Source organism: Sminthopsis crassicaudata, chromosome X, assembly GCF_048593235.1.
Source record: "Sminthopsis crassicaudata isolate SCR6 chromosome X, ASM4859323v1, whole genome shotgun sequence".
NCBI lineage: Eukaryota > Metazoa > Chordata > Mammalia > Dasyuromorphia > Dasyuridae > Sminthopsis > Sminthopsis crassicaudata.
The window spans coordinates 32,816,078-32,884,596 of NC_133623.1; the positions used below are offsets into that span (position 1 = coordinate 32,816,078).

At 39.2% G+C, this 68,519-nt stretch overlaps 1 long non-coding RNA gene across 1 annotated transcript; it reads left to right on the plus strand.

The window, feature by feature from the left end:
- The first annotated feature begins 5,919 nt into the window (after positions 1-5,919).
- Positions 5,920-14,772, plus strand: LOC141548259 (uncharacterized). Its single transcript, XR_012483874.1, has 3 exons — positions 5,920-6,053; positions 7,891-7,987; positions 9,825-14,772. It is a non-coding gene; the product is annotated as an uncharacterized LOC141548259 (long non-coding RNA).
- The last annotated feature ends 53,747 nt before the right edge of the window (positions 14,773-68,519 follow it).

Sequence of the window (68,519 nt, forward strand, 5' to 3'; positions counted from 1 at the left end):
GGCTAGCCCAGCAAATCCACGCAAATCACGCAAGTGTGTGTGTGATTGTGTGTGACTTTGTGTGTGACTGTGTGTGTGACTGTGTGTGTGAATGAGTATGTGTGTGATTGTGTAACTGTGTCTGAGTGTGGGTGAGTGTGTGTGAGAGAGAATGGGGTGTGTGTGTGACTGAGTGTGTGTGTGTGTGTGTGTGTGTGTGTGTGTGTGTGTAAGTGGGAGAGGGAGGGGGGAAATGTTCCAAACCTGTGACTTCATCTTTATGGGAAACTCCCTGTACTAATTGGCAAGATAGCCGATGTCTATAACTTGGTCTTAAAGAATTGTCTGGGCCATTGAGAAGCGGAAAGCCCCCGTGGTTCTGAGGGGCAGGACCCGACCTGGATGTCAGCGAGCCTAAGGCGCGACCCCTCCCTAGGGGTCCTGCCATTTGCCCTATCAGTTGAGACTAGTCAAGATATGGAGAGCCAGCCCTCTCAAAAGCACACATGAACGTTTTCTGAAAGGGATTCTTTAAAGCTTATTCTCCTAGTCTAGTCAGGAATGAAATGAAGAAAATGAGAAATTCAGTGAGTAACTAGCTGATACAAGCCAGACATTTCCTTTTCTCTCTGATTAGGTTCCTGGTTTCTATATCCAGCTATCCACTGGAGGAGTAGCACGTTGGGCCAGTAAGCCCTTCCCCGGGTCAGATGTTTTATAGTTTATGGCTGTTGTCACCATTCAATCGTTTTTTCCGTTGTGTCTTACTCTTTGTGACCCTATTTGCAGCGTTCTTGGTGCAGATAACCGAGTGCCCCTTCTTTCTGCAGCTCATTTTACAGATGAAGAAACTGAGGCAGACAGGGTGAAGTGACTTGCACAGGGTCACATAGCTAGTAAATGTCCCAGGCCACATTGGAACTCAGATCTTCCTGACTCCAAGCTCGGTGCTCTATCCATTGTACCACCTGTTTATAGTACTTTTGTCATATTGTTAGCATTTTGGTCAGATTTCCCAAAGAAATAGAAGATTTTTTATGTCTTTAATCTTGAGCATCATAATTGGTGGCTCGAGACATGTTAGACTTTTGGCTTGAAAAAAAAAATAGAACACATATCTGGAGATCATCAAGTAAAATCCATTCAGAAATGGTGGCGAGGGATGATTGGAAATGTTACGAGTTTGCCAGTCTCTTGAGAATTTTTCCCACGTCGAATTTCTCTATGTTCTTGGCAATGATTTCTGTATAGAATCCCTTCTGGGATAGAAGGGCAAAAGGAACGGTGGAGCTACCTCTTATCTTTTGTAAACTGTGCAGAATAATGCTCCCAGTGACCAGTATCTGATTATAGATGACCTCGAACTGGTCCTTTCTCCGGACCCCACTGTCTCCTTGGTGAAAATGGTGACATCCGACCAGGTCAGCTAATGTCCAGCTTCTTAAACTGTGCTTCCCGACCCCAGATGGGGTCTCTTGACTGACCGTGGGGGGTTGCAGAGCTGTGATTGATCATGACCGAATGGATGCTGGATTCTTTTTTTCTTTCTTTATTGAGCTTTACGCCTAAACATTTCTTGGCTGCAAAGAGTCACGGGTGGAAAAAGTTTCTGCACCCTTCTGCCTCTTTCACAGCTCATCACTTTAAGTAAGCACTTCCTACCTGGGAAAGAGGACAGGACTAAATTGTATTTCAAGAGCGTTGGAAAGATTATGTGTTTTGAGATCCTCGTAATAAAGGTGCTATCTGAAGTGCAAAGATGTTCTAAAATTTCTAGCAGAAAGTACCATGCAATATGCACAGGAGCAGGGCTGCCTGAGGAGGTGAGAGGCTGAAGTTTCTGAGTGTCCCAGTTCTTTCCTTGACTTTTCAGAGAGTGCCGGCCAGGTACCCTCTCTAGACACAGAGAAGAAATCTTCCTCCTATGTGTGGGTGCTGGCTCTCCCCTGAGTTGCCCACCCCACCATTTTGACCGCTCCATCAGAGCTATCTGGAGTCCCAGGACACGGCAGCACTGTAAACGGGAGTCACTGTGGTAGGTTTGCAGAGTCCCAGAGGGAGCAGAAAGCTGCTTCGTCCCTTCGTCTCAGTCTAACTCGACGGTCCCCAAAAATCGCCAGGAAAACAGAGCAAAATCAAGTGTGCTCTTCAGTTACGCAGCTTGATCTGTTAAAACATTTATTAATGAAATTGCAGCGAACTTGCTAAAATTATGCTAAATTTAATAAGTGTAATATAGTAATCCCTGGATAACTTGAGATGCTAGATGAAAGGTCTCTGGTTACAGCATGGTGCTAATTAGGTCCCAGCAGGGTCTCTCCTCATGTGTCCCAATTAGCTTTATTCTGGCCCAAACAAAAACTGACTGGAGCATTTCCTTCAAACATGAAAGGCCCACTAAAAAAACCCTTCCATTTTAAAGAGATAGGACAGCTAGCCACAGGATCAACTGTTTGTTTAACGAGACACGTCTCCCCACCCCCAATCCCTACCACATTTTTTTTCCAAGCCCAAGTTATTTAGGGAATAGCACCAGAAAAATAGCACCAGAATAAGCTGTGAGACTCTATGGGGCCCTGAAATGGAATATGTAACAATTTCACCTTCTAATTGATATCATTCACCGAGAAGAATGAAGTCATGTTTTGTCACTTTGAAAGAAGCGACTTCATTCAGCACTGTGGGAGCAAGTGTTGTATGACCTTGGACCACGGACCAGATTATCTGCCTGCAAATTTGGCTCTTTGAGGATTGCCTTGGGTCACTGGTTGGGTGTGTGCTCAGAGAATGTAAATTGATTTGAATCTTTGCCCCAGTGAGATGTATCTATAATTCAAATGCTATCAAGAAATGTGCTTTAACCAGTCTGAGCAGTCTGTCTACTAAAGCAGATTTCCATCCCTTTACCCCATAAAATGTAGCTTTGTGCACCTCAGTAGTCCCCTCTCCCCCCCCAAAATTCACCCAGAATCATAATTTCTTTTAGGTTCCAGAGCTGAAGGTAGATTGGTTGCTTTTGCTATTTATTTGATGCTTTTGTAAACTGTGTGTCCAAGTTCTGGGATGAAAAGAAGGGCAAGAGATTGTGTAGAATTCACGCCAATAGGGCCAACTGGTTGCCCTGGCTGTGTGTGGGACTGGGAGGGGGCGGTTAGAAGGCCCAGAGAGTCAAAGGTGACTCCAGTGTTTCATGGAATCAGTGACCTCAGTTACAGAGGCCACCCAGTCCAACATATAAGAATCTGCTCAACAAATGGCCATCTGGACTTTGCTTGGAGATTTCTGGTATGGGAAATTCTGTTACTTCTTAAAGAATCCCCTTGCTCTTTGGAATAGCTCTCTTGATCAGCAAGGTGTTTTGGTTTTGGGGTTTTTTTTTTACATCAAGCCAAAATCTGCTTCTTTTTCAACTTTTACCCCTTGTTCGTGTTCTGCTCTCCAGAGCCAAGTAGAACAAGCGTAATCCGTCTACATGACAGACTTTGTACTGCTTGAACACAGTAACCTCACTAGGTCAGCAAAATTACAGTAGAGAGAGCTAGGGATCTGGAGTCCAAGGACTCTGCTTAAAAATTCACTTTTTACCCGTGTGATCCTAGGTGAATCACTCAGCCTCTCTGGCTTTCAATTTCCTCATCTATGAAATGGGAACAGTAATACTTGTAGGAGCTACCTTGTGGGGCTGCAGGATGTGTAAAACACCTTTTGAACATTTAAGTCCAAGACATATTAGCATAACCATCCTGGGTGTCATCATCTAAGCCTCTCTCCCGTTTAGCCGTAGTTTTCCTAACATACGATGTGCGGAATTGAACATGTGTGATCTGAACAGGTCAGGCTGAATCAGGACTGTCATCTCCCTGAGGTAAGCCTAGATGACTGAGAGAATGACAGAGACAGGGAAGGGCAAAAAGCAAGCTGATCTGGGGAGAGGAAAATCAGGTGATATCTCCTGGAGGTCTTTGGAACGCTGACAGATTCTCATCTGTCTGAAGGGTTTTTGGTGGGATATTGTCAGAAGGCAAGCTGTGGACTGGGTGGTCTGATGAGATCTTTTCTGGTTCTTGTGCTGCCTCAGATCCCTCCCCACTCCAGTCCATCCTCTGTGCAGCTGTCAAAATGACTTTCCTAAATCAGAAGTCTGGCAGCCTACTACCATTTCAGCTTTCTTATACCTCACTCCTCCTTGTATACTCTGTGATCCCTCCATACCAGCCTCCTCACTGTTCCTTGCACCAGACTTTCCGTCTCCTGACTTCAGGCATTTTCCTGGCTCATCCCTTTGCCTGGGATGCTCTCCCTCCTAATCTCTGTGTCTGGCTTCCCTCAAATCCTAGCTAAAATCCTACCTTCCACATGAAGCCTTTCCTAGTCTCTTTGAATTTTAGTGATTTAAGTCTGTTGATTATTTGGAGTTGAACTGTATATGATTGTTTGTATATAATCATTTTCCTGTCTCCCCCATAAGACTGTGGGCTACTTAAGAACAAGGATCTGCAAAACTTATTATTGTGCCCGGCATATTCATTGTTTCAGTTGTGTCCCACTCTTTAGAGCCTCATTTGGGATTTTCTTCGAAAAGATGCTGAGTTTGCCATTTCCTTCTCCATTTCTTTCTTTTTGCTGAGACAACTAGGGTTAAGTGACTTGCCCAGGGTCACACAGCTAGGAAGTGTTAAGTGTCTGAGGGCAGATTTGAACTCAGGTCCTCCTGACTTCAGGGCTGGTGCTCTATCCACTGCACCAGCTAGCTGCCCCCTCCATTTCTTTTTACAGGTGAAGAAACAGGGTTAAGTGACTTGTCTGGGGCTGGATTGGAACTCAGGCCTTTCTAACTCCAGACCCAGCACATAGTAGTGCATCATAAAAGCTTGTTGATTGATTATCATTTGTCAGATCCACAGAACACACACACACACACACACACACACACACACACACACACACACATACACACACACACATTCTCCATGCACTCTGTCATCTAATTATATTGGCCTATTTGCTATTTCTCACATTTGAATCTCTTTCTTATTTATATATTCTATTTTATACTCTCTCACACCTCTACCTGTTATCTTACTATCTCTGAAGACTCAGCTAAAATGCCAGTTTTTGAATTCCCAGTTCTTCCTGTCCCCCTACCTTTCCAACTGTTAGAACTCTCTCCACTTTGTGGATACTTACTTATGCTTATTTATTTGCATTTTCTCCCCATTGGAATGTAAACTCCTGATTGCAAATTCCTTTGTGTCTCCAGAACTTAATGTGGCAATGGGTAGACAGTAAGCATTTAATGAATGCTTATTGATTGATTGCCATTTGTAGAGATGATTTAAAAGTTAAGTCTTGGGAAGTTTGTCCGATACCATGTGTCAGATCTTCTCTCATGCTACCTCTCTTCTGGTATAGTAGCTTTCACACCATTCCCTGGAGTATCTCTAGGGAATTGCTAGTCATGGTTACCATATTGAATCCATGTCTGTTTCAGTAGTCCTTGCTTCCATCCCTTCGGGAAATCTATATATATATATATCTATATCTTTATCTATATCTATATATCTATATATCTATATATCTATATATCTATATCTATATCTATATATCTATATCTATATCTATCTATCTATCTATCTATCTATCTATCTATCTATCTATATATATTTTTTTTTTTTTTTTGCTGAGGCAATTGGGATTAAGTGACTTGCCCAGGGTCACACAGCCAGGAAGTGTTAAGTGTCTGAGACCAGATTTGAACTTAGGTCCTCCTGACTTTAGGGCTGGTGCTCTAGGGAAATCAATATTCTTGAAGATAACATTTGGTAAAGGATTATTGTTCCTATACATGGATTTTTTTTAACCTCATCTCATTGACCTTGCAGGACATGATATGAAACTTTATCATCTGAAATAGTGTGATTTTGACTGTGTTGTTGGAATTTTCCAACAACACTGGAGGGATATGTGGAAGAATCTTGTCGACCATCTTTAACCCAATGCTGGCAAAGAGCCATATAAAGTCTTTTTTGAGAGGAACAGATCAGGAAAGGAAACCAACAGGCAAAAATGAAGAGGTGAGAGAACCATCTCCAAATCATTTCTTGTCTAGACCAGGGCTTCTTTTTTCAATAGTATTTTGCCAAAGATAGTTTTCAATATTCACCTTTGCAAAACCTTGTGTTTCAAATTTTTCTCCCTCCCTCCCCACCTCCCCTTTCTCCTCTCCCTTAGACAGCAAGTAATCCAGTAGAGGTTAAGCACGTGCAACTCTTCTAAACCGATTTCCACAGTTATCATTGTGCACAAGAAAAATCAGATCAAAAGGGGAAAATGAGAGGCAAAAATCAGCAACAAACAACAACAACAAAAAGATGAAAATCCGATGCTGTGATCCACATTCAGTCCCCATAGTCTCTCTCTGGATGCAGATGGCTCTGTCCAACACAAGTCTAATGGAAGTGGCCTGAATCACCTCATTGCTGAAAAGAGCCACCTCCATCAGAATCGATGATCACATAATGTTGTTGCTGTGTACAATATTCTCTTGTAGACCAGGATTTCTTAATCTTTTTCCAACCTTTTTTTTTTCCTGAGAAATTTTATGCAACCTTGGGTTTATAGGTTTATAAACTAGGTATACAAATCAAGCATTTACCGATAATAAGTCATAATTTCATAACCCCTACCTTCAGTTATGTGACCCCATATGGGGTCACGAGCCACAGTTTAAGAAGCTTTTGGTCTCGCTAGCAGGGAAGAGCTGGTTGCTGGGATGGAAATGATGGGAACACTAGAGAGAAGCAATGACTCCATCTTGGAGTTTGTGATAGAGGAGAGGATAGTCTATCATGCACCCTAGATTTTGAAAAAGAATATTGTGAAGGGTTCAGAGGAAAGATAGATAGGATCTTATGGAGTAAAATGCCTCAAGGAAAACCAGCTGCCAGGATTGAGAAATGCTCAAGAATTAAATTCTGGAAACACAAAGATAAACAATTCTAATGAGGAAGAAGAATCAGATTTGTCTAAAGAGATAAATTTGAAGATGCACAGAACTCATCAACCAATTCCAATTTCACAAAACAAAACAGGGGCCAAGTAACAGAAGATGACTTAAAGACGGCAGCACGGTACTGTAAAAATATCATCAGCAGTGCTAAAGCTTTAGAATGAGCTGAGGCTAATGGGAGAAGCTAAGGACAACAAAAAGAGTTGTGTTTTTATTGGTTTTAGCTCTATTGGGAGAAAAGGATCAAAGGAAATACAGGACTTTAGCTTAGGGTAGATGGGAAACTCATAACTGACAATAGAGAAAACAGAACTGCTTTATGCTAATTTTATTTCCATTTTCTCTGCTAGGGAAAGTGACCTTTATCTTTGAAATGAGAGGATAAAAATGACTAACAGAGAGTGGATACCTAAGATAAGTAAGGAGAGGAGATAGGAAGGAAGAGAGCACCTAGCTGAATTCAGGTCACCTGGTCAGGTGAATGCCGTCCTGAGATCCTGAAAGCCTTGGCAGATATGATTGATGAGCCCTGTCAGGGATAAGTGAAAGATCTTGTAAGTGGGAAAAATTTCACAAGATCAGAGAGGGGCAAATATCCCAATGAAAAGAAAACAAAGACTCTCAAATTCTTCAAACTATAGACCAGTGAACTTGATTTGGAATCCTGGAAATAATTCTAAAGTGGATCATTAAAGAGCTGGTCAATGAACATTCATAAAGGGAAGCGGTCCAACAAAGAGCTGGCTTGGAAGCTTCATCAAGAATAGATCGTGGCGGACTAATCTCATTTCCTTTTTTTTGTTGACAGGATAATTAAACACATAGATGGGGGAACGATGCGGCTATAGTTTACCTGAATTTTAGCAATGCTTTTGATAAAAGATCTCATACTGTTCTTACAGAAAAAAAGGAAGAGATGTGGATTATATGACTATACAAACAGTGGATTCAGAACTGGTTGGATGGGCAGTACTTGTGAATGGGTCGATGTTTAGTGAGGTAAGATGTTTCCAGGGGAGCAGTCTTGAAATCTGCCCTTGGCTCTGTGCTCTTTAACATTTTTATTAAAGGTATAGATTGTGTATGCTCATCTGAACTGTGGATGGCACAAAGCTGGGAAGGATAGCTAATTACACTGAATACTAGAGCCAGGATCCAAAAAGATCTTGACAGGCTAAAGCATTTGGCAGGAATACAGTATGATTAAACTAAATAAGAGCAAATGTAATTGTGTACTTGGAGACCAAAACAAAATATCAACTTTACAATTTTAAGAAAAAAGAAGCATGGATGGACAGCAGTTCTGAAAATTAAAAAAAAAACCCCAACAATTTGGTGGGTTTTGTAGACTGGAAGCTTATATTACAAGCTCAGTAGGAGTCATCAGTGTGATGGGGCAACAAGACAATAAAAATAATAATCTTGGGCTGAACTAATAGGAGTGCCACTTCTGGGGAGGTGAAAGTTCCACTCTTCATGGGCCATCCTTAGTTTCAGGTAACACCGTTTAAAAAGGACATTTCTAACTCAGAAGAGAGCAACTGGGATGATTAAAGATCCTTGAATCCATGTCAGATGAGGCTCATGTGAAGGAACTGGGCAGGTTTAGCCTGGAGAAGGGAAGACTTAGGGGAGGACAGAATAACTAGCTTCAAATTTTTGGAAGGGTGTCTTGTGGGGGGAAGGATTAGGTTTGTTCCTTTTGGTCTCAGAGGACAAAACCAGGAGTAATGGGGGAATGTGCAAAGAGGCCAACTGAGGTTTGACTTCAGAAAAGCCTTCGTCAGCATTTTTTTTTTTTTTTTAGAGGCAGGATGTCCAGTTATCCCATAAATTATAGTGGGGATGCCTTCTGTGTGAGGGATGCTCTAGATCACAGCTTCTTAAACTGTAGTCTGTAACCCCAGATGGGGTTTAGTAAGTGATTGTGGGGGTTGCAAAATTATGACTTAGTATCAGTAAATGTTTGACTTTTATACATATTTTATATACCTATATAACGGGGTCATGTAAAAATTTCTTGGGTGAGAAGGAGCAACAAATGGGAAAAGTTTAAGCAGCCCTGATCTAGATGGATTCTGAAATCCCTGCTACCTCTCAAATTTGATTTATGGTTATGTGAATAGAGATGCAGGGTGGGGTAAGGGCCAAAGAACCAACTCATAGTGTCAGTTTGCTGCTGTTAGGTCATGAGCTTTGGGCTGTGAAAGGAACAAGCGGTTTAATGTGATGGCACCTTCTCTAATTTCTTTAATTAGATGGAGGGGTAGAATATTACTCTTGACTTTCTTTTGAAGTTTTTGTCCCTTTTTTATGAAGTGAGTATCGTCAGGATATTAAGAAATGCTTGAATATCTTAAAGCAAGTACTATGCAAATACTACAATTGTATTTCTTATGATATTATGATATGATATTCTTATGATTATGATATTATGATATTTCTTATGATATATTTTCCTTAATTGTCCATTATTTATTAGTAAATATTTATTTTATGCCTTCCTGCGCAACAAAAGTATCTAAAAGAATAGATGATAAATGTTTGACTGCACAGCTCTTGAAAGACTTCAGGCACTACTTTTCACTAATGTTCTAGTAACAGACTTCCAGGTATTTATATGATTAAGAGTTTATAACTTTTCACATGGAAATAGACTCAAAAGACTTGAGCTGTGTTCTCCCAGATCTACTAGCAAGTCACTTAATTGCTTTGCACTTCCCTTTTCTCAGCTGTAAAATGGGGATAATAGTATCTGCTGTGATGATCAAATAAGGTTTGCAAATTAGAAAAGCTATTTAAATATCAGCTTTTGTTTTTATTGTTTATTTCCTAGGTTTTTTGTGAAGCATTATTTTGAGATGAAGACAGCTTGGTGGCGCTGTAGTGGATAGAGTGCTGGACCTGAAGTCAGCAAGGCTTATCTTCCTGTATTCAAATTTGACCTCAGAAATTTACTAGCTGTGTGATCCTGAGTGAGTCACTTACCCCTTTGCCTGTGTTTCCTCATTTGTAAAATTGACGGGAGAAGGATATCTTTGCCAAGAAAACCCCAAACAGGGTCATGAAGAATCAGGCACAATTGAAACAACTCAACAACATACATCCAGAGAAACAGAAGAATCCACTAAAGACGTGTTAAGTATGGGGCCCAATGTGAAAAAGAAGGGAATTTGGTTATTTGTTTTATTTTTGACTCTGATCACACTCATACCTTTGGATTCCTACTCTCTCTGCTTTGAATTTTTGGAGACTGGGAAAGAAGGAAAAAATAGTAAGGAGGGATAAGTGGAACCCATTTGGTGGGAGGAATGATTAGGAGAGAAAACTAGAAAGAATGCTCTGAAGCAGTTTGTATTAGCTTTGAAAAAAAATTATCTTTTTATAAATGATGAAGAGCAGAGTAAGTCTGACTGTCACTCAGTCTAGTGCTCAAGAAGCTTCAGTGGCTCCCTATTGCTTCTTGGATAAAATACAATCTCCTTTGGCATTGAAAGCACTTCACAAAATCCTCTAACTTATTCTTCCTGACTGATAGCACAATATTTCTCTCCCCCCACATACTTTACATTCAAACCAAATTGTTCCAGGTATGTGGCATTTTAATCACCAGTTGTTCCCTATATGTTGACTTCTCTCCTGCCTCATTTCCACCTCTTGTAATCCTTAGCTTTTTTCAAGGCTAAGCTCAAGTGCTACCTTCTAAACAAGCAATTGATACTTATCTCTTCAATTATCAGTATCTTCTCACCAGTTACATTGTATTTGTGTATATAAGTGTGTAATGTAAATATTTCACTTAAAATTTAACATTGGATAGGAGTGCATCCAATATAAAGTGGATGTAATAAACAATTACGCTGCAATTAATAATTGCAGCACATGAAGTATCATAAGAAATTTTCAGTTACTCTAAACCTAATCAGGATTGAGGCAATTCTTTCTAATTTGCTTTTTTTCTGAGTCTGTTCTTATCACTTCACTTTTGACATAAGTCTTTCTAGATTTCTTTATATTCTTCATATTTGGTGGTCTTAATGGCATTATATTATTCCATTATACCTATGTGCCATATTTAACTATTCCTCTATATTCAACATCTAGTTTTCAGGAGGTTTTTTTTTTTTTTTTTAAGTAGCATGTAATACTCCTGTGAAAATTTTAGAATGGATAGATTTTTTTAAATAGTGCTTTCAGGATATATTTTCAACAGTAGAATTATTGAGTCAAAGGATATGATTGTTTTTGTAATTTGCTTCAGATTTGTCCTCCAAAATTATTATGTTTTCAGTTTCAGTGGATGAATCCATCTCTTCACAATTCTACCAGCTATGAATTTAGTTGCTTTCATTTTCTTTTTGCCAATTAGTTGGCAAATAAATTGAGGTGTGACCTCAAAGTTGTTATATATTGCACCTCCTTGATTTGAGCATTTCCCCAAGTAATTATTAATAATTTATGTTGTCTTTTGAAAGCTGCCTATCATATCCTTTGACCATTTATGCACTGTGGATTAGGAATTACTCTTGTAACTTTTTAATAGTTTGATATATAGATGTCTAGCTTTTATCTGTCATGTTTGCTTTAGATATATTTAACCATCCATGATTATTTTTCCTTTTAATTATATTGCTTTAGGTTGGAAACTTTTAAATATTATATTAAGTCAATCCTTTGATTCCCAATAATTTCCTCTATTTTTTAATTGAAAAACAAGTTACTCTCCTTTACACAATTATTACAAATACTATATTCTTCTCTCTTCCACATTGTTATAGTTTTTATATTTGTCTCATCTACTTAGAATCTGATTAGATTATACATTGTGACATGTGGATCTAAATTCCTTTTCCATCTCATTGTCAACTAATTTTCCTCAAAACATATGTTAAATAATGAATCTTATACAGTTTTTATTTTGCATAGGCTTTCCAAATACTGATTTTTGTGTGTATGTCTATTGAGTTGCATGTCTGTTGTATCTATTATATTTCATTGGTATATTTGTCTTTTTTTCCTCTAGTGTTAATCGTGATAATTAGTTTTAGCAATTTTTCTCTCCAGCATGACTCTTAATATTCCTGTCTATTTGTTTATATAAGTTTCTTTATGATGTTATCTGGTTCTATAAAGAAGTGTTTTAGTATTTTCATTGTTCCAGTAATTAAATACATATATTTGATCGTTATAATTGCACAGCTGCCCTTCTACAGGTCCTGTGTATTCATAGGTAGGTAGATTTCCACATATTTGACAGTTTCTGTTATTGCAGGAGGGATTTCTTTTTATTATGTTTTCTTAATCTCTATTATTAATAAATAAGAATGTAGATGACTGTAGATTAATCTTTATCTTTCTACTTTGCTGAAAACATTGTTTCTATTACTTTTTTGGCTGAAGAGATTCGATTGTTTGATTTTTCTAGATATCTTATCATGTTATTTGCTTGTGATGATATTTTGACCTTTTCGTTTCCAATGGTAATCCCTCTCAGTTATCTTTTTTCTCTCTTGTTATAATTGCTAGATTTTTTTTAGTACCATTGCTATATATTTTTTATATGTTCTATTATTCTGATAGTTTTCCTTAAGTTGAGCCAGCCTTCCATGCTAATGTAAACTTGCTTGGTCATGATGAATAGGGTGCTTAATGAATTGCTATGGTCTCTTGATTCATGTTTTATTCAGTATTTTTATATCTACATTCATTAGGGGAATTGGCCTATAATTGTCTTTTTAGATGTTATCTTTGCCTGGTTCTAAAATTGATGCTATAGTTGAGTCACAAAAGGAGTTTATTAATGTTCTTTCTCAATACTTATGAATAAGTTATATAACATAGTAATTATTTGTCCTTGGAATATTAGACAGAATTCTGCTTGGAGTCTGTCATTTCATTGCAAGCTTACTTTTTAATATCTTATCTTATTTTTTAATCCAAGATTTGTTTTCTCAAATTATTAATTTCTTATTTTCCAGCTTTGGCAGTTTTTTTTTTTAACGTTTTAGATATTAATTTGTGACAGTATGGCTGCATATAAGTGTTTTTATTTCATTTGTATTATTATCTTTCATCCTTTGTTATTTGTAATTTTGCTGATATGCATTTTCTTTCTTTTTAAAAAATTAGGTTTTTCCATTATTTCATGAATTTTGTTGTTTAAAAAACTCAGCTCTTGGTTTTAGTTATCAATTAAATTGTATCTCTCTGTTATATTTCTGACCTTACCTTTTTCTAATTCTTTTAAAATTGAGTTCTTTTTTTAGGGCCTTTAGGAGCAAGTATATAGTGTGTGTGTGTGTGTGTGTGTGTGTGTGTGTGTATGTGTGTGTGTGTGTGTGTATTTTTTTTTTCCTTTTTCTTTGCTAATGTTGATTGGCTGATTCCTGTAGGGTTTGATATGTAGTATTGTTGTCCTTGTCTTTTTTTTTTTTTTTTTTTTTTTTTTTTTAGTATTTTCATTCTTTTCTTATTTCTTCTTTAACTCAGTCGTTGTTTATTTAGTATGTTATTTTTCAATTTCTACATAGTTTTGTAGCTATTGCTCTTGCTTTGCACCAGTAGGATGTAAGATACTCAAGGGTAGGGACTCTTGGTTTTGTCCCTAGCACAGTGCTTAAAAACCTTGTCTAGCCATGTCATTTCCTTCTCAGCATGCTCCTTTGTCTTCTTATTGCCAGTAGGATAAAAGAGAGGTTCCTCGAGCACTTCATTTAAAGCCCTCTCCAGTCTGCTCCCATCTGCCTTTCGGGGTTTGTTGCTCTTCTTTGCTTACTCTGCATTTAAGCTATGTAGTGACTCTTTCTTACTGACAACATCCCACCTCATATCTCTGTGTTTTTGCACAGTACTCAATGCCCAGAATGCACTTGTTCTCCATAGAATCCCTAGCCCCTTCCAAGGTTCAGTTAATGAGCCACCTCCTACAGGAGTCATCTCCTGATCCCTTAGTTATTAGTGCCCTCCCCCACTCCCATTACTTTGTATTTACTTTATAAATATCTTGTATTATTTATCCGTGTACATTTTTCTACCCAATATAATGTAATCTCCTTGAATCTAGAGACTGTCTTATTTTTGTTTTTGTACCTCCAGTGCCTACCATGTATTAGGCACTTGTTAATGAAGTGCTAAATAAATGCTTAACAAATTAAATGTTGTAGTTGTTTAATTCTACTTATTGCATTATGAACTGAAAATACAGTATGTTTAATTCTGGCCTTTTAAAATTCCGCAAGGCTACTGCGTGAGCCATTTTGTGAGCATTTGATATATACTTAAAAGAATGTTTATGCATACTTGCCTTCTCTGTTCTCTCCCTTCCCCCACTCTCCTCTCACTGGGAGGGAGCTCCCAGGATAACATCTCTCTTTACCAATGCAGAATGCAGACTGGCAACTGTTCTATAAACTTCAAAGTCTTAGAAAGTTGCCTAGAACATAAGAATTTAAGTGACTTGCCCAGGCTCATACAAGCCAATACATGTAAGAAGTAGAACTTGAATTCACAGCATTCTGACAGTGAAGATGGCTCTCTATTTTCAAACACTGCCTCTCATGTTTTCTCTAAAGCTCTAATAATTCCATGTTATGTAAGCAGTTCAAATATGTGATTTCTTTATTCTTCCTTTATGTGTATTTTATATATGATTATGATTTCTGCCCAATAGAATGTAAGCTGCTTATAAGGCAGAGAATTTGATTTTTTGCTTTGGTATCTTCAGCCCCTAGCACAGTGCCTTATGCATGGCTAGGCTCTTAATAAATGCTTGTTGTTGAGTTGAATTGACTGAGCTGAGTATTTATTTCTTGGGTGTGTTATGGTGGGGAGTCGCTCTTGAGGTATGGGATCTGAGGCAACTTTCAATTCTGACTTTATACATCACAGAAGGGACTCCCGCACTATATGGAAGATGGGATGAGGCAATATCTGGGGTCCTTTCAAGTTCTGGGATTCTTTTATTTCATGCTTGATTTTCTAACCAATCTGGTCCAGATGCGCACCGCGATCCTGAAGGCCACAATTGGTTGGCTCAGAAGAATCTTTCTTCTTTCCCTTCCAGTTGCCCCATTCACACCAGATGCTCCCTTTTGTGAATTCTGTCAAAAGGGATATCCTGTGTGAAAGGGGTTGCTGGGACTGAATTCCTGAGCAGGAAAAATAAAAAGAGGCAATGACCCCACTGGGATCACAATCACAGATTTTCTTTCACAACCTCACCAATGGTAATCACAACATCCTGACAATATCACTGGCCTCTGCTTGAAGACTTCCAGGGAGAGTTGGCTCCTTTTTCTTTTAGAAATGTCTATTAACGCTGTTGGCTATTGTATTTCTCCTAAATTTTATTATCCTTTAGTATTGTCTTTGTTTCCATTATTGTGGTCATTGGGTATATTCTTTTGATTTTGCTTGCTTGCTTCAGTCTGTAATAGGTCATATAAGTCTTCCTGTATTTCTTTGAATTGTTGATTGTCTAACAATTTAACAAACTAACAATTGAAATGTGAATACTTTTCATCCCTTATAACAGAACACTATTTTGTTACATTTATTTGCCACGATTTGTTCAGTTATTCCACAAGTATTGAACATGTAATTTGTTTCCAATTTTTGGCTATCACAGATAGTGCTGCTTTGAATATCTTGGTACATAGGAGTCCTTTCTACCATAGATCGCTCAGTAATGGAAACTCTGATTCTTAGGTTATGACCAATTTAGTAATTTGTCTTTAATATTTCTAAATTGTTTTCCAGAATGGCTAGAGTATTTCCTATTTCTACTGACAGTGAATTCATGGGCTCTTCTTTCCACAGTCCCATCAGCCCTCATTTTTTCTTTCTTTTTTTTAATATTTTCTTTTCTAAACAAAATCTGTCTCTTCTCTCTTCCATCCTCCACAGCAAAGACACAAGAAAAACAAAATTCTCCTTTAAAAACATAGAGAGTTGAGCAACACATTAGCTATGTTCATAAAATATACATTTCATTCTGTTCTCTAAATCTGTCACCTTTTTATCAGGAGGCAGGTAGTCAGTTTTATCATGAGTACTCTAAAATTATAATTGATCATTGTGCTGATTGGAGTTCCTAAGATTTAAAAAGCTGATTATCTTTATAATGTTTTTGTATAGTTCTTATAGAATGTAGTCTCCTTGAGAACAAAGTCTTTCATTTTTATGTTTGTATTTCCACCTTTTTAGCACAAGGCTCAGTATAAAGTAGGAACTTAATAAATGGTTCTTGATTTATATGCTATTCTATTTTTAAATAGTCCCCAGTAGTTTTACTAATGACTATTTCCTAATATAATTACTACAAAACATCTGTTAATACTAGCCTTCCATCTTTCATTATTTGTTTCTGTTCTTTTCCCTCAAATTGTTGCTAACAAGCAAGCACAATTCATGGTCTACTATATATTTTATGTAGAAGAAAAAAGTCAGGATAAACACAAAGTAAAGCCTAGTAAAGAAATGTATCAGAAGTAGACACCAGGTAGCGCCCAGGAGAATTGGAAAGGGAGAGAACTTGATCGTACTTGGCTCCTTCGAAAAGGGTCTTTCACTTCCTGAAAGTTAGTTCCTTTTTTTTGTGCAGAGCTGAGGCTGACTGCCAAGGCAACATTCTATGCCCAGTCCCTTGTCCTGGACTCTACACTTCAAGTTGTTCTCAGGAACCAAATTGTTAGAGCTGCCATTTGAGGCCTAACTGCCCAGTCATGTCCATCAAGTCACAAAATGCTCGAGCTGAAGAGGCTACTCTTTTGTACACTGGATTACAGATCCGAACAGTCTATGAAGTTCGGCACTGGAAACTTGCTTTGCCTGCAGATCTGTCTCCAAAGGGCACTGTGTTCTAATTCTTTTGTTGAGTTTCCAAATCACTCTGGAAATGCTTGAAGTTGTTCCATTATAATTTATGTGGGTCTCATTATCATTGTGTTATCACGCATTTGGGATCTTTGCATCCCTTTTACTCCATAATATTTATTCATTGCATTAAGGCCTCATTTGAGATTTTTTTATTCATTGGGAAGCCACGTCTGATAGTTTTTCAGTGAAGTTTTTCTTTCTTTTATTTTTTGTTGATTTTTTTTTTCACTTGGCAGACTTCATGATATTTTAAAATGAGAGGGAAGTGGCCGTAGAAATGGCTTTTCATTCAGCCATCTTATTGAAAGTTCCAACTTCAACTTTAAGAAAGACATATATAAAAGATGCACAGTTTCTGTGTTCTACTGAAAGTCAGACAGTGTTAAGATATCTAAAGGAAAGTCCCTGTCACTCTGACTTTACTGTAATTAATTTTGATAGTTTTATTGGATTCATTTCCGAAGCTGTGAAGATAAAACCTGCTTATTTTCTAGTACTGATATCCTTCCAGCAAAGTAATGTTTATGTTTGATCATGTCTCAGGCATGGGGAGAAAATCTAACAAAAGCTATTTTCTGAAAGAGTCCAAGTGGACATTTTCTCCACTCTGGGGGCCTGAGATTTGGCACACTTAGTCCATGTAGTGGGATTGACACAAAAGATAATATTGGGATTTACATAGCCATAGAATCACACTGATCTTGACCCATGGGAAGGATGCTTTGATGCACCAGACTTCTGTCGTTTCTAACTTGCTAGGTCTAAAGCTGTCTTTTATGAGAGATTCTCTAAATCCTTGCTGCCCAAACCATCGGCCCCATTTTCAGATCAGCCCTTTAGCTGTTTGGGGGGAACAAGGCTTTTGGGGAAAGAGCCTGCCATCCCCATCACTACCACAACCAACACCCCCATAAGCTGCTACTGATGGACAAAAGAAACCCAAGAGTCCCAAGAATGGTAGTGTCCCACAAACCACCAGCCTTTCATTGAGCATGGTCCTTGAAGCCATCATCCGGGGAAGTGACCCTTGTGGAGATATGCTATGACAAGTACCTCTGTAGAGCTACTAAAAACCTAGAAAAGCAAGTTTTTTCAAATAAAGGCTTTTGCACAGATTAGTCAACATCAGAAATGGATGTGATTTAATGAGTGGAAATGAGGTTAAAACTTAAAAAAGATGCATTAGCATCTACTTTGCCACAGTACCCAAAGACCACAAGACCTTTCCATCTGACTTGCAGCTAATCCTTCATATATGTGCACTGTGATCTGAGTTCCTTGAGAGTTCTGTCTTACTCTTCCATTTGGATCCCCAACACGTAGCACAGTGTTTTAGTGACTAATGCACTTTTTCATGTTCTTGGGGACTGTTCAATTTGATAGACATTTATTAAGCACCTACTATGGGCAAGACACAATCTAAGTAACGAATAAAATGCTTGGAGACAGAAAGACCTGAGTCAGTCACATCCTGGCCTTGGGCATTTTCTAGCTCTGTGACCCAGTGCAACTTGGGCAATTCTTTGTGTTTCAGGTGGCTCTCTAGGACTTTGAAGTGCATATATTCAGCCCTCTCTGTTGCTTAAGTGACTCTCCTACCCTCAAAGAATTAGTATTATTCTTACACTTTCTCTTTAGGTCTTTTTCCTGACCGTGTTTGGCTTATTTCAGGTGATGATTTGTAATTTCCTCTACTGTTTTGTGATCTTGTAGAAGTAGCCTTTTGGTTTTACAGTATGACATTAATTTCTAAATGGAGCAGTTAGATGCTGCTACAATGAATAGATTCCAAGGCCTGAAATCAGGAAGACTCACTCTCTGAGTTCAAATGTGACCTCAGATACTTCCTAGCTATGTGACCTTGGACAGGTCATTTCACTCTGTTGTTGGTCTCAGTTTCCTCATCTGTGAGATGAGCTGGAGAAGAAAATGGCAAACCATTCCAGTATCTTTGTCAAGAAAACCCTATGTGGGGTCACAATGAGTCAGACACAACTGAAATGATGACTCAATTTTTAAACAGACTCTTGCCCCCTTTGTGGCCCGGTGAATCATTCTGTATAACAATATTATAATTAAAAAGAGGGAGAAAAAGCAGTTCAGGAAAACTGATCAACACATCATCTGAGTCTGATAGGATATGAATGTTTTATTCCCACGGTCTGCAACCTTGGTAATGTAGGAAGAAAGATACATTTTCTCAATTCTTCATGTGACAAGTTTGCTCATTACACAGCATTCAGTTTTCTCCAAATGAATTGTTTTCCTGTTTCTGCTTACTTTATTCTGCATCATTTTATAAAAGCTAAATGTGCTTCTTCTTATTTCTTGTTCTAATGATACGATAATAATTCACTACATTCATTTACTGCAATTTGACCATTCTTTAATCAGTGGCCATCTAGTTTGTCTCCATTTCCTTTTTACCGCAAGAAATGTGGCTTGCCGTGTATGAGATGTTCTTTGACCTCCTTGGGTTTTGAAGAGTAAGATTTCTAGGTTGAAATTATGGAGTTTTGCTTTATAGATCTCATTACCTTTCCGCACTAACCCATTCCTCTCTCTGATTTCCATATTTCTGTCAAGGCTATCTCTAATCTCAGTGTTATCCTCAACTTTTCACAGAATTACTACTTTTCACATTAACCCCTAATCTCTTAATTGGCAAACCTGATATCTTTTGTCAATTGTCATGCATCCTGACTGTAGCATTTGACAGTGTCAATTATATGCTCATCCTGTATACTTTTTCTTCTCTAGGTTATTGATGACAAGTGGCTACCAGCAGTATGCTGCCTCATATTTTAAATTGTTAAATATTTAAAAAAGAAAACAACCTCAAACACGTTTAATCCATCCCTTCAAGATAAAAGTGGCATTAAAAAATTTATTGATACATTTTGTTTTTATATCATCCAACTTTTCCAATATCTCCCTACCACAAAGGGACCCATTGTGTGGTGAAGAGAAGAGAGGAAAAAGCAGCTCAGCAAAACTAATCAACACCTCTGCCAGATGTGACAGTACATGGTGTCCCGAAAGTCTTGATGCATATTTTAGCAATTAAGGTGTAAAAATGCACCAAGACTTTTAGGATACCCTGCATATACAATATTCTGCATCTGTAATTCTTTTACCTCTTCAGCGAATAGATGTGAACTCTTTAGGAGACATCTTTAAGACTTTAGGAGAAGACTTCTCCTAAAGAGAAGACCAAGATTGATCATTATAATTACTCATTGTTCCATTTTTTTCATTTTGGTGCTGTTGGTTTTTCTCCATGTATGTATGTTGTAGTTATCTTGCATAAATTTCCTGGTTCTGCTAATTTTATTTTGCATCAGTTCACATAAATCTTCTTTGAATTCTTCATATTTCTTGATTCTTATGCTAGATTACATTCATATATCATATTTTTTTTAGCCATTTCTCACTCAGGGACAATCTTCTTTGTTTCCCCTTATTTATTACTACAAAATTGCCACTATCAATATTTTAGCATCTATGGGACATTCTTTTCTTTGACCTCCTTCATTGTAGATGCCTTGCAATGGGCTCTCGGAATGAAAGAGAATTAATATTTTATTCACTTTCTCAACATGATTCCAAATTGCTTTCCAAATGATTGGAACAATTCATAGCTCCAGCAACAGTAAATTAGTTGCCTATCTTTTCACAACCCTTCCAACATTGACTGTTTTCATCTTTTGTCAGCTGGACCAGTTGTGGGGGAGGTGGTGGTGAGAACCTTGGAGCTATTTTGAAAACTTGCAGATACATAAACCGAAACAACCCTAAAATTTCACCTCACACCCTGTAAATGATAAAAATGACAGAAGATGGGAATAGTTCATGTTGGAGAGGTTGCAGAAAGAGGGGAATACAAGAGCTTTGTTAGTTGTGCTACTAATTGGCAGAACCATTTTGGAAAACAATTTAAAATTATACCAATAAATTGCCTAAAATTTATGTACCCTTTGACCTAGAGATTGCATTACAAGGCTTATACCTCAAGGAGGATGCTGAGACGTAGAAATTCCCCATAGAGACCAAAATGTTTAGAGTAGCACTTGTTTGTGCTAGCAAAGAATTGGAAGTAAAGTAGATGTCCATCAACAGGGGAAAGGTGAACTAAATTGTATTACATTAATATCACGTAATATCACTGTGCTATAAGAAATAGCAAGTAGATGAATTCATAAAAGAATTATAGAAAGATTTACACAGTCTGTTACAGAATGAGGTAGATAGAATCAAGAAAATAACCTTTCAGTCATTACAACAAGGTAACTGGATTGAACAACCACAAAACAATGAAACGTGAATGTTGCAAATACAAAGAACAAGTTTGTCCCCCCCAAAAGAGGAATAAGAAAACATCCCCTCCCTAATCATTTATAGAAGTAGGAGGTTCATGGGTGTGGTACATTGCAAATATTTTCAGACATTTTCAATGAAACGATTGGCTTTTCTGCTTTTTTTCTATCTTCCCCTTTTTCTTTAAAATATTTTGTCATATGAAATGGCTCTCTGGGGGAAAGGGAAGGGAGGGATACCAAGAGCAATTGTGGTGATGTAAAAGTAAAAGATAGCAATAAAAATTGAAAAACAAAACCAAAAAACAGTAAATGAGAAAATAACTGCCTTTTAAGAGAATCTTGTGGTACAGAGAGAGCATTTTGAAAACAGATGTTTGGAAAGGTTTCCATTGTGATGTGATTTCATTGCCAAAAATGATGTGTGTAAACTATAAAAACTTCCATATCTACAAACTTTAATAATGTGGAAACAGAATTGTCTAACCTATTTAAAAATCTTACAAATAACTAGTTTCAGTGGATTCAGCAGATCCATTTGTTAAAAATATAAAAATTCAAGAATGATTGATTAATATTTAGGGAAGAGGGACATTTGTTAGCCAAATTACAATGAAAACTGAGTATGATTGGTGGATGGGATTGAGAAAGTATCATGAGTATTATGTAAGCACAGCTATTGAGGCCATATTTCCATTTGGAGATATATAACTTTTGGAGGACCTTTTTTTCTCAGCTATGACATCCATTAAAACTATATATCAAAATAAATTGAACTTACATAATTTAGAAATAAATAAACATACGTAGCATACTCTCTTGCTTCATTCCCTCCCCCACCCCCAGTTCACATTCACACTCATAAGTTAGAGCCCCTAGAGGCTGATTAATATCGTTCTCAGGGTTTTAGTAACCCTGAAGGGTTATGCTTCCAATACTTTTAATTGCAAGCCAGTGTACTCCCCAGTAACGATCAGTTAATAGACCTATTTAGAATTTAGAAAATATAGTTTATAAGATGGTACAGTAAGAATAGAGGGTACAAAACATCCCCTCCCAATTAAGTAAAACATCCTGGAAACTCTCCCTCTAATACACATAGGTACATAGGAAAAATAGTCTCAAATTGAGAGTACAGTAGTAGCGAGGCACACATGCAGGCTACATCCCAGACAACGTGGCAGCTGACCATGGCTGCTTTATGGCCTAGATGGCTCTGTGTCTACAGTGTGCATTTTTCTCAGGTGCAAGGAATCATGCTCCTTGAAGCTGCTTGCATCCTTGGGTGATTGTATTGCTTCATTCATTTATCTTTGGTGTGTTTCTTTGCCCCTAGCTAGACATATTGCCTTCTGTTCATGAGGTATCTAGTCCCAGCTGTAGCCACTACCTAATCCTGGTCCAGTCTCTCTGATTCCAACTGTTTATGCTGTTTCCCACTGGTGTAGTCTCTCTGATGACATGATCGATGAGCTGAGGTGGGGGGGTGATTCCTTCTTAGATGTCTGGCTCAAACCTTGGAATTCTTGACTCCTGAAGTTGCAGTCTTCTCCTAATGGACTGATCCACTGCTGGACTGGTAACTATTTTAATACCTAGATCTATATCGCAAGATTATGTGGAATCGTCTGGCCAAAACTCAACTTGAATAAGGACTCATTCACATATTACATTGGGGCTGAAGAAAATGTCAGTACCTGGTTTCCATTGTTTGCTTACTTGATGTGAGCTATCTTGGCTTTCTTTGGCCACACTGAGTTGGGAGTGGAACCTCCCCCTTTATATTGGGTGTAAGTGTTCAATTTTTTTTTTTTTTTTTACTGATGGATGTATGACCAAAAACATTTAGAGGCCACTGACTTGGACTATTGTATCATTGGTGAATGGTCTGCCATAAAAGATATAGGAGACCAAAGACGCTTGTTCCAATAGAGATTTGGTCACACGATTAAATTTTTCTGTTGGAAATGAAAGTTTTGGGGATTTTCAACATGCTTAAGCAGTGTCATCCTATTCCTAACTTAAACACACTCTCATATAATGTTTCTTAATCAATGACCTACAATGAAGTATAGTAAATCTTGCCCTCTGTTTTTTTTTTTTTTTTTTTTTTAATTTTTTATTTTATTTTATAATTATAACATTTTTCGACAGTACATATGCATGGGTAATTTTTTACAACATTATCCCTTGCACTTACTTCTATTCAGATTTTTTCCCTTCCTCCCCCAACCCCCTCCCCCAGATGGCAAGCAGTCTTATATATGTTAAATATATTACAGTATATTCTAGATACAATATATGTGTGTAGAACCGAATTTTTTGTTGCACAGGAAGAATTGGATTCAGAAGGTAAAAATAACAGTTTACACTCATTTCCCAGTGTTCCTTTTCTGGATGTAGCTGGTTCTGTCCATCATTAATCAATTGGAATTGGATTAGTTCTTCTCTATGTTGAAGAAATCCACTTCCATCAGCATACATCCTCGTACAGTATCATTGTTGAAGTGTATAATGATCTTCTGGTTCTGCTCGTTTCACTCAGCATCAGTTGATGTAAGTCTCTCCCAGCCTCTCTGTATTTCTCCTGTTGGTCATTTCTTATAGAACAATAATATTCCATAACATTTGTATACCATAATTTACCCAACCATTCTCCAATTGATGGACATCCATTCATCTTCCAGCTTCTAGCCACTATGAAAAGGGCTGCCACAAACATTTTGGCACATACAGGACCCTTTCCCTTCTCTAGTAGTTCCTTGGGGTATAAGCCCAGTAGTAGTATGGCTGGGTCAAAGGGTATGCACATTTTGATAACTTTTTGCGCATAATTCCAGATTGCTCTCCAGAAGCCCTCTGTTTTGCTCAGAAGAATTTAGAAACAGCTTGCGGTAGTAAAGATAATACAAGCACCCGAACTCAAGGCCAGTCTAATCTCAGCTCTGCTGTTTATCAGCTGTATAACCTTGGACAAAGTCCGAGCCTATTAAATTAGCCAAATTACAATGAAAACTTATTGTAAGTAAGGAAATGAGGAAATTCCTCATTTCCTTGTGTGAAATGAAAGAGTTAGGCTAGATCACCTCTAAGATCCTATCTTCTCCCCCCCATCTAAATCAATGCTCCTATTCCTGCTTCCGGTGCCAATTGTATTAATAGCTAGCTATGAATCTCTGGGTCGCTTACTTTTTACCTCAGTTTCCTGGACAAAATGAGGTTGATTTCTAAGGTCCTTTTCAGTTCTATCATTCTTTGTCTATAGAACTGACAGAAGTCTGTGATTTGAATTCAAAATGCGTGTAATTGTTGCTTTGTGAATTCACTTGCTAAGAAGAAAATATAAAATGGGAATTAGCATGACCTAGCATTGGCATCCAAAGTTTTTTTTAGCGTGATTAAAAGAAACCTCAAAGGGCTTTGATTGTCAGGTAACAAATTATACCGTTGCAGTTCAAAGGAGCTTATATTACTATGTCAAAACCTAGGGAATTTTTCTTTGTGAAAACCACTGTTGGAAATAAAAGGCGAGAAAAAAAAAATCTTCACTCTAGGCCATGCTGTCTTCCCAAGTGATTTCTAAAACCAGAGTTTTATTTGAGCAAGGGATAAAGTATAGTTAGAATCAGCAGAAGCCCGCAGGGATGATTACCCAGTGCCCCAAATGGACCTACCTTCTTGATTCTACTGTGGGGACAGGGAACAGGATTGGAGAGTGGCTGAGAATGGGGGGGTCATAGATTGAAGTGGTTGGAGGCTAGTCACGATCTATTTGCCTCCCAGACACCTTCTGCCACCCTGAGAGACCGTCAGGCCACTGAGGCGACACTGCTGCTCCTATTACCACAACCATCTCTACCAGTCTTGCAGCCCTGAGAAGATTCATTTCATTGGCAGTAGGTTCTTACTCATGGGTAGAGATTGATGGCAGGAGAATGTTCTACTCACTTCTCAGAGGGATGATCAGTTTTAGCTCAGCAGAGAACCACCATTCCTAGTAGAAAGAACTGAATGTTTGAGAGGGGGGGAATGACCCTATGATTTATTGGTATAGGGAATTTCCAGGTGAGAGTGAATCACCAAGGGTCATACAGTTAGTATTGGGACCATTAGGTGATGCTGCAGTAGATAGAGCACCTGGCCTGGAGTCAGAAAGACTCATCTTCCTGAGTTCAAATCTGGCCTCAGACACTCACTTAACCTGACCGTGGGCAAGCCACCTCATCCTGTTTGCCTCAGTTTCCTCATCTGTAAAATGTACTGGAGAAGGAAATGGCCAACCACTCCGGTATCTTTGCCCAAAAAAGCCCATACGGGGTCACTGAGAGTAAGATACAACAACAACCACCAAAAATACAGTCAGTATGTTCGAGGTAAGATCTGGGCCTTGGCCTTTCTGACTTGACATCCCTCTATCCACTATACCACAATGCCTCGAAATGAATGTACTTACAATGATAATGTCTAATTTCTAGAGATGTTTAAAGTGCTTTCCTCACAACAACCCTGTGAGCCACTGATATTATTATTTCACAGAGGAGGAATCTAAGGCTTCCAGGAGTGAAATTGTTTGTTATTCCCTCATTGTTGGGAAATATCACAGATCACTGAAAAATAGTGCTTCACATGAACAAGACATTGAGGAAAATCAGCCCTATTCACATGGAAATGATTTCTGTTTTTATACTGTTAGTGTATACTTATACTCTGCAGTCTAGCAAGTTGGTTGCCTTAGTTCTCTGGTATGGGTGATGTCTTTTGATTCCCACATAAACTGGATGTAAGGGAGGTAGAGCTCTTCATAGTCAAACTTCGCTCTCTTTTCCAGAGTCATTGAGTCCAGTAACAGCACAAAGGTCAAGATGGCTGACGATGGCCTGGGATGCATTGGATGATAGTGTCTTTGATATATGACCACGCTCTAGGCCTTCCACAGTGCCCGTTGTCAACCGCCTTCATGGCTGTTGGAAGGTTATTCTCCTCTGCCCGTTCTGCCAGGGGAAGACTTTATATGCTTGAGGTAGACACCTCAGGAAGTTTGAGATCCCTCAGTTAGCTCTAACCTGATTTAGCTCATCGGTGGCTGTGAACATGGTATAGCTTCTTGGAGCCACAGTGAGATTTGGGTGAACCAAGTGGACCCCAAAGGTGGAAAGTAGCCCTGATAAGGGCTCACCAAGCCCTCACAGCCCATATGCCCTCCAGGCCTTTGATAAAGGGCAATCAGGGTAGTTCACTGAATATCTGAACTCCGGCTCTAATCAATTCCCCCTCTCCTTCTCTGGGCTGCTCTGACTCAGTACCTTTCATTTTGTGAGCCCTCCTACTGTGGATAGTGAATTTTTGTCTATGAGGAATAATGGCCAGATTCATCCAGGAGTCATTATCTCTAGTGAGATGCTAACATAGTGGGTTAGAAGCTTCTGGAGCCCACAACCACTTATTCCACAGCTCAAGATCTCAGCAGTAAGTATGATAACCTGGTTGGTCAGAACTCCACGCCCCAGGGATGCTGCTGTGTACAAGAAGCTAAGCCCAGGACCAAAATAGTCTCATGTCTGTGGAAAGAACACCGAGAAACTTTTCTAGGCCAAAGTTGGGCTGCCCAGGAAGGAAGCACAATATCGTTAGTGCTATTGTATTCTAAATTAGTCCATTAGCCAGAAAGAAATGTGATCCTTTTTCACAAAACACAAAGTCTGTATTTTTATACTTGAAGACTGAATGACCTCTGATTTTTAGATGGTCATGTCCTTGATGCAAGCACTCTCATTGTACATTGGATGAGTGTGTCAGACTCTTATATGGGGACCTGAGTTTGAATCCTGATTCTGTCCCTTACTATCTGGGTGACCCTGGACAAGTCAAGTGTAGAATCTAAAAATCTACATCATAATAAAGAATGTGCTTGCCAGAAGCCACTCAGCATGACCTAGAAAACATTCTGTCTTTTTCATTTGTTTTCACTTAAAAGCAAGTACAATTTTATGGCCTCTTTGTAAATGACTCCACATCTGGCTTTCCTTTTCACTCACATCATAACAATCAGTACATCTTTATAAACAAACCTTACATTGGCTACATACATTGTCTAATTAGAATGTCAGCTCCTTGAAGGCAGGGATCATCTTGGCTTGTTTGTATTTGTATCCCCAGCCTTAGTCCGGTGCTCTCTTTCCCTCTCCCCTTCCCTCCTCCTTCTTCCCTCCCTCCTTTTCCCCCTGCTTCCCTTCCTCCCTCTGTTTCTATCTCTGTCTCTCCCTCTTTATATATGTGTGTGTGTGTGTGTGTGTGTGTGTGTGTGTGTGTGTGTGTGTGTGTACCTCTGTGAGGCAGGCCCTAAAAGCATATCTCCATTTTATGGAGGAGGTAGCTGAGATCAGAAAGATGACTAGACCTGCCCACTAATCAGTGGTGGGTGGAAAAACACTTGTATTTTCTGTCAAGAGTCCTTTAAAGCGAAGGGAAGGGAACAAGTGGCAGCAGGTCCAGCCAACAGAGAACTGGCCTTGAAGCCAGAAAAACCTGAGTTCTAGTTCAGTGCATGACACATACCGGCATATGGGTTGCACTGGACAAGGGAGGGAGACTCTGAGCCGCAAGGATGGGGCAATCTGCATTAGTAGAGGGAGTTTCCTCATTGGGGAGTTGATGATATAAAGGAAATCACAGATCCTGTCTATATCCATAAGAAAATAATTCCTCGGTTTTTTTTAAAGCCTGTGTTTTCATACTGGAAGAATGACTGGTGATTTTTATCCGGTCATGTCCTTGGTGCAAACGCTCTTGTTGTACATTGGATCCAGTCATTTTCTTCATGCCTGCCCTTGTTGTGACTCATCCACATTTTCATACATTCAAACAGCTCTCGTCTGACTCAGTCCATAATAAGCGAGTCCTTGGCTAGCCATTAGAAAATGGATTTTATTTTTCATAATCCCTGCTGTGAGACAAAGGTTTAAGCCAGTGAGCATAACCTGGCAGCTGGGACTCGGGAGTGGAGTTTCTGGAAGAGAATATATATTTCTCCAAAGAGTGAGAGGATTCATGCTTTCTTTGACTATGTCACAAGGTTATCGTAAGAATCACATGAAAAGAAAATGCATAGTATACCTGAGATACCTATAAAGGTTTACCTTGAGCCTTAGATACCCAAATTGGACTTGGCTTGTTTAGCAAGGGGTGGCTAGATGATACAGTAGATAGAGCGCTGGGCCTGGAGTCTGGAAGACTAGTCTTTCTGAGTTCAAATTTGGTCTCAGACACTTCCTACCTGTGTGACTCTGGGCAAGTCACTTTACTCTGCCTCAGTTTCCCCATCTGTAAAATGAGCTGGAGAAGGAAATGATAAGCTACTTCGGCATCATTGCTGAGAAAATCCCAAATGGGATCACAGAGACTGAACAACAATTACGAAGTATATAGCAAAGTGTACTAGTCTCCCCTCCTTGAAATACAAAACTTCTTTGGTTGAAATTTCAAAAATTATTCAGGTTCCAGTCTGAAAGGAGTTCTCTTGAAAGTTTCTGATGGTCTAGTAGAAGATGAAATTTCAGAAAGAGGTAAGGAAAATTGCTAGTATATTGGGTAGAGTCAGAAGTCCAGTAACTATCGATGCTGCTTTTATTTTCTTGCAAATTAGTAGTAGCTGAAATTAGTCAAGTATGACAAATCTATTAGAAAATATCCCATCAATACAGAATGCAGCATCTTTGCTACTCATTCCTAAGGTGACCTCAGCTCTTGAAGTTCCCTAAGGGTCTGTCTTGGGCCAAAGACTCTTCCCTCTTTCTATTTTCTCTCAATGACTTCATCAGCTGGATTTAACTAGCATCTGTATACTGATGACTCCAAGATATATGTTTATATCTAGCCCCAGTTTCTACCCTGAGCTTTTGTCCCACATTGTTGTTATACATTTCTTCAGTCATGTCTGACTCTTTGGGACCCCATGGACTGTAGCACACAGAGGCCCTTCTCTTCTCCACTATCTCCCAAAGTCTAGCTAAGCTAGTCTTGACTCACTGATTGCCTACTGCACGTTTCAAACCGGATGTCCCAGATATGTCTCAAACCAGATGTCCCAAAGACGTCTCAAATTTGAAATGTCTACGTTAAAATTCACTGCTTTCCCCTGCAAACCATCCTCTCTTTCAAATTATCCTATTTCTGCCAAACATACCCTCATTCTTCCAGTCTCCCAGGTTTGTAACCTCAGCCTTATCCCCAACTTCTCACCCAACATCCAGTTACCCCACATTGACACTTCTACCTCCACAATATCTCTCACATCTGCCCCCTTTTCACTGCCTACAAGCTCCCACCTTAGTTCAGGCCCCCCCCTTTCCTCTTGACTAAATAATCACAATGGCCTAATTTATCTCTCTGTCTCAAGTCTCTCCCTGGTCTAATGCATCCTCCCCATGGATGTTGAAGTGATTTTCTTTAAGTGCAGATCTGACTGTGTCACTGCCCTATTCAATCAACTCCACCGGCTTCCTATTGCCTTTGAGATAAAACACAAACTCCTCTGGTTAGCTTTGAAAGCCCTTTACAATCTGGTCCCAACCTTTTATTGGTTGCTGTCCTTCGTTCTTGAAGAGAACCAAAATGAGATCACTATGTTTAGAGTCAAGTCACGGTGTGTCCGACTGTGGCCTATCAGAACAATACAAGCTCAGATGGCTCTGCTGCAGATCGGACACAAACGGTCCAAATGAACATTCAGGGTGGACTCTCTAACTTTACGTGTCTAGAGTTTCTTCAGAGCTAATTCAATTCTGATTTGCGCTGGCTATCCTCCATGCTTGCAAGTCCCTCCCTTCTTCACCTCCATTTCATAGAATTTCTGTCTTCAAGACAGCTCAAGCCCTACCTTCTTCATAAAGTTTCTCCTGATCCCCTCAACAACCAGGGCCTCCCTCCCAGACTAGCCTGTATTTCAGAACTGCACTCATTTGTACTTATTCACTTTCTCTCTCTGCTGTCTGAACTTATTTGGCATCTGCCCCATTTGAACATAAGTGCCTTAAAAGTAGCCACTGGTTCTTTCATTGCATCTGCATCTCTAGCACCTGGCCCAGTGCCTGGCACATAGATGCTTGCTGATTGGCTGATTGATCTTGGGGTTACAAATTGGGTCTGTGGCCCCTTTGTTGCACACTGCCCAAAGTCTGTAATTTTTCCAGTGACACTTGTTTCGTAGAAAAGAAAGTTACCTCGTAGTTAATTCTTTCCATAACACCAAGTTTATTCACTGCTCCTCTGAGGCTTCTAAACAAGAACAATATGTGTATAGATGTTGTTGTTCTCATTCTGCAACATACCGCTCCCTAATGCTGCCTGCAGCTGTGGCTCAAGGGATTGATGTATAAACAGCCTCTTCCATACTCAGCAGCCAGACATTGGATAGGAACAAGAAAAATTGTGAAACTTTATAATTACCAATATAGGTAAACATGTATTAAAAAAAATCCTCTATGTAATTGAGTTTTCAAAACACTTACTGACCAAGGATACTCGGGAAGTCACTTCATTTCCTCTGAAAGAACAGTTTCACAAAATATTTGTCAAATAAGTCTGCTTTTTTTTTTCTGTAAAATAAACCACGTGGATTACATGGCTCTAGATTGGGAATGAGGAAGGTGATGGTCCCACCTGTAGCGTCTGGGAATCTTAAATCTGCAACTAGAAGAATGGGATGGCCTCAGCTTAGTGACTTAGATAGAATGAAGGGTAGATGGGAAGGAACACTTTGTTATTTGAATCATAAGACTTGCTACTCTAAGCTTTCCTGAGGACCACCAAGGCACACCAAAAGTCTGCTGGGAAAATCCATAAGGACCACCACAGCACACCAAGCCTCTGCTGGGAAAATCCATGAGTGCACAGAAACTCTCCCGTGTGAAGACTGGGAAGGCTTATTTGGTTTAATTCCTCTTTCCAGAGTCAAGCAAGTTTTGCTCAAAGGCAAGAGGGTTGGGTCCTGACATATCCATAGGCCATAGTTGCAGCTTTCCCTTCTTGTTAACCACTCTGTCTAAAAATGGAAAGGATTGGGTATTTACTCTTAATGAAGTCAATCTGTTTTTTGGAGTGTTTCTGCTAGCTTTCCTTTGTGATGGTGTCAGTGCTGACAGAGGCTGTCCCGACCAGACCACACGGGGAGTACTGTATTCAATTTAGAGGGCTACATTTCAGGAAGGTCAGAGACAAATGTTCAGAGGAGGGTGATGGGACTGGAGATCCCATGCAGAGATCTTTTAAGGAAACTGGAGTTTTTAGCTTAGAGAAATGAAAATGTGGGGGACATAATAGCTAACTTCAAATAGTTGAAGGCCTGTTATTGTATATAACAGAAAAAGCCCAGGACTTGGAGTCAGGAAACCCAACTTTGAACACCAGCTTTAATTTTTACTAGCTGTGTGACCTCCGGCAGATGTCTCTCTGAAATAAGTTTCCTCATTTATAAAATGTGGATAATAATACTTGTGTTTTGTTGTTGTTTTGTAGGTTAGTCATTTTTTCGGTTGTGATTAACCTTTTGCGACCTCACTGGGGTTTTCTTGGCAGAGATACTGGAGTGATTTGCCATTTCCTTCTCCAGCTCATTTTACAGATGAGGAAATTGAGGCAGGCAGAATGAAGCGACTCTTCCAGGGTCACACAGCTGGATTGAATTCAGGAAGATGAGTCTTCCTGACTCCAGGCTCCTGGCTCCAGAGCTCTGGCCACTATGGCATCACCTAGTGGCTCTTTGTTTGAACTACCTGTCTCATGGGGCTATTTTGAAGAAATCTGTAAATTTTAATATGTTGAGGGACTTTGATTTCATAGACCTGAGAATTCTCTTTTCTCATGCAGATTACAACCAGTCTACAAGTTAGTAGATAAGCGTTGGAGTAAAGATTCTTAACCTAAGGTTCCCTGGGCCCCTCTGGATATGGCTTTCAGGCAGTCTGTGAACTTGGAAAGGGGAAAAAAAAAATTACATCTTTCATCTCACTAACCTCTAGCCAAAATCTAACATTTTCTTCGATCATTAAAGTAGACAACACATTATTCTGAAAAGGGATTCATAGGCTTCATAAGACTTCTAAAGGAGCTGATGACATAAGAAAGTTTAATCACCCCTGCCTCTGAGAATTGGCTAAGGCTCTGAGATGATAAATGTAATACATCTCAGAGAGCTACATGTAATAAACTTCACAAGCAGTTTTTCAACTTAGATTTTCCTGATTCCAAGTCCTAAGTTCTATCCATTAAACCATGTTGCTACATAAATGTGAAATATTATTATGTCTTCAGGGGAAAGACGGAAGTTTCAGACACTGATTGAAATTTGGTGCAATCAAAGTCTTCCTTATGGTTAGGGACTGAAGGAGCCATGCTTTGTAGGAGGTGTAGTGAGTTTCCCCTCACTGGAGGTTTTTAAACAAAGGTTATGGGATGGTTTGACAGGTATGGCATAGGGAGGATTCTCAGTCAGGTACAGGTTGGTTGACTTTGCCCCTGAGCTTCCTTCCTGCTCCAAGAGTCTGTGATTCTAAGGAACATGTTTCTCTACTTTCTACATGGAGAGAAAGAAGTTTTCTGCCGAATTTTGATTCTCTTTGATCTATTTATCTATACATATCTTTTGCTGCTCCTCAGGCAAGAAATTTCAAAAGATGAATAGGAACAACACAAGCTACAGATGATGTTCCAATTATATTTTGTATAATTTTCTGTCATTTTTTATTACTAGTGCCTTTTATCTTTCCTGATTTATCTCTTCTTCTTTTATTTTATTATCAGATTATTGTTTCATATTTCTTCTTGCTGTCTTTCTCACTACATTCTGCCAGCTCTCTATCCTAAGATTGCCTTTGGATTCTTATTTTTGCTAATATATTAAGGGATAGGGATAGGGATAGGGGATGGATCTTTTATTTCATTGTATAGAACAGAACTTTTTAAAATAAAGCTTTTTACTTTCAAAATATGTACAAGGGGGCAGCTAGGTAGCACGGTAGTTAGAGCACCAGCCCTGAAGTCAGGAGGACCTGAGTTCAAATTTGGTCTCAGACATTTAACACTTCCTAGCTGTGTGACCCTGGGCAAGTCACTTAACCCCAATTGCCTCAGGAAAAAACATATATACATGGATAATTTTCAACATTCACCCTCACAAAATCTTGTTCTAAATAATTTTTCCCTCCTTTTCCTCAACTCCCTCCCCTAGATGGCAAGCAATCCAAAATATGTGAAACATATATAATTATTCTATCCATATTTCCACAATTATCATGCTGCACAAGAAAAATCAAATCAAAAAGGAAAAAAAAATGAGAAAGAAAACAAAATGCAAGCAAACAACAACAGAAAGAGTGAGAATGCTATGTTGTGAACCACACCCAGTTCCCACAGTCCTCTCTTGGGGGTGTAGATGGCTCTCTTCATCACAAGATCATTGGAACTGGCCTGAATCATCTCATTGTTGAAGAGGGCCGAGTCCATCAGAATTGGACATTGCAAAATCTTCTTGTTGCCGTATACAATGATCTCCTGGATCTGCTCATTTCACTCAGCCTCAGTTCACGGAAGTCTCTCTAGATCTCTCTGTGGTCATCCTGCTGGTCATTTCTTACGGAGCAATAATATTCCATCACATTCACATACCACAATTTACCCAGCCATTCTCCAACTGATGGGCATCCATTCATTTTCCAATTTCTTGCCACCACAAAAAGGGCTGCCACAAACACTTTTGTACTCGTGGGTCCCTTTCCCTAGGCCAGAACTTCTTAAACTTTTTCTACTTGCTACCCCTTTTCACCTGAGAAATTTTGATGTGACGCCAGGCATATAGGTATATAAAATAGGTATACAAATTAAATATTTCCTGACAACAAAGCATAATTTTGCAACCCCCACAGTCAGTGAGGAGACCCCATATGCTCCACAATTTAAGAAGCTGGGGTAGAGGAACACTCACATGAGGGAATTTCCTTTGTCAGCATCTTCTCTACCTCTTAGAATCTTTTTTTTATATACTTTTTTATTTACCAGATATATGCATGGGTAATTTTACAGCACTGACAAATTGCCAAACGTTTTGTTCCAATTTTTCCCCTCCTTCCCATCTCCCCCAGATGGCAGGTAGTCCCATACATGTTACATATGTTAAAGTATAAATTAATTACAATATATGTATACATGTCCAAACAGTTATGTTGCTGCACAAGAAGAACCGGACTTTGAAACAGTGCACAATTAGCCTGTGAAGGAAATCTACCTCTTAGAATCTTAAGCCAGAGCACTGAGAAGTTAAGATACTTGGCAAGGTCACAGAGCCAGAATCTGTCTTCTTATTCACTGCACAATGCTGCCTCAAGAAGAAAGATAACAGTAGTTTTCTCCATCTCCATTTCTCCTGCATGTAACTATTGAATGGGGGGGGGCAGGAAACAAGCATTTCTTGCGCCCATCAAACACTTTGCTGCTATTTCTCAAGTCATTGGGAGGTTTGACAATTCAAGTCAACAGGATTAAGTGTTCCAAATGCAGTCTCTGAACAGATGAGAATTTCAGAGCTAGAAGAGATCTTAGAGCTCATCTTGTCCAACCTTCTCATTTTACAGCCATGGAAACTGAGACCCAGAGAGGTGGGTGTCTGAACCGAGACAAACAAGGAGCCAGTTGGTTTAAGTGACCAAAGTGTACTTTGTTTCCTCTCCCTTCCTCTGATGGTAAAGTTGCAGTGAGTTTGTGAAGCCTCAGGGATGAAGAGAGAGAGAAAAATCTGTCCTAGTTAATTCACAAATTCCGGAATAAACTTTGGAAACCAGCAGTAGCTGACTTGTTTGTTATCCGGTCCACAACTTTTTTATAATGGAACAGAGACCTCCCCTCACACCACTTGTGCCTAGGAGTCCTGAGAGAGGGGAGGGCAGATCCAGCCCTCATTGCTGAGGCTTCAAATCAGAAAGAAATTTTCACCCTTCTTTAAGATACTTTCCCATCGCCCAATATTCTCTCTAACTGATGGTGCCGTCATCCTGACCTCCTTGGGCAGTGTCTACCTGGCTGTCTCCTGAGCTATTTCTTAAGAAAGCTACCTCTACATCAGCTCCTCAAATAGAAGGGCCATTTAAATACATGTACCAATAGGGAGTTTTTCTTCCTTTTTAAAAGATCCCAATAGTTATTGCAAGACTTGAATCCATTTTTCCTTTTTCTCAGGTTTCATCAGTCGTCCATCTCTCTTGGAGAAGACCAGCTTGATAGAGGAGACTCAGAACCAGAAAAAGATAACGTTGATGTTCAATTAATTAATTAATTAATTGACTTTCCTAGAGTGTGATTATGATTGACCCTCATATCTCCAGACAGTTTTGGGGCATGGCATTTTGGAGGAGTCCCCTTTTATGACTTGAAGGCCTAGTGGGTAGATAACAACAGCATTCTAAATGCACAGCCTTAATCCCTTTACTGGGCAAAGGGAAACTGGGATGATTCACCCACCAGGGAATAGAAACTTCACTCAGTCTTTTGCTACAGTGGCAACCTGACTGCTACTCCTAGGGCAATCCAAGCCCGTACCACTCCTCCGTGGCAGGCAAGGAAAAACAGATCTCTCCATCCCATTTTACCCATAGGTCCTATCATTTGATTATGACAATATCAAAAAAAAAACAAAAACAACCCATAGTATGTTTGATAAAGAGGTTTAATTTTAAAGTCTTGAAGTGCTATAGTCACTGAATAAGAAATACTCCACGTGATATTAATGGTTTGTTCCTAAAAGATAAAGGTATCCTTCAATGTACTAAACGCTGGATGGAGAACATATGCAGCAAACGTGGAGTAATCTACCCACTATCTTGTTGTCTCATAATGCTGTTCTTAATTAACTTTATTGAAAATGCAACTCTTAATAGTTGGACATCGAGTAGATATATTGTCTTGTTGTTGTCTGGACGTTAGACCATCTTTCTTGTCGTATGTTTATGTTTGTGGTTCTGGCTGGCCAAATAAAGTTGTTTAGAGCAGGGTGCCTGACTTTGGATAAAATATTGCCTGGAATGTTTTTGTGTTTCATGGGATAACGAGGACTGTGGGTCATAAATTATTGCAAGCCTTCAAAATATGTTTGCTCTCCAAAGGAGAGGGGAGTATCAGGCCCCAATCATGGGTGGTCCTAGGCAATTTTCACATCCCCTTGGACCTGCTGGCATTCCCAGGCTGAACTGGTCCCCGACAACGGGGCTCTTTCTCTTTGTGTCTTGGCATCCCCCAATGGCTGGTCCGGGTAGAGCAGCTCTCGATTTCTTCAGCTCAGTAACACTACAGGCTATCCCCAAAGTCTTATTGCAGTTTGCAGTTTTAGTAGCTTTTAAACTTTCATAGTAAAATTTCAGGGTCACCTTAGTGATCTTATGATCCACGCTTGACCTATTTCTTTCTCCCCCCCAAATTTCCTCTTCTCATACCTTCTTTCCTATTTTCTCTGCCCCTAACCTTTTCCAGCACAGATGACAGGAAGCAACAACTCCTGCTTAAATTCAAGAGTTCTCTAGACTTGCAGGAAATTGACTGTGCCTTTGAATTTGAGTGCCCTGCTCCCCACACTCATTTCTTAAGGTTCTACTTACGCCACTTAAGTCGTGACCCCACTTACCTTCTTTTAGAAATATGGTTTTCATGTTATTTCATATTATAATGACCAAAATCACATGAAGACTCAGAGGTCCTTTGGGCCAAGGGTAGTTCTCATTCTGATATTTAATGTGGTTCAGTGTCCTGTCAAAAAGCCCACTGTGTTTGTGTACCACCTCCCTAAGCACTCTGCCGCACTCCCACCTACAGCAAACACACAGGGCGAGAAATGAGCGTCTTTGTAGCCATTGAACACGGTCCTGGTATTTCTGAAGTTATTGGAAGGTCTGGCTTAAGCCACATTTCAAAGCACCAGGAGTAAACATTCAAAATGCAGCCTCCGAACAAATATTTACCTCATGAAACCTCCTTTTCTCCACTGCTGAAGTCCAGTCTAAAATTGTCTCCAAAGTCAACGTCCTTGACATTTCAAGGCACACATTGCTTCAGGCCATGAGCAGCCCAAATAATAACACAGATTCAAAAGTCAGCCCAACATTCTATCAGCCTCTGGCTCTGCAGGAACTCCTTGAACTGCAAACAGCAAGGCAGATAACAAATGACAAGTGGAGATGTGCTAGGATAACCAGGTGTTTCTTGTCGTGGAAGTTTGCTTTCAGAGACCACAAACCAATTATTTTAAAATTATTTATGAATAAATTAGGCTCTGTTTTAAGTCCAAGGGAACAATATTTTAATTTTATTATTTTTACATCTTTTAAGACTTTGAATGCATAATACATCTTTTTTTTTCCTGGCAATCATTTGTTTTACACAATCTGGTATCAAGGTCACAAGAGTCTTTTTTTTCCCATATGTGTCTCTTTATAATTTATTAAAAAAAATTTAATAATAGCTTTTTTCCAAAATATACACAAAGATAGTTTTCTACATTCACCCTTGCAAAACCTTGTGTTCCATATTTTTCTCCATCTCTTCCTCCATCCCCTCCCCTAGACAGCAAGCAATCTAATATAGGTTAAATATATGCAATTTTTCTAAACATATTTCCACATTTATCATGCTATGCAACAAAAATCAGATCAAAAAGGGAGAAAAATGAGAGAGAAAAAAAAACAAGCAAGCAAGCAACAACAAAAAAAGGTAAAATTACTGTACTGTGATCTGCATTTAGTCCCCATAGTCCTCTCTCTAGATACAGATGGCTCTCTCCATCACAAGTCTATAGGAATTGGCCTGAATCACCTCCTTGTTGTTTTTTTTTTTTTAATAAAGCTTTTTATTTTCAAAACTTATGCATGGATCATTTCACAACACTGACCCTTGCATAACCTTGTGTTTCACATTTTCTCCTCCTTCCCCCAGATGGCAAGCAATTCAATATATGTTAAACATGTTAAAATATATGTGAAATCCAACATGTGTAAACATATTTATACAATTCTCTTGCTGCCCAAGAGAAATCAGATCAAAATAAGAAAGTAAATGAGTAAGAAAACAAAATGCAAGAGAACAACAACAAAAAGAGTGAGATTGTTATGTTGTGATTCACATTCAATTCCCACAATCCTCTTTCTGGGTATCAATGGCTCTCTTCATCACAAGATCTTTGGAACTGGCTTCAGTCTTCTCCTTGTTAGAAAGAGTCACGTTCATCAGAATTGAGCATCGTATAATATTGTTTTTGCTGTGTACAGTGATCTGGTTCTGCTCCTTTCACTCAGCATCAGTCTATGTAAGTCTCTCCAGGCCTTTCTGAAATAATCCTCCTGATCATTTCTTATAGAACAATGCTATTCTATAACATTCATATACCATAACTTATTCAGCTGTTCTCCAATTGGTGGCCGTCCACTCAGTTTCCAGTTTCTGGCCACTATGAAAAGGGCTGCCACAAACATTTTTGCACATTTTGCACCTTGTTGAAAAGAGTCATGTCCATCACAGTTGATCATCATATAATCTTGATGTTGCTGTGTATGATGTTCTGTTGGCTCTACTCACATCACTCAGCATCAGTTGATGTAAGTGTCTCCAGATTTTTCTGAAATCATCCTCCTGATCATTTCTTCTAGAACAATAATATTCCATAACATTCATATACCCTCATTTGTTCAGCATCCTAACTAATGGGCATCCGCTTAGTTTCCAGTTTCTTGCCACTACAAAAAAGACTGCCCCAAACATTTTTGCCCCTGTGGGTCCTTTTCCCTTCATAAAAAAGACACAGTGTTTCTATTGCTGTATCAAAGGGTCTGCAGAGTTTTATAGCCCATTGGGAACAGTTACAAATTGCTCTCCAGGATGGTTAGATCCGTTCACAGCTCCACCAACAATGCATTAGTGTCCCAGTTTTCCCACATCCCCTCCAACATTTATCATTACCTTTTCCTGTCATCTTATCCAATCTGAGAGATGTGACGTGGTACCTCAGAGTTGTCTTAATTGCATCTTTTCAATCAATAGTGATTTAATGCATTTTTTCCATATGACTAGAAATGCCTTTAATTTCTTCATCTGAAAATTGTCTGTCCATATTCTTTGACCATTTATCAGTTGGAGAATGGCTTGTATTCTTATAAATTTGAATCAGTTCTCTATAAATTTTAGAAATGAGGCCTTGTATGTAAATTTCCCTCCCCCCCCAGTTTTCTGCTTCCCTTCTAATCTTGGCTGCATTAGTTTTTTTGTTTGTACAAAACCCTTTATATTTAATATAATCAAAATTATCCATTTTGTATTTCATGACCTGCTCTAGTTCTTCTTTGGCCATAAATTCCTTCATTCTACACAGATCTGAGAGGTAGACTATCCCTTGAGAAGGGTATTTTTAAAAAAGCATTGGCTGAACATATTGAGATATTGAGATGTTTATGATCCCTCAGAAGCATCTCTCCTGATAAGAACAGGATGGGGTATGAATTTAATTATCTTTGTAGTGAAAACCTTTCACCTTGCAGTGACTTTTCCTACTCATTTACCAGTGTTCTCTCTCTCTCTTTTCTGCCCATGCAGTAGGAAATACTGGAGACTTGGACTCACTGAGTTCAAATTCTGCATCTACTACTTATTATTTGACTTTGGGCAAGTCATTTCAACTTTAACTCTTAGTTTTCCTCTCTCTAAAGATAAGGATAAGGACTTAAGGACTGGACCTGTGATTTCATCACTATAGGGAGCTCCCAGATGAGAAGACGCCCCTTTACTATTTCTGGTTGGGGCCTTCTCAGAAATTTAGAATCTTGAAACATTTGGTAAGAACAAAAGAAGGGTTAACTTCTTGCCCAGAGGCACATGGCCAGTATGAGTTGGAGGCAGGGCTTCCAGGGCTTTTTGGTTCTTGGGGAGAGTGAGAAGCAGCATGTAGCTCACTGGATAGAGCAGAAAGATGAGTTCAAATCCAGGCTCAGATACTTCCTAGCTCTGAGATTCTGAGCAAGCCACTTAATCTCTGCTTCTCTGACCAAATGGATCCACTGGAGAAGAACATGGCAAACCACTTTAAGATCCATTCCAAGAGAACTCCAAATTGGATCCCAGAGGGTCCAACACAACTGCCTCTCACTGCCCCTCCTCATTTAAAATACAGCTAGTGTTGCTTGTATGGTTCTGAATATCAAATGGGATGTGTGTATGTGTGTGTGTGTGTGAGTGCGCGCACATGTGTACGTGGAAGATGCTTTCTAACTTTAAAGCACTATACACAGGTAAGCTGCTATTCTTATCAACAGTGATCTTGATACAGTTTGTGGGGACAAGGTTAAGGAGGAGGAAGAAGATAACAACTGTAATTTCTTTTCCTGCCTCCTTAATTCCTGGGGAGAAACACAGACTGCATTCAGTATCATTAGTTGAAGTGAAGATAAAACCCCACAGATTTTATGCTTGAGTTACAGTATGATTCAGATGACCCTGAACAGTAATAATAACAAGACAACAACAATAATAGTTGCCATTTACATAGATGATTAAAATTGGTGTAAATGATCCTATTTGATTTCTACAAGGACCCTCTGAGTTAAGTTTGTGGGCTGTTGTGCCTTTAAGAGTCCAGGAGCACCCACACACCCTAATGAGGTCTCAGAGGAGAATTTCAGTGCTAGGGATGGTTGGAAGGAAACCATTGCTACAGGAAGGAGGAATATCATGCTGGCTAAGCTGCTATCCATCTGAAGTTCCCTAATCAAGGACAGATCCATGGGTTTCTGCATAAATCTTGGGATGATATGTTAATTGTTGCATTTTGGTTTTGTATTGTAATAATTTCTGGAAAGACTCCTCTCCTTCTCCCTGGAATTGAATCCTCCCGTGTAATAAAGAAAAGAAATTAAGCAAAAACACTGACAACAGTGACCTTGGCTGATAACACGATACAGTATTGTATCCCATCAATCTCTTGCTTCTCCTCTGAAGAAACAGGATGTTCTGTGGGACCATTCCTCCTTTTTCAGTGAATTAAATATTGTTTCTGTTCCTTGGCGCTAGTTGTTCTCCTGTGCTTGGAATATATACCCTTGCTGTCTTAACCCCATAGAGACCCTCCCTTACTTGTAGATTCTGCTTTTGCTGGGCCCAACTGTTAGTGCTCTTCCTGCAAATGATTTTGTGTTGATTTTGTACATATTTGCATGCATTTACCTTGTATTTCTATTCTTCCACATACTTTTCTCCCTCTTTAAAATATCAGCTCCTCATGAGTAGGAATGGGTTCATTCTTTGTGCTCACATACCTGGCTCACAGCAGGCGTTTGATGAGTACCTGTTGGTCAGTTGATTGCTTTTCTATATCATATATTTTTTTATGATGAATCTTTTTTAAAATTAATTTTGTAGCTATAATTTTTTGACAGTACATATGCATGGGTAATTTTTTTTTTACAACATTATCCCTTGTATTCACTTCTTTTCCGAATTTTCCCCTTCCTCCCTCTACCCCCTCTCCTAGATGAAAGGTAATCCCATTATCATATAATGTTTTATTCACGTGGTTAGAGTTGTAAGGTTGTTGAGAGCCAGCATTTTGGCACCACGATGCTTATGTTGGTCTCCTAAGGCTTCCCACAATGCCTCATTACGGGGTGGAGGTGACCCTGAGGTTTTAAGGCCAGGTCAGTGGAACAGGAGCTCTGGCAGGTCCTGCTGTAGCGGAAAGACACTGACCATGGCCCTGTCAAAGGACAGAGTCTGCTTTTTGAGCATCAGCCCCATCATGTATATCGTGTGCAGTTATCACCACTTGGGGATGAATTCCTTGGCTGCAGGAGTCCATGAAACTAAGAACAAGGCCGGATGACTTTCAGTATTCCCCGGCCCCCGTGGGTGATGGAAAAGGGGCAGGAGGTACAAATCAGCACATAGTTTTTAGACAACCTAGGAGATTGCTGGCTCATTAAATGAGAGATTCTTATCCACTGACAAATGAGCAGACACGCTAGTAATGGAGCTGGATCATGTCACTTTTGACATTCTTGTTAGGAAAGAAAGCAGGAGAGAGGAGGAAGTTAAAGCTAAAGGGAAGAATGATGATAGAAACTTCTTGGAAAGGCAAAGAAATAAGTGGATGGAGCTGGTTTTATATAGGACCCAGAAGCCACCATCAAGTATTGATCCATGGGATTCTTGGTCATCTCCTAGTCCCCTGCTCATGGGAATTTGCCAAAAGACTCCCTGGGCAATGACTGAAGTTTATGTAGCCATGTTGGTTACAGGGGATGGAGATGTAGAGAAATGGTATAGAAACTCAGGCTCTCCAATGAATGATAATAATAATTATGTAATATATTGTATTATGTAATTATTATATTGGATTATTAATTATATAATATATTATTATGTATCATATATAATAATATACTATATAATTATATAATATAAGAATAAAAATAAGAAGAACATTTCTACAGTACCTCCTATGTGCCAGGAATGATGTGAAATGCTTGGCAATTGTTATCTTACTTGGTCCTCACAACAGCCCTGTCAGGTGCTATTATTATCTCCATTTTACAGATGGAGAAACTAAGTGACCTTCCCAGGGCCACACAGCTAGTGAGTGTCTAAGGCTAGGTTTGAACTCTGAGCTGTACTTTGCTCCTCAGCGACTTCACCAGAAAAGGGAAAGGCGAAGATGGCCCCAAATGCACACGTGTCAGAACACTTGGTTTAGGAAAAAGGCCTGAGACCAGTCTGAGCCTTGTGGCCTCCACAGAAGCCTTACACCTTGACACCATGAGTTTTCATAGGGAAGTCCAATAACTATCAATCAGTGGCTGTGAAAAAGCCCCCAAAGTGCCTCAGTCAGCCAGCTCTCACCTTACTTGCCGAGCCCACAGAAATGGTGGTCCAAGACAGCACCCACCCGTTTCTACTAGAAAGTCAACTGTAAGGAGGACGATTGATGATGGTGGGCAATATGATCTCAGAGAACAGAGAAAAGTGAGGGGGGGCAAAACCAGTTTAAAGAGCTCTAACTAAGCAAAGTTATCCCAATGGCACTTAAAAACCAACAGGGAAACACCACAACAGACCAAGGGAAATTGGAAAAGGCCTGTGGAAGTGATTATAGCAAACTATGTCTCCATCAAGGACAGTGGAACCATCAGACTGGACTGTAAGATGGATTTACAGGAAAAGTGGAGCTAAAGTGAAGAAAAGAAGGATGAGGAAAGATTGCACCAACAGCATATTAAGGAGATGTGTGCTGGAGATGGCCCCATTGTGAGGGCCCTGAAGGAGCAGTTCACACAATATCTATTCTTTCTTTTTTTTATTTTTTTCCCCTGAGGCTGGGGTTAAGTGACTTGCCCAGGGTCACACAGCTAGGAAGTGTTAAGTGTCTGAGAGCAGATTTGAACTCGGGTCCTCCCGAATTCAAGGCTGGTGCTCTATCCACTGCGCCACCTAGCTGCCCCTACATGATATCTAAAGGAAGGGAATTTCAAAAGCATGGAGACAATCTCTGACTGAACATGTCATCCTGAAAAGGGTGTCTGAAGGAATTGTAAGCTAAAAGCCCATGGACCCATTGACACAAAATCATGATGAGACCCATGTCTCAATTAATTGAGGAACTAATAGGGAACAGGAAGGCTTTTGCAAGTGATATTGAAGTCACGGATTCTCTCTCTCTCTCTCTCTCTCTCTCTCTCTCTCTCTCTGTCTCTCTCTGTCTCTGTCTCTCTGTCTCTGTGTGTGTGTGTCTCTCTCTCTCTCTGTCTCTGTCTGTCTGTCTGTCTGTCTGTGTCTCTCTCTCTCTCTCTCTTTCTCTCTTTGCAATTGACATCAAAATGTCGAGAATATAAGATCCCACTCTGTTTATGTTTATTTTACAAAATATTTAATATAGTAGAACAAAAACAAATTAGTGATTCTTTCAACAAAACATTTGCCATCCATACCTGAACTTCACTCAAGATTCTTTGAAAGATATGACAAGAGAAATGAGTCTGTCTAAAGACTCCTCTGATCATAAATATTAGGTGAGACAGAAAACTGTGAGCCAAAGGTGCTCACTCCTGTGATAGAGGGGATCTAGGACAGAGTTCAAGATGATGAAAGTTTTCCTGTAGATGACAAGGTTCTGCTTCTGTTTGGGCTGACATTGTCCTAACTGCACCAATCTCAGAAGCTTGTGGGATGTCCATAGAGACCCACAACCACTCTAGAGGGGTTGGCTTGACTCAGAAAAAACGAAGTGGATGACAATTTGGCTAACCAGCACGTAGAGCTTGTCTATCAGTATGTACACCTGGAATAGTGAGTACAAATGGAGAAGCAATTGGGCCCAGAGCAGGAGGAGCAAGAGAACAAGCTGAATTGTCTTTAGAAAATTGCAAAGCTCGTTTAATAACCCCAAATGCCTCTTGGAAAAAAGATCCATCTTTCCTTGTCCATTACACCACCCTGCCTCTCACTGTCCCCCTCATTTAAAATGAAGATAACAATAGTGTATTTTGTCACTTATGTTGTTCTTCCAAATATCAAGTGTGCGTGTTCACACATGTGTTTGTGTGTGTACAAGTTTGTGCACAGAAGATACTTTTTAACCATAAAGCACTATAGATATGTAAGCTGCTATTCTTCTCAATAGTGACCTTGACACAGTTTGAGGGGACCAGGCCGAGAAAGAGGTAGAAGATAACAAGCAGTTTCTTTTCTTGGCTCCTTAATTCCTGATTAGAAACATAAACTGCATTCAGTATCCTTAATTGAAGTTAAAAACGCATTGTTTCTGTGGCCCGAGTTATAATGTAATCCAGTTGACTACAGACAGTAACAACAATAATAGTTTCCATTTACATAGATTATTAAGGTTTGAACAAATGATCTCATTTGGTTCCCACAAGAACTCTCTGAGTTAAGTATGGCAGGCATTCTGATGACTATTTTTACAAAATTGAGGTACAGGGCAAAGCAGATGATATGTGGTCAGGTTCTTTGGTTCCAAGCTTTGGGATAATTCTATAGAAGATTGGCAGCAGACTTCGCTCTCAGGAGCACTTCTCTGATTGCCCCAGTTGGATTCCAGTAGCCTTTGCTCAATCCCCAGAGCTTACAGGGAATATCTTTCAAGATACTACAGCATCTTCCCTACCCTGCAACCCCTCAAGATGTAGCCTTCCCCTGAGGTTACAAAAAACCTTTCTCATTGCTCTCTGGATTAATGCAAACCTGTCATCTGGTCTCTGCTTCCATAGAAATCCAAATCCTTGTCTGATATGGTATTTGGGGGGGGGGGGTTGAATGCCTATGTTTAGTAGATGCTTTTTTCTTTTTATTATTATAGCTTTTTATTTACAAGATGTATGCATGGGTAATTTTTCAGCAATGACAATTGCAAAGCCTTTTGCTCCGATTTTCCCCCTCCTTCCCCCCACCCTCTCCCCCAGATGGCAGGTTGACCAATACATGTTACATATGTTAAAGTATAAGTTGAATACAATATATGTGTACATATTTATACAGTTGTAGATTCTTTTTCTTAAGAAATACTATCTAGCATGATGAAAGAGCTTCCAGTAAGGACTTCACAACTATAGCAATGACTGGGAACAATTCACTTAATATCTATGAGCCACAGCTTTCTCATCTGTTAAATGGGAATGTCTAAGTCAAGGAGATGTTGTGGGAAAAGTGCTTTTAAACCTCTAAGTCCTTTAGAAGGAGCCTCTCAGATCTAAATCTAAATCCACCTTAGCGGTAAGCACTGTTTTGCTGCCTATGCTCATGGGACTAGTAACTTAAAGCTAGAAGAGAGTGGAGAGCTTTTTTTAATTGGTTAGGAAGCATATGGTGGTGGACTGAGAGAGTGAAAGACTTGAGTTCAAATCCAGCCTCAGATACGTCCTGGTGGTGTGAGAGTGGGCAACTTTATTTCTTTCTGCCTCGGATTCTTCAACTGGGAACAACAATAATGGGAACAAAGTAATTTTGAGGATCAAATGAGATGCTAAAGCACCTTGCGAACCTTAAAATACTATAGAAATGTTAGTTCTTATTTTAGTCTACTCCATTATTTAGAGGAAATTGAGGCTTTCAGAGATTGACTAATTTGGCCAAGGTCACAAGGACTGAGAAAAAGGTCTTCAACTCCAAATTTAGCAATAATATCCTCATACCATACAGAGATCTGATGAATGAATGAATGAATGAATGACTTGTCTATAATTCAGCCAATGATCCATTTAAGAAAGTTTCTTCAATACATATAAAAGACTGTGCTAGGACTACAGACATTATAAATGGCTTGTCTTTTCCATCAAGGAGCTAATAATCTCAAAAAACACTGGAAAGTATGGGGTAGGTCACTATCAAGTTGGAAGTCCTTAAAATGGTTGTGTGTGGCACATCAGCCAAACTCCCCCAGTGGAAAGGTTAAAGGAGAGCCCCATTATTGCTTCTTCTGAGCTGAGAATTACTTCTCATTACAAAGAGGGACCTTAGAAATCATCTACCCTAGCTCTTACTTGAGGGACAAAGAAGTTGAAGTCTGAAGAGATGAAATTATTTGTCTAACATTACACAACGACAAATGTTGGGATGGGACCCCAGCTAGTCCCAGCTCTTTTCTTCATCCCTTGAAATTTTTCATCATTTGAGACAAATAATAACATCCAACAAATAGTCGTTCAAGCAGTGCCTTGGAAAAAGAACTACCTTTGCCAAAGACTAGTTGTGTGATCTTGGTCAAGTCACTTCCCTGCTCTGCATTACCACTTTCCTTCTAGGTAAGAAGTGGAGGTTGGATTAGATAATTAGCTTTAAACCAATGATCCTGTTGAACTCCTACTGTGCACAAGGCTCAATGGCAGGTAGTACAGCTTCAAGACAGTATCTGTTCTGAAAGAACTTATTATATACTGAGTTCATTACCAAAAAATGGTTTCTTGTCCCACCAAACATTACTCTTGTAAGTCCTGTCTAAATTTATCTTGCCCCATGTACCATTTGGGAAGCAGCTAACATAAACCAGGCTGCCATCGGCCCCCTAACTTACTAGGCTTGGGGCTTTAGTTCAGTAAGGTAAACTCCTGTTCATTTTATAATATGGTTGAAAGCATCCAATTTTAAGTATGCATAATAATGAAAAATGAGTGCCAAATTATAATACCAACTCACTAGGGTATCCAAATGAATTGCAGTATCAATAGTAATAGCTTTCGCTAAGTGGAAATGGAAAACGAAATAGCGGGTCCAAAATGAGCCGCGTACTTCTCGACAGGCTCTTAGGTTCAATGACAATTCCTTCACAATAGAGCATGCCCCTGTGGACCAGGCATTTTGGATTATGTGAGGCTTTGGATGTTGACACAGAGATCTTCCCGCGGAGTTTTGCTCCAGAAAATTCATAGCAATGAATGACTGGCTGGTGCAATGGAGAGCTCTTTGCTACAAGTGGGAAATCAGGCTTTGTGCATTTTGGATTTAATGATCTCTGATTTGGAAAGTTCATGCTCAATGTGCAAAGCTCAGTCTTCTCAGCTCTTACACCCACAGCTTTAATAAAAGCTGAGCATCAAGGACCAAGCGGGAGACATGGCAGAAGGCATTGGGTTCAAAGGATGCCTTCTCAGATGCAGTATATGAATGAGTCATTGGCATGAAGCACTTCATAGCTCACATCCTTGACCTGCTTTAGGACTTGGAAATGATTGGGAACAAGAAAAGGGCCTTAAAGAAGGTCCGGGTAGAAAAGTTTTTAGTGATTTCCTAGAAAGATTTGCCTACTGCAAGGAGTCTGAAAACAGGTTCCATCAGCCTTTCCATTTACCTAAAATCAACCTATGAAGCCAAGTTAAGTGCTCAGGGAAAAATGTCCAAGACCAGGATAAATCATCATTTCTCTCCCTCAAAGCCCACTGTCCTTTTCCAGAAAACAGCTGAGAATTTTTTTACAAACCTGAAGACATCCACTAGATTTGTGAAAATTATCCAATGGAAAGGCAACAGGAAGGGATGCAAAACAAATTTTGGTTCCGAGCAAAATCGGGGTTTTCCTTCAGCCCATTATTTCCAGAAACTCCTTCACAACCCTTCACCACCCATTTCACAAACACTGTTTGGGCAGGGGTTGTGACTACGGCAGATACCCTTTATGTGGCTCCTATCAAAAGGAAAGTAGGCCCTTTGAGGATCATTGTCACGTGTAACCTTGTGTATGTCGGTTAGACTCGGAGTAGAATGCGAGTAACCAAAACTCTATTGCTCAGGCTATATTGGAACTTTCTGTCTTTGCCTTTCTTGCCAAATATACTTTGTAATGGGATCCTAGTACCTGGAATAGTTGGATCACTTGAGGAACTCCAGGTTGCTTTCATTGGACTAATCCATTATTCCACCTATAGTATTTTAATGTGCCTGGCTTCTCATAGTTCCTCCAAAGTTAACACTTCCACATTTGTCACTTCACCAATTTGCATGGTGCAAGGGGAAATGAGTTGTTTTAATTTGCATTTCTTTCACCGTTATCGGAGCTGGTTTTCATATGATCATTTATAATTTGCAACTCTTTTGAAAATTCAATCACCTTTCAAATGGGCCAAATATGCCCAAGAGAACACTAGCTTTGGTAGCTTGGATTTCCTCTTTGATTAATGGGGACCAGCTACTACATCAATACTTTGAATTTCACTCTCTTTTTAGACATGAGCATGAGCTGCCAAGTGCTTACTTACCATGGCTCCCTCCTTCCTGATCATCTATCATCTCAAAAATTGAGAGACATCCGAGTCAGACAAGCTCTTCAAGATCATCTAAACTGAGACAAGGAGAGGGAAAATGAGAAGCCATGTGGTGGGGTAGACAGACTTGACTCAAGAGGCTGGAAGATCCCTGGTAAGTACTTCAAGTATCCCCCCTCCTCTGTGCGACCCTGGACAAGTCACAACTCCTGTTTGTCTAGGCTTCTTCATCTGTAAGAATGGGTATAATACCTGTGGCATCGACTTCATAGGACTCAAATGAAATCATGTCAGTAAATGCCTTTGCAAACTTTAAAGCTCCATGTAAATGTCAATTAAAATAAGTTGTACAAAGTCATAGTTAGGGTTGGGGTGGGGGCAGCATTAGGAGTGCAAGCACCCTTTATTGTCCCTTGCTCAGTGGTGACAAGACTAGCATAGTGACTTGGTAGTTCCCATTATACACTGATAATGCCTTTCTTTTTCCTGGTTTTTCTCAAAGATTATTCATTAAATATCTTGGTACTGATATAAGAAAAGCACATTGTGTGTGTGTGTGTGTGTGTGTGTGTGTGTGTGTGTGTGTGTGTGTGTGTGTGTGTGAAAGAGAGAGAGAGAGACAGAGACAGAGACAGAGAGACAGAGAGAGAGAAAGAGAGACAGAGACAGAGTGATAAGAGAAGGTGTGTAATAATATATTTCCTTTTCTAGAGCATTTATTGTCTTGAAGTTATCAAGAAATTCTATAATAATAATAGTAGTAGGAATAATAACTAGTATTTATATAGCACCTAATATGTGTCAGATACTGTGCTAAAATGCTTTATAAATACTAGCTCATTTGATCATCACACTGACACTAGAAGCAAGGTGCTGCTAGAATCCCTACTTTACAATTGAGGAAACTGAGGCAAGGAAAGGTTAAGTGGCTTGTCCAAGGCCAGACAGTTTTTAGGTGTCTAAGGTTGGACTCAAAGCCAGATCTTTCTGAATTTGGGTGCAGCTCTCCATCCACTGCCCCTCCTCACTGCCTTGAGGACAAGTCATCTCAGAGCACAACTATCACACATGATAAAAATCTGGGATTTTGTCAGTTGAGGCACCTCGTCACGGATGGAGACTGTAATCCCTCTCGGACCTAGGCCTTCCTGTAAAATCTCACTTTCCCTTTCCAATCACAACAAGTTTAGTCTTCAAACAACACATTCTGACTCGATCACCCCCAAACCTTTCCCACTTGGTAGGATCTGTTCAAGTTTGTGGGCTGTTGTGCCTTTAAGAGTCCAGGAGCACCCACACACCCTAATGAGGTCTCAGAGGAGAATTTCAGTGCTAGGGATGGTTGGAAGGAAACCATTGCTACAGGAAGGAGGAATATCATGCTGGCTAAGCTGCTATCCATCTGAAGTTCCCTAATCAAGGACAGATCCATGGGTTTCTGCATAAATCTTGGGATGATATGTTAATTGTTGCATTTTGGTTTTGTATTGTAATAATTTCTGGAAAGACTCCTCTCCTTCTCCCTGGAATTGAATCCTCCCGTGTAATAAAGAAAAGAAATTAAGCAAAAACACTGACAACAGTGACCTTGGCTGATAACACGATACAGTATTGTATCCCATCAATCTCTTGCTTCTCCTCTGAAGAAACAGGATGTTCTGTGGGACCATTCCTCCTTTTTCAGTGAATTAAATATTGTTTCTGTTCCTTGGCGCTAGTTGTTCTCCTGTGCTTGGAATATATACCCTTGCTGTCTTAACCCCATAGAGACCCTCCCTTACTTGTAGATTCTGCTTTTGCTGGGCCCAACTGCTAGTGCTCTTCTTGCAAATGATTTTGTGTTTATTTTGTACATATTTGCGTGGATTTACCTTGTATTTCTATTCTTCCACGTACTTTTCTCCCTCTTTAAAATATCAGCTCCTCATGAGTAGGAATGGATTCATTCTTTGTGCTCACATACCTGGCTCACAGCAGGCGTTTGACGAGTACCTGTTGGTCAGTTGCTTGCTTTTCTGTATCATATAATTAGAGTTGTTAGGTTGTTGAGAGCCAGCATTTTGGCACCACGATGCTTATGTTGGTCTCCTAAGGCTTCCCACAATGCCTCATTATGGGGTGGAGGTGACCCTGAGGTTTTAAGGCCAGCCCAGTGGGACAAGAGCTCTGGCAGGTCCTGCTGTAGCGGAAAGACACTGACCATGGCCCTGTCAAAGGACAGAGTCTGCTTTTTGAGCATCAGCCCCATCATGTATATCGTGTGCAGTTATCACCACTTGGGGATGAATTCCTTGGCTGCAGGAGTCCATGAAACTAAGAACAAGGCCGGATGACTTTCAGTATTCCCCGGCCCCCGTGGGTGATGGAAAAGGGGCAGGAGGTACAAATCAGCACATAGTTTTTAGACAACCTAGGAGATTGCTGGCTCATTAAATGAGAGATTCTTATCCACTGACCAATGAGCAGACACGCTAGTAATGGAGCTGGATCATGTCACTTTTGACATTCTTGTTAGGAAAGAAAGCAGGAGAGAGGAGGAAGTTAAAGCTAAAGGGAAGAATGATGATAGAAACTTCTTGGAAAGGCAAAGAAATAAGTGGATGGAGCTGGTTTTATATAGGACCCAGAAGTCACCATCAAGTATTGATCCATGGGATTCTTGGTCATCTCCTAGTCCCCTGCTCATGGGAATTTGCCAAAAGACTCCCTGGGCAATGACTGAAGTTTATGTAGCCATGTTGGTTACAGGGGATGGAGATGTAGAGAAATTGTATAGAAACTCAGGCTCTCCAATGAATGATAATAATAATTATGTAATATATTGTATTATGTAATTATTATATTGGATTATTAATTATATAATATATTATTATATATCATATATAATAATATACTATATAATTATATAATATAAGAATAAAAATAAGAACATTTCTACAGTACCTCCTATGTGCCAGGAATGATGTGAAATGCTTGGCAATTGTTATCTTACTTGGTCCTCACAACAGCCCTGTCAGGTGCTATTATTATCTCCATTTTACAGATGGAGAAACTAAGTGACCTTCCCAGGGCCACACAGCTAGTGAGTGTCTAAGGCTAGGTTTGAACTCTGAGCTGTACTTTGCTCCTCAGCGACTTCACCAGAAAAGGGAAAGGCGAAGATGGCCCCAAATGCACACGTGTCAGAACACTTGGTTTAGGAAAAAGGCCTGAGACCGGTCTGAGCCTTGTGGCCTCCACAGAAGCCTTACACCTTGACACCATGAGTTTTCATAGGGAAGTCCAATAACTATCAATCAGTGGCTGTGAAAAAGCCCCCAAAGTGCCTCAGTCAGCCAGCTCTCACCTTACTTGCCGAGCCCACAGAAATGGTGGTCCAAGACAGCACCCACCCGTTTCTACTAGAAAGTCAACTGTAAGGAGGACGATTGATGATGGTGGGCAATATGATCTCAGAGAACAGAGAAAAGTGAGGGGGGGCAAAACCAGTTTAAAGAGCTCTAACTAAGCAAAGTTATCCCAATGGCACTTAAAAACCAACAGGGAAACACCACAACAGACCAAGGGAAATTGGAAAAGGCCTGTGGAAGTGATTATAGCAAACTATGTCTCCATCAAGGACAGTGGAACCATCAGACTGGACTGTAAGATGGATTTACAGGAAAAGTGGAGCTAAAGTGAAGAAAAGAAGGATGAGGAAAGATTGCACCAACAGCATATTAAGGAGATGTGTGCTGGAGATGGCCCCATTGTGAGGGCCCTGAAGGAGCAGTTCACACAATATCTATTCTTTCTTTTTTTTATTTTTTTCCCCTGAGGCTGGGGTTAAGTGACTTGCCCAGGGTCACACAGCTAGGAAGTGTTAAGTGTCTGAGAGCAGATTTGAACTCGGGTCCTCCCGAATTCAAGGCTGGTGCTCTATCCACTGCGCCACCTAGCTGCCCCTACATGATATCTAAAGGAAGGGAATTTCAAAAGCATGGAGACAATCTCTGACTGAACATGTCATCCTGAAAAGGGTGTCTGAAGGAATAGTAAGCTAAAAGCCCATGGACCCATTGACACAAAATCATGATGAGACCCATGTCTCAATTAATTGAGGAACTAATAGGGAACAGGAAGGCTTTTGCAAGTGATATTGAAGTCACGGATTCTCTCTCTCTCTCTCTCTCTCTCTCTCTCTCTCTCTCTCTCTTTCTCTCTCTCTCTTTCTCTCTCTCTCTCTCTCTCTCTCTCTCTCTCTCTCTCTCTCTCTCTCTCTCTCTCTCTCTCTCTGTCTTTCTTGCAAAGTTCCTTTAATAACCCCGAATGTCTCTTGGAAAAAAGATCCACCTTTTAAAATAATATTCTATCATTGCTACCATATTACAAGAAGATATGGAACAAGAATCTTTGAAGAATTAAAACTATGTGTCATATGCAGTAATTAGAGCCACTGTAGTAAAACATTTCATTGGGGAAATATACGATGGGAAAGAAAGATAAATTGGCGAGGATGGCAGGTCGTCAGCCAACGTGTTTTACAAGAGAAAGTGTGAAAGGTCTTCCCACATTGGGAAGACATCCATGGTTAATTTATGGACTGAAGGTGCACACAAAGGTCAGGAATATAGAGCAAATAGAGAGTTAGATAGATGCAGTGGATAGAGCACCTGCCCCTGAGATCAGAAGGAGGAGAAAGAATAGATTGGTTGCAGTTTGTGTTGTGAAAATTAAAATTCTAAATGATGCAATCACAAATCCATTTGAATGTTACGTATTTATGTTATTCTAAGTTTATGGTTCTATTACCAATATAAATGAGTTTGTACTTTTCCAAGATTTCAAGTCAACCAATTGTGTTATAAGATTTGGGGGAAAGAAATCCTGGATGCTGGCTTGAAAACATCTAAAATGTATTTTATGGCAGGATATACACATCCTTTAGTAAGAATCCTTGCTTTGACATTTTACCTTCACTCTCTCCAAGTGTTATTTTTGAACTCTTATTGATTTTTAAGATATTTCTTTATATTGACGGACATTTTAGAGATGTTACAGAAATCTCACACATCACATCAATTCCAGAAGGGGTAAAATCTGCTGCTTCCCCAATTCTTCAGTTCACAAACCATGCACCAGAATGTAACATACAGAGGATTAATATCTTGGTAGAGACATAATGGAAAATTTTGAAAAAGGACGGAAGTTCTTTTAATAAAATCTTGTGTCATAGAACATGAATGTTGGTCAAGACAGAAATACTCTTCTCTCTCACTCTCCCTTTCTATAGCTTAGTCTCCTGAGCATGACTGATAATGAACAAAGCTTCTTTGTGTGCTATAGAGTTTTGGCTTAATTTTGCCATCCTACTGCTTCCTTAAGTGAATCATATTTTAGTATCATTTTAGGTACCAATTCTATGCGTGAACAATTCTGGTAGGAGCCCCATTCTAACTGGCATCCTGTCCCAGCTGCCCACTTGCCAAGGCCAGGCAAATTATTAATAGGCTCCAGAGGCAATTGATAGTCTTGGCCTTTTTCGTTATTCCAAACAGGAAGTTGATGTGTATCACCATGGCCTACGTACAATATCAGTAGTGTTACCATAATATGTAAAGACTTACCCAGACTTCTTGAAAAAAGAGATTGTTTCAATTTTAGAACTTGTGTCCCCAGCGTCTAGCATAGAACCCGACACATAATGTGTCCTTGGTAAACACTTATTGTTGGATCAGTTGGCCACCTATCTACCATTGATCTACCTTCCATTTTCTTTTCTCTTTCTTTTGTTTTATTACTGCTTTAAAGAACATCCTTGACTCTTCTCCTTGGCTCCCCTCTCACCCTACAGACTCCCTCCCTCACAATGAAGAAATAGAGCTAACACACTGGCTGTGTCGGACAAATGTATGCTTTGTTATGTACCTACAGCTGGGCGGAAGGAGACAATCCACCTTTGCTTTTGCAGGCCCCCTAACAACAGTTCTTATTTGTCCTTTGTTTTTGAAGAAGATCAATGGCATTATGGGGTGATGTCTTGACTTGTGTGAGAGCTGGATTTAAGTGAGGCTGAGTTGCACAAAGTCATTAGCTTCACTCTCTCTTCCAGAGTTAGCAAAGTTCAGTGAAAAGACAAAAGTCAAGATGGTTGATGTTGGCCAGGGACACAGGAGGTGATGTTGGCATCTTTGATGTCTGGCCAGGCTCTAAGCACTGCACAGTACCTGCTTCAACCACCTTGGTGGCCACGGGAACACTTTGTTTTCATCTGCCCATTGTACTGCGGAAGTTTTCACATACTTGGCCAAAAATCCCTTTGCCTCTCCTACAGATTTGAGGCCCGCCAGCCACCCGCAATCTGGCTTTACTAGGATGTGGCTGCTCTGCATGGTCCTAGGTAAATACCAAAGGTGGATGAGCAGCTCTCAAAGGGGCTCAGCAAACTCTCCCACGCAAGTGCTACTTCTCGGAACACTTCACGCACTCCATTAGCTACTGCCTTTATACATATAACATTTTTTTTTAGCTCTGTTCTACTGTTTACTCCAAAGCATGCATATAACTCCTACTCTGGTGCTAAATGCTTTATAAAAATTATCTCATTTGATCCTTACAATAACCCTGATAGGTAGATGCTGTTCTTCTCCCCATTTTACAGTTAGGGAAATTGGGGCAAGCAGAAGTAAAGTGATTTGCTCAAGATCACACAACCAGTAAGTGTCTGAGGCCAGATCCAAACTCAGGTTTTCTTGACAGAAGGCTTAGCACTCTAATCCCTCCACCACCGAGGTACTTTTCAGTTTAGTATTTGTATCTAAAGTGCCCACATGGTACTTAGTACATAGTGGATACTTAATGGATGCCTCATTCAGTCATAACACAGGTAGTGAGAAAAGGGGTGGAAGTGAGAGACTCTATCCCCACAAATGAAGGAAGGGCAGGGTTGGGGGCCTTGGTCTTGCTGAGAAGATGTAGAAGAAAAGGAGATAGAAGCCCAAGAGCTTTGAATTGTCGGGTTAACCTCCCCCTGGATACTCTGAGAAATTCAATTCTCCACTGGGGTTGGGTGCTGAGGAGAGGGTATTAGTGCAAGAGTGATTGGATCCACACTGAACTAAAAATGAGAGTACATGATTTTGTACAACCAGGTACAGTAAAAACTCGATTTGATTATGCTCATCGGCTGGGGGCACATGCTCAGTCTCCCCCCTGCCTTTGTGAGAGTGGACAAGGACAGGGAATATAAACACCTGTTGTTTTTCTTAAATTTACTTTTCAGCATTCAATTTTATAAGATTTTGAGTTCCACCAGACACCTGTTTTATGGAGAATCTAGAAAGCAAGGACAAGGCCAGCCCCGGGATGGTGGGGGAAGGTCTTAGCCGAAGAGCCAGAGAACACGGAGTACACATTTATTCCCAGAGAGGATTGTTATCATCTAAGTCCTAGAAACCACCTGAAAGCAGGGGCATGGTGTCTCCTTAGTAAGGCCATGTGTACATCTGTTCTGTGGATCAGTGAAAGTCCTCAGTGACCCTAGGATCCTGGGTGCCATTGTGCTGGATTGCTAACTGTTCTAAATGTTGGGTGTTTGAATTTCATTCTGTCTGGTTGGGGAGCCCGGTGGGCTCCAATGTAGCTATAGAGTATTGAACATAGAGAACAGCCATGAAAGCCTGGCTCAGATCCTAGCCTCCAAGGTGGGCAGTGACTTATTGAGGAGAGGAGTGAAAAAAGTTTTCAGTAACTAATCATGCCAACAAACTGCTGATCAGATGTCCACTTTGGCCCTAGAACTTGGCCCACGAATGATTGGGAAGCAAGTCTCCAGGTTTTTCTCACAGAAAGATATTCTCTGCTGTAAACAATGTGGGGTGGTCCAACTTCTGACACAAGCTGTGTGACCCTGGACCAGGCACTTAACTTGGTGCTTATGGCAGCTCACTAAGATTTTAGAGAAGGTCATGGACTAGTTTGGGTGGCCCTGAGCAAATCAGTTAATCTTTTAGTTCTCCAGACAACTCTTTAAGGCTATAATTTATAAAGGAATTGCTGGTCTGCCTTAGTGGAGATACTTTCTATATCAGCAGTTCCCCAAATGGTTTAGAAACCAGAATTATACTTTAAACCAAAGCTTTTCAAACTGTGGATCATAATTCCATATGGGGTCACATAGGTGAATGTAGGGGTTACATAATTAAGATGAATATTATCAATAAATGATTGCTTTGTACACCTATTTGATATACCCATCTACTTGGGATTGCATAAAAATTTCTCAGATTAAAAGGGATCATAAATGGAAAAGTTTAAGAAGCCTTGCTTCTTTAGCCTTGCTTCTTTAACCCTGCTTCTTGGCATCCTGGCACTTAACCTGAGGTTTATGAACTTAAAATTAATTCATATAACTCTATTTCAGTATAATTGGTTTGCCTTGCAATCTTATGAATTTTACTTTATTTCAGTTGTTATTCTGAGGAGACCCCTAGTCTTCTCCCCCACCCCCCACTCCCCAAAAGCACACTGTAGGTGTTACTCAGTGGAATTTTGCTAAGTTGAATTTATTTCTTCAGTTTAGGAGGCTGTAGAAGATGAGCAGTTTTAGAAATACCTAAATCAGCCTACCTATCCCAAAACACAGCCCTATCTTACCAAGTAAAATCTTCCTGTGGAAAATCATGACAAAGATCAGTAGTCCATTGTGTATATTTGACCATTCAGTAGTCAGTGTGTGTCACATACTAAGCCAAATGTAAACCAGATCCGTGGTGCTCTCTGTTGATTTAGAAAACCACAAATGAACATTATCTGTATTGCATCACATTTTTACTTTGTTAAACATGGCTCAGTGACATTTTTATCTGGTTGTAGGCCACACTGGGGATTGCATCAGGAGTTTGATACCTCTGATATAAACCACGGTTTCCAGAGAAGTGATAGTGAAAAGGGCTATGTGGGGAACTATCTTGAGTGGAATTAGATTAATTAGCTTTGATACAAAAGACAAATTGTTAAAAGTAGGAACTGCTAAAGAACATGTGTGGTTAGCAAAAGTCCAAGTTATGGGAACTTAAAAGATACTCCAGTGGGCCAGGGCAAAGCAGACATTCACCAGAGCAAGATTCCGTGCTCTATCTGGGGTCAAGCTAAAACTCAGTTCAAATCCAAACCAATAGTGGGTTCTAGCCTTTCAGGGAGTCTGCTGATATCTGCAAATGGAACCCTATACCATCAGCTCTTTTTGTTAAGTGAAATTTTATAGAGACCTTTCATTCTTTTATATTAGCATAATCATTTCTGAATGCTTCCTTCAAAGCTACTCTTGCCTTCTCAATAAGACTTCACTTATGACCCTCCCCTAAATAAAGTTAAGCAAAATCAACTGATGGAGAACAACCATACCAGATGTACAGTGACCCTTTCTGACAAAGTATGCAGCATTTTACATTTATAGCCTCCCACCTTTCCAAGGAAAGAAAAGATCTAATCACCTCTTGTAGAGCATGACCTCAAGTTTTAGTGTGTCCCATGTTATTTCGTCATTTTCAGCCATATCTGATTCCTTGTGATCCCATTTGGAGTTTTCTTGGCAAAGATATTAAAGTGGTTTACCATTCCCTTCATTTTATCAATTATTTTATATTTTATAGATTTTTTAATAGATAATTTTATAGATTAGGAAACACAGGACACACAAGATTTTCCCAGTCATGAGTGTCTGAGGGATTTGAACTCAGGAAGATGACTCCTCCTTTTTCTAGTTCTAGCACCCTGTGCACTATGATGCAACCCAACTTCCCTCAGTTTGTGGTCCATGACTAACCACTTTATGAGCGCTTTATGATCATGAAGTAGGTGAGAAATATGATATTTGAAAGAGACCCTTATCATTGAGTTGAAAAATTTAAGATGCTCTATATTTTCTCCTCATAATGTAAATTGGAAAAAAAAGATCCAGTCTCTTACCCTCCTATAGCAGAAAAATTGTAGCCATGACAGATCTTATCATTCAATGATCTGGAATCAAGACTCTAAAATAAACTAATTTTCTAGAGGACCTTGGAAAACTTATTTCCTTTCTCTGGACCTCATTTTTCTCAACTGTAAAATTATGGAGTTAAGCTAAATGATCATGCAGGCCTCTTCCAGTTTTTGAACTATGAAATGTATAAAACTGATACTGTGTAATGGAAGTGAAGAATAAATCACCACATCCATTGATTTCCCTTTTCTGGGCCCCTTCATTGGACATTAATCTAGTCTAAGTTGAAAAGCTCCAATCCCACAGAAGAAAGTATTGTTGGCAGTTGGAACCTCTAAGGACCACTACCCCAAGTGAGTAGGAGGGTATTCTTGCATAAAAAGGAACTAGCCAACCATATCAGTAGTGGGAGATGTTTAAGCCCTGAGTGTACAGAACAGAGTTTGATAGGCTCCTTTATTATCTTGCTACAGGCCACTTGTATCGTGTTATTTGTATAATTTTTTGATACAATTAAATGAAAAGACTTAATGATGATTAAAGACTTGATGAAGATTCTGACTTATACTGAGACCCATAACAAAGACAGCTACCAAGGTCTTAAGCATACAAAGTTAAAACCTTGAGATCCTTGTTCACAAGGGAGAAAGGAATCCAATAAAAGAACATCTTGGAAACTTCCTAGGACTCATTCTGGGACAGAACATACAGAACAAGAGGAGATTAAGTTAACCACATGTCACATTTTGCAAGTCAATGCTTTAAGTTAAAAACAAAAACAAAAAGCAAACTCATTATAGAGGGATCTGGGCAGTAGCCACCATTTGCTCTCAGTTATATATTTAACATTATATGCTTCTTGATTAGCAGCCAACTTTGTACTGGAAGAGAAGAAATTGGGTATGATCCCCAGAAGGCAAGGGACGCCACAAGTTTGGTGTTTGTCGATCCAGATACTAAAAAGGACATCTTCAATATGCAGAGCTTTGGGGAACAGGGAGCAATACACAGATACTACTTAATGGCAGCCATTACTGTCTAATTAATATCCTTTCCTTGAAAACTTTTCTTTCTTTATTATTTCCATGAATATAAGAAAAATAGGCAGTGCAAAATAGTAGCTGCAAAGCTGATGTTGGGAATCAAGATCCTGCCTCTGACACATACTGGTTGGATGACTATGAGCAAGTCATTAAACTTAGAATCCTAGGCTTGTAAATTGCAGAGAAGATGTTGGTAGAGGGAGTCTACTATCTGAGGCCATCTGAGTTGGTCAGTCAGAAGCTCCTTTCTATTCTTACAGTTAATCATCCTAGAACATGGCTATTACTTTATACACAGTACATTTCACTTTGCTTGAGTTCATGGAGGATTTTCCAGGTTTTTCTGACAGCATCCTGCTCATCATTTCCCATGATACAATAATATTACATCCTAATCATATACCACAATTTATTCATCCTATTCTCTATTCTTAAACATCTGTTTCCAGCATAGTGAAAAGACTGTTGACTCCAAAGTGAGAAGACCTGGATTTTTAGATCCAGTTCAATTCACTCAATTCAGTTTATTTATATATTTAGAATTTACCAGAGGCAAGAGACCATATTAACTGTAACCTCAGAGGAGTCACTCAATTTCTCTAAGTTTCAGTTTCTTTATCTGTAAACCAATAGTGATCCAGCCTGCATACAGGGTGGTGAGATTCAAATGAAATGATGCTGAAATAATGAAATTCTATACACGTAGTGAATAGCATTATTTCTGTTGTCTATCCTATTTGGATTCTTGCTGAAAAGCCTCTTCAATGGTAAGAAATCAATTTGTGATTTTAAAATTAAGACTAGATTCATACAAAAAAAGGAAATGATACATTCAGGAAAAAAAATTGGTTTATTAACTATTACATTACCATTATCAGCAAAGCTAAGTAGTTGAGTCATAGAGGAAGTTGATGAAGGAAGCAGCTGTTAGCAAAGGTCTTGAAGAGAATGTTAACCTTTCTCTTACTCTGGAGAGACCACCAGTCAGCAGCAATTTACCATTATAATTCTGTATCTTGTTGACAGCTTTTGTATGAGTAAAGCAACAAGAAACAGGTGAGACTTGAGTCTGGTTATGAATGATTGCCTGAGTGCAGAGTATCAAGAAAGTTGCTCTTGAATGTAGTATTTGTGGTCTCTGCTGAGGATCACAATCAGGGGAGGGGTGGTGTGTGTGTATGTATGTGTGTGTGTGTGTGTGTGTGTGTGTGTGTCTGTTTGTCTGTCTGGTTTTGGACATGTAGGTTCTCCTTGGCACGTTTTTCATTGTAGCTATGAAAAATGTGCTTAGAGTCAGTGGAAGCTGTATCCTTGAGAATATGCTCTCTGACTCAATTGTTCATTCATTCATTTTTTCAGTTGATATTTTAGGGGTATGCTTGTGCTAGAGGATATTGGACGCTGGTAGTCAGAGTCTTTGGGACTCTGATAATTCTAGTCCGTCTCTCTACATGTGGGGGAAAAGAGGTAGTTTCCAGTAGTGGAAAGAGTTCGGCTAACTGGAGCCACTAAGTAGCTGTGTGACTTTGGACAAGTCACTTTACATCTACAGGCCTCATGTTCCTCATATAGGAAATGAAAGGCTGTGATCTTGAGCAAACCATCTCTCTGGGCCTCCAGTTGACACCTCTGTAAGATGACAAGATTGACTAGCTTTCAGCTCTAGATCTGCAATCCTATGTATGTTCTTATGACTAGAAGACTTGTACAATTCTTTCTAATCCTATATCTGATCATCCTGTGCACATTTTGGATGGGTTTCGATGCTCCCTCTTCAGTTCTCTTGATCCACTGTTAACACTCATCCATGCTGGAACATTTATCCAGTCTCCTTCTGTTGGAGACAGTAATCTGTTGGAGATTAGAACTTGGTTCCAAATGCAATAACATTTGTTCGTTCTCCCTTTCCCCCCCTGTCTTCCCCCTTCTCCGAGTCAGATATCCTATAAACAAAGTGTCTGGGCTACTGGAGTAGAAATTAATGCATCTTTTGTGTTCACATGCTCCTCTGTACCTACTACCAGAGTCCTCCATGGCTTCCTTCTTTTCAAATCCTTCTCTTCTTTTAAGGTTCAGTTCAAGTATCCCCTGGTCACTAAAGCTCTGGCTCTTCTTCCCTTAATGAAAGTATTATCTCCTTTAAATTTCCCCCTCGAGGATCCCAGAGATATCCACTGTCATTCTTCTACATTGCCTTATCATGGTATGGAGGTGATTGGATTTGAGAAGACTTTGCCAGTGGAGCACAAGCTTTGAATGAGGGTTTGATGTGTCTGTGGATCAGTCTCAGCAAGATAAGAAAGACTTGTCATTGGGTTGGTCATCAGTATATAAATTTTTCACCCATAGCAACTTTTAAAGACCCTCTGCTGAGCCATAGAAAAGTTATGAGTTATAGACCCTTTACATAGGTTGAGGTGACTCGGGTTGCCAGCATCTGCAGTAGGCCAGTAGACTGCTTCCCTCAGCCCCTGGGAGCCTTCTGAAGGTCCCCATCATGTAATACAGCCTCCCAGCATGAAGGGCTTCTTCTTGTTACCTCCCCTTTGCTTCCTTTTTGGGAGAGAGGAGCACTAGCTGTGCTTCGGGGGCTGGGGCTGGACACTGAGAGATCCCTAGGCTCCAGACTTCCTGGTTCTGTTTTCCAGGTAGAGAGACATATGTATAGACTAAAATCACAGATCTTTGAGTGTTAAAGTTGGTCACAGAGAATATGTTCAATATGTTATTGGTTTTTTATCTTTAGGTTTCTCCTTCAGACAATCTTTCCTTTGTTTCTAAGTTCTTGGAAAACTGATACATTTTGTTTAGTACCAGAGTCACCCAAATTGTGTTGTGTTCAATGCATCTCTTCTTAAAAACCTCATTTGTTTACTTCTTGTGTTAATTTATTCCAGGCTATTCTTTTTAGACACAGGAATCACTGAAGAACAACAAACACAAGAAATAACACTCATAGCCTTGCCTGGACTATTGACAAATATTTTCTGAGCTTTACCAGAGACATTCCATAAAGGAGATCAAAACAAGCAATGGAAAGAAATGTCCTGCTTGCTTGACTGAATTGACCAATAAGCTCCATCAGAGAATTTGAGCCAGGAACTCTTCAGAATATTGAAGCAGGTCTCAAATGGGTTACATATTTGAGCTCATCAAATTCATTATGGAAGAAAAAAATCAAGTTTGCTTTAAAACATATGTCCATAATACAAAATTCTGTGGAAATAGGTCTGTTGTTTCAGATATGAAAAGGTGGACTTGTTCTCAAAAGCCCTGGACCCTTGGACACGTCATTTAATGTTAAGTTCTTTGAGTCTTAGTTTATTAACCTATAAAATGAAAAAAAAGTTCCTCTTTGGAGATGACCAACTAATCCTCTTATTAGCTGTTAAGTCAAAAGAATTGATGACTCAGTGGATCTTTAAAAATTAGTGACCCTGCTCTCACTATTCTCTTTCCTTATAGCTGAGAGTCTTGTCAGGATTGCTTCTACCTATTTTCCATGAGGGGGTAAAAGGAGAGTGGTTCTTCTTATCCCCTAACTTGGGCACCACACTGCCATGAGCACATGTTAACTAAAGCACATATCTTGCTTAGGTAACTACTAGCTTGGGTTTGGGGTAGCCTTTGTGCCTTTTCTTTCCTGATCTTAGATGTGTGAATGTCTAGCCTAAGGTAAATCTGTTCAGGATTGGGGACCACTTCTTTTATTAATTTCATTTTTTCTGGTTATACATGTATATTTACTTTTTAAATATACATTTCTTTATGAATCATGTTAGGAGGGAAAAATCAGAACAAAAGAGAAAAACCATGGGAGAGGTAAAAAAAAAAACAAAACAACAGAAAAAAGAAGTGAACATAGCATGTCTTGATTTACATTCAATCTCCATAGTTCTCTTTCTGGGTGCAGATGGCATTTTCTATCTGAAGTTTATTGGGATTGCTTTGGATCACTGAATCACTGAGAACAACCAAGTCTTTCATAGCTGGTCATCTCACATTCCTTGCCGTTACTGTGTACAATGTATTCCTGGTTCTGCTTGTTTTGCTCAGCATTAGTTCATGCAAATCTTTCCAAGCCTTTCTAAAATCTATTTGTTCATCAATTTTTTTTATAGAACAATAATATTCTATTATCTTCATATACTACAACTTAGTTATTCTCCATTGATGGGCATCTACTCATTTTCCAATTCTTTGCTACCACAAAAAGAGCTGCTATAAATGTTTTTGTACATGTGGGTCCGTTCCCCTCCTTTATAATTGCCTTGGGATACAGACCCAGTAGGGACACTGCTGGGTCAAAGGGTCTATAGAGTTTGATAGCCCTTTGGACATAGCTCCAATTTACTCTCCAGAATGGTTGTATCATTTCACAACTCCATCAACAATGCATTAGTGTTTCAATTATTCCACATGCCTCTAACATTTATCATTATCTTTTCCTGTCATCTTAGCCAACCTGAGAGGTGTATGCAGTGATACCTCAGGGTTGTTTTAATTTGATTCCTCAGGGTTATTTTAATTTGCATTTCTCTAAGCAATAGTTATTTAAGAGCATTTTTTCATATATAGATGGCTTTAATTATACCATCTGAAAATTGTCTATTCATATCCTTTGACCATTTATCAATTGAAGAATGACTTATATTCTTATAAAGTTGACACAATTATTTATATATTTTAGAAATGAGACAGTATTTGTTTTTAATTTTTAATTTTGTTTGTATCGGTTTTGTTTGTGGAAAGTCTTTTTTAATATAATGTAATCAAAGGCATACATTTTGCATTTCATTAATTCCCTTGAGATTCTTGCCCTTTTGTTCTTCCAGATGAAGTTCATTATTTTGGGGACCACTTTGTGAGCTTGAGAGGTTCAGTGGAGCTGGATCCTTTGGAAAGAGCTGAATGATGACAGAATCCCTAGAAAACTTCTTCAGTTTTCTTGGGAAGGAGAATACTTGGCTGCAGGTTGGGAACAATCCCTGACCTGATGTTTGAGAAGATATAGGCTTGGAGAAAGACTGTGCAGAGCTGAGGTGAAATGTAAAATACCTAATCAACAGATTTCTGAACTATCTTGTATTTATATTACTTTAAATGTCTAACACTACATGCTGAATATAATGATAGTTATGTTATAGGCACCATATTCTAGTTTGTCATTCTGTTATGAGCTTATTAAGTGTTTCCTTAATATGGTAGGAAATTTTTTATGAAAAATGTTTCTAAGTCACTATTGAGAAATGCAAATGACAATAACTGAGGTAGAACCTCACATGGATCAGAAGTAACAAATTCTGTAGGGGAGGTAGAAAAATAGGTACACTAAGAACCTGCTTGTGAGATGTAGAAAAATAGGTACACTAAGAACCTGCTTGTGAGATGTAGAAAAATAGGTACACTAAGAACCTGCTTGTGAGATGTAGAAAAATAGGTACACTAAGAACCTGCTTGTGAGATGTAGAAAAATAGGTACACTAAGAACCTGCTTGTGAGATGTAGAAAAATAGGTACACTAAGAACCTGCTTGTGAGATGTAGAAAAATAGGTACACTAAGAACCTGCTTGTGAGATGTAGAAAAATAGGTACACTAAGAACCTGCTTGTGAGATGTGAAATGGTCTAATCATTCTGGAGAACAATTTGGAACTATGCCCAAAGACTCTAAAACTGTGCATTAGCTTTGATCAAGAAATATAATTACTAAGTTGGTACTTCAAAGAGATCAAAGGAAAACAAAAGGACCTTTTTACAAAAATATTTTTAGCAGTTCTTTTGGAACTGAAATTGGAATTTGAAATTGAATTGGAAAATTGGAATTGGAATTTGGAATTGGAAATTGAGGGGGTACTGATCAATTGGAGAAATGTATGAATCAGTTGTGGCATATGATTGTGATTTTTTTCACATGACTATAGATGGCTTTAATTTCATCACCTGAAAATTGCCTGTTTATATCTTTTGACCATTTATCAATTGGGGAATGACTGGTATTCTTATAAATCTGACACAATTCTTTACATATGTTCGAAATGAGACCTTTATGAGGAACACTGGCTGTGCTACAAGAAATGATGGAGTGTAATTTCAGAAAAAAAAAATGACAAGCACTATATGAACTGATGCAAAGTGGAGTGAAAAGAACCTGAAGATCATTGTGCAAGGTAGCAGCAATGGTGGAATAATGATTAACTTGGAAAGACTTGACTATTCTGATCAGTACAATGATCTAAGACAATTCCAAAGGAGTCATGATGAAAAAATGATATCCACCTCCAGAGAGACAATAAGAACTCAGTGCAAATTGAAATATAATTTTCATTTTTTATTTCTCTTTCTTGCTTTTTTGTGCTATAGCTCATGCGAAAATATATTTTGTATGATTTCCTATGTATAATTGATACCATTCTGCATGTCTTCTCATGACTGGGGGTAGGGTAAGAGGGAAAGAGGAAATTTGGATTTCAAAATTTAAAAGAATGTCAAAAGAAATAATAAATTCAAAACAAAACAAACATAAAAGAAAATAAAGAAGGCAGAAAAAACATTAAAAACCCCAGAAAACAAAGAAATATGTATGGGGAAAATGTGATAGTCTTCCTGAGGAATGCAAAGAAAAACCCAAAGCATGATACTTATTAATAATTTTGTAATATAAATGATAAATAATCATGATAATAATATTTTAAAACAGAGGTTGTTATCCTGGGGTTTGTGAGTTCATTTAAATTTTTTTTGATAATTCCTTTTTATATTTCAAAATAATCTATGACTTTATGCATTTTAAAACATTATTCTGAGAAAGGGCTCCATAGGCTTCATCAGATTGCCAAAGTGGGCCACGGTATAAAAAAGAGTAACAAGCTCTGGTCTCAAACATATTATAGATTTAGAATTGGAATAGATCATTGAGGTAATCAAATGCATCCTGTTTCTTTTACAGATGGAGAAATTGAGGCCTTAGAGAGGTTAGGTAATTTGGCCAAGTTCACAGAAGTGGCAGAGGGCAAAATTTGAATCCAGGTCCTCCAAAACTAGTGGTCTTTCCATTGCACCAAGCTTGGCTTTTTATCTTGGGTAGAGCAATTTGGGAGGAGGAAATCAGGTTTGAATCATCAATCTTTAAAAATGATGAAACAAAGGTTTGCAATTTTTATCTAAATCTTTTCAACTAATTGTGTAACAGGAATCAGCCGTCCTGGCTGCTGGACTAATTACGTATAAGATTTTGGATGAGTTACATTGTGTTTCTGAGCCTGTTTATCTCTTCTGTGAAATGGGTATAATATAACAACACATTGGAGATAGGGAGCTGAATTTCCATTTCTAATTTCAAAGAGCTAATTTAAAAAGAAGGTGGCTTGTAACCTTCAAAATAGCATAGAAGCCTTAGCTTTCCTGTTCTTTCTAAGACTTGTTCCAGTAATGATATTGAATTTGAAAAATAGAAGAGCTCTCGCCAATGTAATGACTATCCACGTCTTCAAAGGACCTATGATAAAGCATGTCACCTACTTCCTAAAAGAGAGGAAATAAACTCAAGATTCAGAAAGACACATACATTTTTTTTATGAGGCCGTTGTTTTGTTTGTCTAAGTTTACTTGATATAAAGATTTTCCCTTCCACTTTCTACCTCTAGGTTTGCCCCTAGAATCTTTGAGAGAGAAAGGATCATAGATTCAGAGCTAAAAGAGACGTCAGAGACCATTTAATCTAACCACTTAGTCCTAGTATAAACTCCTTGATTTCCTGCCAGTCGGTGAAGAATTTATGAAGGTAAATAATTCAATTATACTTTTGTGCATACCATGAAAGAGACAGATGAATGAAATATCACCCTTATCCTGAAGAGCCAGTAATAATGACTTAGATTATCAGCAAAGGGCAGAGTAGGATTTAGAGTCAGGTTTAGATTGATTGTAAGAAGGAAAACAGATTAGGTATGGATAACATACTGAGCTTTCCTTCATTACCCCTTTTAACTTATCCTTCAAAGATAAGACAAAAGATAATGAAAATCCATCCACAAAAGCACTCCGAGACCTCATATTCAGCAAGAAGGTTGATGAAATGGAACCTTCAAGAAAATTCAATATAATGTCATTGTCCCTTTAAGAAACTTCCAAATCTAGTTAATCTGGAAATTGGAATGTTCCTTTGGACTTGTTAATGATGTTGGACTGATATTTCTACTCCATTGGGCCCTTCTTTTCTCCTCTGTGAATCCTTAGGGAACCAGTCTCCCAGACTGCCTGTGCTACATATAGTAACAGGATGAAGGCAGAGCTTGGCAATATCCTGAATCCACATTACTTCTCCCTGTCCCGAAGCCTATGCCTCGTCCGGGGGCCTTTGAAAACTGTAAGCAGTTTGCATTAAGGCTTTGCTAGATTCTAGATTTTAAGTTTAAGCATTAATGAATAATCACCAATGACACTTTCAGTGCTGATTGCCTTTAATTTTAGTTCTCACAATTATAGGCTAGCTCAATTTTGAGCTGCTTCAGGATGGAAGATCTAACATATGGTGGTAATTAAAAGGCTTATGTG